The following is a 71916-nucleotide window of genomic DNA, read 5'->3' on the forward strand; positions in this document are numbered from 1 at the left end:
CATATAACTAATACAGGAACAATAATTGCTTTTACATAATTGGAATTTAATTGATATTCATAAATGGTGCATTTAATCTCAATTTTAGGCTTATTTGAGGCATTTAATTGAAAACATCCCCATCAGTTCTTGTCGCCTGCATTACACTTTCCCGCATTCATAATTGTGAGAGGAGAATTAGATAAATGCTCATTTCTCTTCAATCTAATCACTGCGGATGACATTTCTTGAGGAGGGTACAAAGCAGTTTAATTAAGGAAGAAGCTATTTGAATTAAGATACAGACCCACCATGTCTTCAAAAAGCCACATGAGCTGAAAGGCTGTCCTGAAAATTAACTTTACACTGAGCTATTCAAGGTCCATGGTGCCTTGATTGAAATATAAAAAGCTCATTGGAAACCAAGAAAGAAACCCTTTCTCGTGCTATTTTTATGTTTGTTCAGTAGTGATCCCACAGCCCGGGGAAAATGCAACAGTGTTTAGACTAGTGTTAGCCAATGCCCCGGAAAGTTTTGACGGCCACAGATAAACCCCCACCTTCTTAGGACACATCAGAGCTCCCACATTCCCTTCCAATTCATTTTACACAAGAGCCAGAGGAGCATTGATTTATCGAGACTCCTAATCCAAACAGGAAAAAATACCAGGTAGGGCAAAATGAGCAAATATAGGCCCAGATCTTGGGCCAGTTTAGAGCTGCATTTGGCACAGTACAAAACTCTGTCTATCCTGGGTGCGATACTATGCAATATTTTCATTAACGACTTGGATGAGGGAGGGGCGCTAAGCAGGGGGGGGTTGCAAGCACGTTCTAGGGCAGTCTTACCATTCAAAATCATCTTGCTAAGTTGGAGAACTGGTCTGAAATCAGCAAGATGAAATTCAGTAATGGTGGGTGGAAAGGACTTTAGTCAGGAAGGAAAAAAAATCGAATGCAAGACTACAAAATGGGGAATAATTAGCAGCAGTAGTGCTGAAAAGGATCTGAGGGTTATAGCGGATCACAAATTGAATGTGTCAGTGTGATGCTGTTGCAAAGAAAAAAAATGTCATTCTGGGAGGAGTCTTATATGTAAGACATGGGAGGTAACTGTTCTGCTCCACTCAGCACTGACCAGAAGAGGCAGATTAAGGTTTCCTGGGGCCAAGGGCGGCTCCAGACCCCAGCACACCAAGCGTGTGCTTGGGGCAGCATGCTGCGGGGGGCGCTCTGCCGGTCACTGGGAGGGCAGCAGGCGGCTCCGGTGGACCTCCCGCAGGCGTGCCTGCGGAGGGTCTGCTGGTCCCGCGTGGCTGCGGTGGAGCCGCGGAACCAGCGGACCCTCCGCAGGCACACCTGCGGGAGGTCCACCGGAGCCGCGGGACCGGCGACTGGCAGAGCACCTCCCGCGGCGTGCCGCCCTGCTTGGGGCAGCGCAATGTCTAGAGCCGCCCCTGCCTGGGGCCCTGGGCCAGAGCAAGTGTGGGGCCCACACGGGAGGTGGGGTGGGGTGGGAGAGGGTTCACACCCCTGAGCGAGAACATTGCAACACTGTAAATTGCCAATGTAGACAAGCCCTTAGTTTAAAAATGAAACTAAAATAGGAATAAGACAGAGCAAAGGAAGATACAGACTAGACATCTCATGCTTTGGAATCCTTGATGATGTTAATGGACATTCCTGCCAGCAGCCTTGCTAAGTGCCATAGACAGCTGCTGCGGCACAGGAGCCAGCAAACAAAGCTGTAAACAGGGGAGCTTGAGGGGGAGTTTGCAGGAGGAGTTTGGGGGAAGACTAAGAAGCAGGCAGAGGATCAGACAGGCTAGTGAAGGGAGTGTGCAGTGTTCTAGCAGTGTTTTGGTGTTTGTTGTGCTGTGGGTGGTGGTGTTTTGGTTTGGTTTGTGTTTCCCAGATTTACAGGATTTAGGTGAGAAGGCTATGACAGATACAGAGGCAGCAGTTATAGTGACTCAAGCAGTGGAAGCAGTAGTGTAGCTAGCGGGGTTAAGGGGAAGCTGCTGCTTCCCCTCAGGCCGGCAGGCACAGAAGAGGCACCTGCCAGGCCGGTGCTGCCAGCAGCACGTCCGGAGGAGCCGTGGGGGGGGCGGCAGACACGGCTGGAGGAGTGAGGGGGCCGGCTCCTCGGCTCAGGGCTCGGCAGCCAAGCGCTCCCTGCCCCCCCTCCGCCGCCCCTTGCTAATGCGGCGGGCAGGGGGAGGCGAAAGGGCTCCTGCGCCTTTAAGGCCGCCTAGCTGGCAAGTCCCACATGGAGCGCGCCGAGCGCCGGGAGCAGGCCGGGGACAGGCGGCAGCGCAGGACGGAAGCTGAGCGGGGCGGGGTCTGGTACCTTGCCTGGGGGGTCCGAGTGAGGGGCTCCCTGGGGCTGGGCCCGCAGGGCAGGGGCACAGGCTGTGCCGTCTGGACGGGGGGGGGGGCCTCTGGCACGGCACAGGAGCCTGGAGTCTGGGGTGGGGGGGACAGGACCCCGCGGGTGGGGCTGGGCAGCACAGCCCGGCGGGGGATACCTGCCGAGCGCGCTGGGCAGGAGAGACTCTCCAGGGACCGCGGGGGGACGAGGGGGTATCCGCACCCCCAGAAAGCCCGCAGGAGTCCTGAGCCGGTCCCAGGGTTAATCTGGGGGGGAAATGGGAGGAGTCGGGGGGTGTGGCCAGAAGAGGAGTCAAGGGGGCGTGGCCAGAGGAGGAGCCAAGGGAGGGCACTTTTTTTATGTTTGCTCCCCCTACATTGAAAACCTGGCTACGCCACTGGAAGACACAATGAAGATGACTGGATGTGGAAGCTGCAGCATGTACATGATCCTGGAGGGGGTACCTGAAAAGAGTTTCGTCTGAATGAAGTGCCACCTAATAGAGCTGATGGAAGAAAAGGTCTGAGGATTGGAGATGCAGGTGGAAACTCTGGTTGAGTTTAGAAGGGGGTTCGAGCGGATGATGGAGCAAAGACCTGAGGAGTCTGAATGGAAAAGCTCAGACTTGCAGATGGAAGCAGGACCAAAGAACTCTGAGGGGAGACTGCTGGGTAAGGAAAGTGGATGGTGGAAGCATGTGAATAAGAGAACCAGGCAGAGGAAAAGATGGGCTAGTGAAGGAGAAATAGAGCTCAGGAACAGGTTTGCAGATGGGTTGCAGGGGATTGCAAGGGTGAATAGGAATCGAGAGGACTTGCAGCCAGAGGGAACAGGGGATAGACCGGAGAATCGCACCGTCACCAGGAAAAGGAAGCTCTACGTGATTGGGGACTCCTTACTGAGAAGAATAGACAGGCCTGTAACCAGAGCAGATCCGGAGAAGAGAAGGGTGTGCTGTCTGCCGGGTGCTAAGGTACGGGATGTAGACCTGAGGCTGAAGAGGATCCTAACGGGAGCAGAAAAGAATCCACTGATTGTCCTTCATGTGGGAACTAATGATACGGTTAGATTCTCACTGGAACGTATCAAGGGAGACTATGCCAGGCTGGGGAAGACGCTTAAGGAAATCGAGGCTCAGGTGATCTTCAGTGAGATTCTGCCTGTTCCTAGAGAAGGGCAACAAAGGTGTGACAAGATTATGGCGATCAACAGATGGCTCAGGCAGTGGTGCTATAAGGAGGGCTTTGGGATGTATGGCCACTGGGAGGCATTCATGGACAGAGGACTGTTCTCTCAGGATGGACTTCACCTGAGTAGGGAGGGAAATAGACTTCTAGGATGGAGGCTGGCACAACTGATTAAGAGAGCTTTAAACTAGGAATTGGGGGGAGATGGTTGGGAAATGTCCAGGTAATTTCCACACTGGCTTTTAACATTGAGATGGAAGAAAACGAAGCAGGAAAGGATACTGTCATGGGTAGGAGAATGGAAATACGGAGGAAGGGTAGTGTAGATACAATTCTAATAGGTGATACTGGCGCTAGAACGTATGGGCCTAATCGGGTAAAGAATGTGACTGAAGCCAAACAGCAAGAATTAAGATGTTTATACACCAATGCGAGGAGCCTCGGTAACAAAACGGAGGAACTACAGTTACTGGTGCAGGAAGTGAAACCGGATATTATAGGGATAACAGAAACATGGTGGCATAGTAGTCATGACTGGAGTACAGGTATTGAAGGCTATGTGCTGTTTAGGAAAGACAGAAATAAAGGCAAAGGTGGTGGAGTAGCACTGTATATCACTGATGAGGTAGACTGTAAAGAAATAAGAAGGGATGAAATGGATAAGACAGAGTCTGTCTGGGCAAAAATCACATTGGGGAAGAAAGCTACTAGAGCCTCCCCTGAGATAGTGCTTGGGGTGTGCTACAGACCGCCGGGATCTGATTTGGATATGGATAGAGACCTTTTTAATGTTTTTAATTAAGTAAATACTAATGGGAACTGTGTCATGATGGGAGACTTTAACTTCCCAGATATAGACTGGAGGACAAGTGCTAGTAATAAAAATAGGGCTCAGATTTTCCTAGATGTGATAGCTGATGGATTACTTCACCAAGTAGTTGCTGAACCAACAAGAGGGGATGCCATTTTAGATTTGGTTTTGGTGAGTAGTGAGGACCTCATAGAAGAAATGGTTGTAGGAGACAACCTTGGTTCAAGTGATCATGAGCTAATTCAGTTTAAACTAAATGGAAGGATAAACAAAAATAGATCTGGGACTAGGGGTTTTGATTTCAAAAGGGCTAACTTTAAAGAATTAAGGGAATTAGTTAGGGAAGTGAATTGGACTGAAGAACTTGGGGATCTAAAGGTGGAGGAAGCCTGGAATTACTTCAAGTCAAAGTTGCAGAAACTATCAGAAGCCTGCATCCCAAGAAAGGGGAAAAAATTCATAGGCAGGAGTTGTGGACCAAGCTGGATGAGCAAGCATCTCAGAAAGGTGATTCAGAAAAAGCAGAAAGCCTACAAGGAGTGGAAGATGGGAATGATCAGCAATGAAAGCTGCCTAATTGAGGTCAGAACATGTAGGGATAAAGTGAGAAAGGCCAAAAACCATATAGAGTTGGACCTTGCAAAGGGAATTAAAACCAATAGTAAAAGGTTCTATAGCCATATAAATAAGAAAACAAAGAAAGAAGAAGTGGGCTCACTAAACATTGAGGATGGAGTGGAGGTTAAAGATAATCTAGGCATGGCCCAATATCTAAACAAATACTTTGCCTCAGTCTTTAATGAGGCTAATGAGGAGCTTAGGGATAATGGTAGGATGACAAATGAGAATGAGGATATGGAGGTAGATATTACCACATCCGAGGTAGAAGCCAAACTGAAACAGCTTAATGGGATGAAATCAGGGGGCCCAGTTAATCTTCATCCAAGAATATTAAAGGAACTGGCACATGAAATTGCAAGCCCATTAGCAAGAATTTTTAATGAATCTGTAAACTCAGGGGTTGTACCGTATGACTGGAAAATTGCTAACATAGTTCCTATCTTTAAGAAAGGAAAAAAAAGTGATCCGGGCAACTACAGGCTTGTCAGTTTGACATCTGTAGCATGCAAGGTCTTGGAAAAAATTTTGAAGGAGAAAGTAGTTAAGGACATTGTGGTCAATGGTAATTGGGACAAAATACAACATGGTTTTACAAAAGGTAGATCGTGCCAAACCAACCTGATCTCCTTCTTTGAGAAGGTAACAGATTTTTTTAGACAAAGGAAATGCAGTGGATCTAATTTACCCCGATTTCAATAAGGCATTTGATATGGTTCCACATGGGGAATTATTAGGGACATTGGAAAAGATGGGGATCAATATGAAAATTGAAAGGTGGATAAGGAACTGGTTAAAGGGGAGACTATCATGGGTCTGGCTGGAGGGAAGGCTGGATTGTCAGGCTGGAGGGAAGTTACTAGTGGAGTTCCTCAGGGATCGGTTTTGGGACCAATCTTATTTAATCTTTTTATTACTGACCTTGACACCAAAAAGTGGGAATGTGCTAATAAAGTTTGTGGATGATACAAAGCTGGGAGGTATTGCCAGTACAGAGAAGGACGGGGATATCATACAGGAAGTAATAGTAATAGGATGAAATGTAATAGTGAAAAGTGCAAGGTCATGAATTTAGGGATTAATAACAAGAACTATTGTTATAAGCTGGGGAGGCATCAGTTGGAAGTAACAGAGGAGGAGAAGGACCTCAGAGTATTGGTTGATCACAGGATGACTACGAGCCGCAAATGTGATATGGCCATGAAAAAAGCTAATGCGGTCTTGGGATGCATCAAGGGAGGTATTTCCAGTAGAGAGAAGGAGGTGTTAGCACCGTTATACAAGGCACTGGTGAGACCTCATCTGGAATACTGTGTGCAGTTCTGGTGTCCCATGTTTAAGAAGAATGAATTCAAACTGGAACAGGTTCAGAGAAGGGCTACTAGGATGATCCAAGGAATGGAAAACCTGTCTTATGAAAGGAGACTCAAAGAGCTTGGCTTGTTTAGCCTAAATAAAAGAAAGCTGAGGGGAGATATGATGGCTCTCTATAAATATATCAGAGGAATAAATACCAGGGAAGGAGAGGAATTCCTTAAACTCAGTACCAATGTGGACCCAAGAACAAATGGATATAAACCGGCTCTCAGGAAGTTTAGACTGGAAATTAGATGATGGTTTCTAACCATCAGAGGAGTGACGTTCTGGAACAGTCTTCCAAGGGGAGCAGTGGGGGCAAAGACATATCTGGCTTCAAGACTAAGCTTGATAAGTTTAGGGAGGGGATGGTATAATGGGATAGACTAATTTTGGCAATTAATTCATCTTTGACCCCACATGCTCAGGGTTTAGCTGAGCGCCATATTTGGGGTCGGGAAGGAATTTTCCTCCAGGGCAGATTGACAGAGGCCCTGGGTTTTTTTTACCTTCCTCTGCAGCTTGGGGCACGGGTCACTTGCTGGAGGATTCTCTGCACCTTGAAGTTTTTAAACCACGATTTGAGGACTTCAATGGCTCAGACACAGATTTGATACAGGAGTGAGTGGGTGAGATTCTGTGGCCTGCATTGTGCAGGAGGTCAGACTAGATGATCATAATGGTCCCTTCTGACCTTAAAGTCTATGATTCTATGAAGTGGCAAGCAGCTTCTCCTTTGCTGCCTCAATGGCGAGCGTCACGGGTGCGTGTGCTCCAGGGGCGGCTCTAGCCATTTCGCCGCCCCAAGCACGGCGGCACGCCACGGGGGGCGCTCTGCTGGTCGCCGGTCCCATGGCTCCAGTGGACCTCCTGCAGACGTGCCTGCGGAGGGTCTGCTGGTCCCGCGGCTCCGGTGGACCTCCCGCAGGCATGCCTGCGGATGCTCCACCGAAGCCGCGGGACCAGTGGACCATCTGCAGGCATGCCTGCGGGAGGTCCACCGGAGCCGCCTGCCGCCCTCCCGGCGACCAGCAGAGCACCCCCCACGGCATGCCACCCCAAGCACGCACTTGGCGTGCTGGGGCCTGGAGCCATCCCTGGTGTGCTCCCCGCTCGGCGGCACCTCCGCGTGGTTCAGCTGGGGAATTAGCACATCACTGGCCATGCTCTGTCCGGTGGCTGCTTAGCCTGTTGCCTCAGTCACACTGTGGCCCCTTCCTTGCTCGTCAGGAGCTGCAGTGCCTTTCTTTTGATGTTTAACCGTCTGGCAGAGTCACTGTCATCCTCTCTTCTGGAGTATTATCAGAGATTCCTTCCTCAAAGTGTCAGGCAGTCTCCATCGCCACGGTGCCAAGCCCACAGTGTTGGGAAGGGAAACCTGGGCCCCCCTCTACTCCAGGTTCCTGTCAGTCCAGGGACCCTCAAGCCCACAGTTCAGGTCTATCCCTCTCAACCCTTACTGCTCCTTCCCTGGCCTGCTTTCTACCCTGCCTTTCTCAGGCGCCTACTTTCCCCCTTGCGCGACTGAGGGCTTCCTCACTGCGGCCTGTTTCCAATCTCAGCTCCTGGGCTTTATAGAAGCCCCGCCTGTTTCTGCTCAGGTGAGCTTCGTTCTCAATCGGTCTCATTGCTGCGGAGCTACGGCTAATTGGTCTCTCCTGCCACTTTAACCCCCTCTGGGCTGGTGTGGGGTGAACGCCCCATCACAGCGAGGAAGTTCAGGCTGGGGTCTCTGCTTCGGTTTTGCTACTGAGTCCCTCTGTTTTCTAGGGGACTTCGGAAAAGACCTATTGGGCTGTCTTGTCAATCTCACCGCTAACCCAGGATTGTTCTCCACAGTGTATGCTACAGTGCTTTGCATCTCAAAACATGTCAGAGGCTTTCCTGGATGGCTTAGGGTATGGGTAAGGGGTTCCTTCATCTTTTGACTAGATCTGTTGTACCCTGTGTGAAATGAGTCTCTTGTCTCAGCCCAGGTTCAACCTGGATAAGAGGGAGGAGTCACTGGTTTGGCAGAGAGAAGCAGCTAATGGAGTTGGCTGGGGTTATGACTGCTTCATATGCTGGTGGAGTGCGTCCTCTCTTTGTCAAATTGGCTTGAAGATTTTAGGGTATTTTTGGCTCCCCACCTGCTCTTTGGTACCCAGGCTGCAGAAGTGGCTCAAATGACTTCTTTCCCCCTGAGTTTGGCTGGGACGTTGTGGCTTTTCCTTGATACTGCTCCTCATTTGATACACCCCCCATTTGTCCCCTCCCAGCCAGACAAATTAAATGCACTGTGCTTTGGGCTACCAGCAAAGGCCAGTCTGAAGCTTCAGTCAGTGAAGATTACAGCATCCTATTACACTCACGGTCCATGCATCATATTCTTTGCTGTTTCCAACTGTTATTGAAGGTACTGAGTAAAGGCTTATCTGATTCGGGACCTGGCTGCCACTGACTCCAGTTTGGCCAAGAGAAACGGCGCTAATGGGCATCAATGGACAGACCAAGAATAGACCAGACATAGAAAACGCTATAGTGAAGTGCCAGACAATCTAATTTAGCTCTTTAAAGGACTCTTCGTCACAGATCTCAAAGGAGGGCATCCTTATCCCTATTCTAGAGATGATGAAACAGAATTACAAAGAAGTGAAGTGGCTTCAAAGCAGATCAGGGGGCAGAATGGGGGACTCCTCAGCGGATCAGGGGGCAGGAATGGAAGCCAGGTCTCCAGCACCCCCTATGCCAGTACCCTATTCCCTGGACTATGGTGCTTTTTATTCCACCAGCTGTAGAAGTAGGGTTCTTTTCAGGCCCATGTTGAGGCAGATTGGCTGGATGGGATAGCATGAGGCATAAGTTCCTACTGCTGCTGCCTGTGCTGTCCCTGTCCTGTGGATAAAATCAAAGCCTGTCATTCTGAAATCAGACATTCACCTGCTACAGTTTTAGAACAGGAAATAAAGACCCTGTACCATGTGCAGCCTTGAAAACCTTTTGTCATCCTAACAAGCCTGAAATTATGCAATAACAATCTGGACATTTTGCACATAACCTCTATGTAACGTATAGGCCCTCAGAGCAGCCTTTGCCTTAGAACCTTGCTAACCCGGTGTGCGGACAGATGTTTCACACCAGCTCTGCTGTCTCCTTTCACAATATATCTGAATCCCTGACGCGGCAGCACAGTGACATCGTGACGAGGATGGGAGAAAGTCATTTTGTTCCAAAAACCAATTGCTTTTTTGGGGGGAAAAGCAATTCCAGTGAGTCATTTCCTATCATGCAGGGCTTTCTGGCAGGCATCTCTGGCTCATGGGGTGTGACTGCAGCTTGCACAAACACACCCAAGCCAGCTAGCTTTAACCTAAGAGTGAAGCTGAGGCAGCCTGGGCTGTTCAAGCCCACCAGGAACCCTGGGTAATTACTTGCGCAGCTAACCCTCACTGAAGCCTGTGCTGCCACAGCTGCAGTGCTCCAGGACCTGAGCTAGCTAGACTAAAACTCTAGTGGTGATCGGGGGAGGTCCCGGATGATTGGAAAAGGGCAAATCTAGTGCCCATCTTTAAAAAAGGGAAGAAGGAGAATCCGGGGAACTACAGACCGGTCAGCCTCACCTCAGTCCCTGGAAAAATCATGGAGCAGATCCTCAAGGAATCCATTTTGAAGCACTTGGAGGAGATGACAGTGATCAGGAACAGTCAACATGGATTCACCAAGGGCAAGTCATGCCTGACCAACCTGATTGCCTTCTATGGTGAGATAACTGGCTCTGTGGAAATGGGGAAAGCGGTGGATGTGATATACCTAGACTTTAGCAAAGCTTTTGATACGGTCTCCCAGAGTATTCTTGCAACCAAGTTAAAGTATGGATTGGATGACTGGACTATATGGTGGATAGTAAGCTGGCTGGATCATTTGGCTCCATGGGTAGTGATCAACGGCTTGATGTCTAGTTGGCATATAAGCGGAGTGCCCCAGTGGTCTGTCTTGGGGCCTGTTTTGTTCAACATCTTCATTAATGATCTGGATGATGGTATGGATTGAACCCTCAGCAAGTTCACAGATGACACTAAGCTGAGGGGAGAGGTAGATATGCTGGAGGGTAGGAATGGGGTCCAGAGTGACCTAGACAAATTGGAGGATTGGGCCAAAAGAAATCTGATGAGGTTCAACAAGGACAAGTGCAGAGTCCTGCGCTTAGGATGGAAGAATCCCATGCACTGCTACAGGCTGGGGACTGACTGGCTAAGCAGCAGTTCTGCAGAAAAGGATTTTGGGATTACAGTGGACGAGAAGCTGGATATGAGTCAACAGTGTGACCTTGTTGCCAAGGAGGCTAACGGCATATTGCACTGCATTAGTAGGAGCAGTGGTGAGCTGGAGCAGGTTCCCACAGGTTCTCAAGAACCGGTTGCTAAAATTAGACCTCTGTGGAGAACCGGTTGTTAAAGGGCCAGGAGGTGGACAAAGAACTCCAGTCCACAGGCCGGATCATCCTGTTGCTCCCAGGATTCCCAGCTGAGGAGGCTGAGGCTCCCCGGGCCCCTCCCCTGCTTCCCCCCAGCTGCAGCGTGGCCAGCCGCCGGCATTAGCTGGGCAGCTCAGCTGAGCTCGGGAATTGTCCTGTTGCTGCTTTTTGAGTGGCCCAGCAAGGTGGTGGTGGTGGTGGTGGGGCTGATACAAGCTCCAAGGCTGGCCAGAGGGGAGGGGAAGGGTCAAGTGGGGCAATTGAACCAGGCCCTGCAGGGGCCCCCGGCCCCACAAGTATGTCTCCCCCCTGGCCCCTCCCCTGCTCCCCCCCCCTTAAATCAGAACTTTTTATAGGGAACCGGTTGTTAAGATTTTGGCAGCTCATCACTGAGTAGGAGCATTGCCAGCAGATCAAGGGAAGTGATTATTTCCCTCTATTCGGCACCGACGCAGCAACATCTGGAGTATTGCGTCAGTTTTGGGCTCCCCACTACAGAAAGGATGTGGGCAAATTGGAGAGAGTCCAACGGAGGGCAACAAAAATGATCAGGCGGCTGGGGCACATGACTTATGAGGAGAGGCTGAGGGAACTGGTCTTATTTAGTCTGCAGAAGAGAAGAGTGAGTGGTGATTTAATAGCAACCTTCAACAACCAGGCATTTTGGAATAAAATGAGCTGAGGCTCTGGCTACTTACAGTCCCACAACAATATATTTGGCCTGTGAAGCTCTCCTGTGTACCAGGCTGCTCGGGGATGGATTGTGCCACATATGTAGCGAGTTATATGGGCCCGTGGTGCCTGTGATCCACCAATATTTCAGCCGCCGTGGACCCGGCGTTCCCCCTGAAGCGTGGGGCCCCCCAAAGCACGGACGCCGGGGTACTTGCCCTGGTCCATCCTATGGATGGGACAGCTCTGCTTGGACCCGTTCTGGGCACCACCAAAAATTAGATAAACCTGGCACCCATGATGCCACAAGCCTAACTCGGCTGCAAACCTTTAGGGTCCTACCTGCCGACGATGTCTACAATGCGTCTGGACAACTGTAACAGATTAAAGTTTGAGGCAGCTTAAAAGAAACCATCAAAATAAAACAGCAAAGACTTTTCTGTTTGACTGCACTGGACTGCAAGGTGTGTGGTGGCCAGTCGCTGGAAATCGGCTTGCTGGGGCAGTGCTGTATATTTAGCTCTAATACGCCCACTCCGGCCAGGACACCATGCCTTGAGTATAGTGCACAAGTGCTGCAGAGTAGGGGATTAGATCATGGAAGATGAGAGACGATGTAATGAGGACAGAAAAGGCACAGCATGAACCTAAAGGATCGGGAGCAGAATGGGAGGCGGTTCAGGCTGAAATCATTCTCACTGCAAGGTGTGGACAGGCAAACCCAGACAGATGCTTTATCTGTGGGCTTGCTCCCGCCCTCCAAGGACTGTAATGTTGCTGTGGAAATTAATGGTCAGCTCTAACTGCCCACTGAGCAGGCTCAGTTTGTTTTTCTAGCACTCTGGCGGCCAGGGTGTAATTTCATCCCCACGTGCTGCTTCCCCACGTGTGCAGTAAAAGGGAGGCGGAGACATCCTTGAATGCGCCTGTGTGTTTCCTGTAGGAGGAGTCGGGTGGAAGAGGTCTTGTGGGGAGTGGGAGATTGGAGCCTAGAGTGCTCCAATCTAGGCGGGGGGAGGGGGGACGGGGCAAAAGAGAGGAAAATATGTGGAAAACCAGGCGCAGGCTCAAGCAGGATGATGTGTGAGAGAGCCGGTCTGGAGTTCCCAGGGCTGGCAAACTCCCTCTCTGAGTGGGAAAGCAGCACCCTCAAACCTCTGAGGCACTGATGTTCAAGCAGGGCTTTCCCGGTGCCTTTATGACCAGATTTGGGGCAGGGAGGGGTGCTTAGGATATTCACTAAAAACAGGCCTCTATCCTGATGTCAGAGCAGCATTTGAGGTCACTGGATCTGGTGCTGCGCCTGCCTTCTGAGTACACTGGTGCGTGGTGCCTTCTCTGGTAGCTCGGTCGGTTTGCAGCCAGTAGAGCTAATGGCGCGAGGGCTGCTCACTTTGCTCCCTACTCGCCAAAAGACATGGGAGAGGAGCTGGCCACTGAAACACCTCTTCTTCCAGATTACCTCAAGGAGGGGACGGGTGCCCTAAGCCTCCCTCCCCTGGGTGCCTTCGGATCTCCCTAAGCCTGAGGGAGGAGTGAGAAGAACAGAAATACAAACTCACTCCATCCCCAAGGAACAAGGGCCAGAGAGCAAGCAGCCACGCCTGGCTGTGGATGAGGTCCCCGGGAAGGGACCCACATACAGCTGTGACTATGTAAACTCCTCCGTGCATGGCCGCCATGTGCACTGGGAGTTGGCGTTAAGATTCTGTCTCCTCTCGACCCCTTCCCAACCGCTACGCTAGGCAGGACCATTGTGCCTCTGGGAAGCCTGCTTCCCCTTGCTCACGAAGCCATGGTACAGCGCATGCACACAGGGCTGGGAGCGGTGTGTGGGAGGGGGGGCTTGTACCCCCTCTGCCCCGTCGTGCCTGTGCACAGGACAGGCTGTGATCTGGCCCTACAAACAGTTTAAAAGGGTGACCCGTGTGGCTTGGAAAGTCGTTTAATGAGTCACGTCTTTGGGGGCAATGCAGAAGAACTGAGTCCTTAGGAAGGATTTGAACAAGGGTGGGTGGCTCGGCTGGGGAAAGAGAATTCCATTTGTGGGGCCAAATTTGCCAAAGAGCCAAGGGCCAAATTTCCAAGTATTCGGCACCCAACATAAAGGCCAGATTTTCAAAAGAGCTCAGCAGCCCCCAGCAGGCTTTGGAGAACCGGCTGCTTATGGCAGCACCTAAATAGGAGCTGGGAGCTCTTCTGAAAATACTGTCCCAGTTGTGAGTGCCAAGCCCTTCAGAAAATGCTGGCAGTAGGGGGTGGTGTCACCGATACAGGAGTGGGCCGATGTATGGGGCCTGCTGCAGAGGACAGATATCTCCAGCACTTTGTCTTTGCTCTTTACTGGGATCATAGGCACTGAGTTTTTCTTTTCCCTAGGGGTGCTCCACCCCCGTTGTGCCCCGATGCCCTGCCCCCACTCAGTCCCTTCCCCCAAGGCCCCCACCCTCTCACTGCTCTCCACCCTCCCCCGAGCCCCTCCCACAGCCGCCAATCAGCTAATACGGGGCCCCACCAAAGAGCTGTGGCTGGTGGGTGCAGATCACACACTATTTTTTCCCCATGGGTGCACCAGCCCCGGAGCACCCACGGTATTGATGCCTGTGACTGCGATGATTTAGAAAAAATAAACAACAGACCAGATTCTGATCTCATTACCTTGGTATAAAGCGGGATTAACTCCACTGCAATAAGTGCTGTTAAAGTAAAATGGGGGTAAGTGAGCTCCAGATCAGGTCCAACTTTCTTTTGCGCTTAAAGAATTTGGAGTGAAGCTCTTAGGGAAACTTCCATTTCACCCAGTAACCAGTAACTATAGCAGATGATACTGACCTGGTTCTGTTGCTAATGGTCTGTGTGTTCAGTGCAGGTGCAAAAGTCCTGGGATACCACCTGAAGGAAAGCTGATCGACTCTTGGGTAAAAGGGCATAGACAGGAGGTAGTGATATGACAAGAGCTAGGTTGTTTTGCTGTGGTTTAGTGTGTTCTGGGTTCACTCTTCACTGAATCCCCACCCGGGATGACAGCTGGGAAGATCTGAGAAACAAAGACACAGGGGGGGAAGAGTTGAGTCCAGACTGGAAAAGGGATCTGGTCTGTGAATATGGTGTCTGAAGATTTAAGCTGCAAGCAGGTAGCTAACCATCAAGAATTTCTGCATCCTGCCCCAAAGCAACAATTAGGGTGAGAAATTACTTCTTGAAACCAGTCTCTTTAAGATCTTAAGCTTAGCCTGGGTGTTTTGTTTCATTTTCTTAGTAATCTGCTTTCTTCTGCTTGCTCTCCCTTATAATCACTTAAAATCTGCCTTTTGTAGGTAATAAACTTGTTTTAATTTATTGTAAAACCCAGTTTGTGCAATTCATAATGTGGGGAGGGAGGGCAAGAAGTTCTGCATATCTTCCTCCACAGTAAGGGAGGGGGTGAATTCATGAGCGTCCGTTGTGTCGATTTCTCTACAGCGCAAGACAGTCCTATTTTGGGTACTTTCCAGAGGGGAGCTGCACTTGAGTGCCGGGCAGTTTCCTAGCTGAGTCTTGCCATAGAGAGCTGCTTGCAGGGGTGTGTGTGTGTGTGTGTGTGTGTGTGTGTGTGTGTGTTTTGCTGCCAGGGGCCAGAGAGCCCGATTCAACAAAACAGGGAGAGGGAGCCCAGGCCAGTGGAGCAAGAAGGCTCAGTGAAATCCCAGTACATCAGGTGCCAGCCTGGAAGAGGGGTCCAACCTGTCACAAACCCCATCTTTAAAATGGAAATATTATAAATCTGTGGCTATCAATGAACTTCAAGGCTGACATTACACTATGAATTCGTGGTGGCAGTAATAAATGAACTCAGATCCTCCTGCCCCAAAAGCAGGGGCCCTTAGTAGCTGAGTGAAAGGAGAATCTCTATTAGGCCTGGTCTACACTAGGACTTTAAGTCGAATTTAGCAGCGTTAATTCGAACTAACCGGTCAACCGTCCACACCAGGAAGCCATTTAATTCGAACTAGAGGGCTCTTTAGTTCGAATTTGGTACTCCACCCCGACAGGTGGAGTAGCGCTAAATTCGACATGGCTAGCTTGAATTAGGCTAGGTGTGGATGCAAATCGAACTTAGTAGCTCCGGGAGCTATCCCACACTGCACCACTCTGTTGACGCTCTGGACAGCAGTCCGAGCTTGGATGCTCTGACCAGCCACACAGGAAACGACCCGGGAAAATTTGAATTCCTTTTCCTGTCTGGGCACTTTGAATCTGACGTCCTGGTTGGACATCGGGGCGAGCTCCGCAGCACCTGCAATGATGCAGAGCTCTCCAGCAGAGGAGTCCGGGCAATCCAAGAATAGAAAGAGGTCCCCAGCATGGACTGACCGGGAAGTCATGGATCTGATCGGTGTGTGGGGCGAGGAGTCTGTGCTGTCGGAGCTGCGCTCCAACAAGCGGAATGCAAAGACTTTCGAGAAGGTCTCCAAAGCCATGGCACTCAGAGGATACAGCTGGGATGCGATGCAGTGCCACGTGAAAGTCAAGGACCTGAGACAAGGTTACCAAAAAGTCAGAGCGGCAAACGGACGCTCCGGAGCACAGCCCCAGACATGCCGCTTCTACGAGGCACTGCATGCCATTCTCGGTGGGTCTGCCACCACTGCCCCACCAGTGACCGTGGACTCTGAGGATGGCATAGTGTACCTGGACAGTTCCTCGGCGATGTTCGCCGATGGGGAAGATGAGGAAGGGTTTGTGGAGGACGGCGCAGGCGACAGCGAACACAATACCGCTTTCCCTGACAGCCAGGATCTCTTCATCACCCTCACAGAGATCCCCTACCAACCCTCCCCGGCCGTTAACCCGGACTCTGAATCAGGGGAAGGATCAGGCGGTAAGTGCTATAAACATGGAAACATTTATTTTTTAAAAAACAGGTATAGAAAAAATAGAAATACTATATACAAAATTTTAAATGTAAAACTATATAAAAAGTAGGTCCACACATATAGGGATAGAACAATAATCCTCTTGGGACAGTTCAACAAAGCTCTCAGAGAGCTGCTCGAAAAGCCTCCGCAGGAGGTTCCTGGGGAGAGGTGCCTTATTGGGTGCTCCGTGGAAGCACACTCTTCCACGCTAGGACATCCTAATGTAGAGAGGAACCATCGCCTCCACCAGCATTGCTGCATATGGTCCTGGTCTGTGCAGGGCTTCCCTTAGCATCCGCTCTCTCTGACTCCGAGTGACCCGCCTCAGGGTGATGTCGTTCTGGACAGGCTGCATCTAAGTAGGGCAATTAGTGTATTGTTACTACTGTTAATGGTTTAAAATTAGGTTGCATAACAACGACCCTCGCTTAACAGCCACGTGCTGGAGGCCACAGAGAACAAGCATACATTGATCTTTCCCGTGCACTGGCAGGATGGGCTGGAAAAGGCTCAGCCTTTCTGCTTTCCAGATTGCCTTTAGCAGGAGAGCACAGCTATCCACTAACTGATAAGCATTATCTACTTTAAGGCTTATGAGGACTGTCTGCAAGACGGATTCAGCTGTCTCTCCCCGCTTGTCCGCTCTCCTGTGCAATGGCGCCGCCAATGAGAGCGTATTCCGAAATCTCGAACTTGTCCTGAGATCTCGTGGAACTTGGTGCCCTGTATGGTCTTGTGTACACTGTGTTCACTGTTCGCAAACATGTATCTGTTCAAGGAAATCACTTACCGTTTCCCATCACACAGCTTCTGCTCTTTCCCGGACTGCCCCGGCATCCCCCTCGCAGAGGCTGGCTCAGATTAGGCGGCGAAAGAAAAAGACTCGGGACGAGATGTTCGCGGAACTGATGGCCTGCTCCAGAGCCGAGGCGGCCCAGCAGAGCCAGTGGAGGGAGACCCTCTCTCAGCAGCAGCGCTCACACAGCGAACGGGAGGACAGGTGGCGGCAGGAAGACCAGCAGGCGACTCAAACGCTGCTTGGGCTAATGAGGGAGCAAACGGACACGCTCCGGCGCCTTGTTGATGTTCTGCAGGACCGCAGGCAGGAGGTGAGAGCCCCCCTGCAGTGTATCTGCAACCGCCCTCCAACGCCAAGAAGTCCTGTCCCCCCCTCACCGAAAATTACAAGACGGAGGGGCGGTAGGGGCCGTGAGAACTGTCACTGCACCACAGCTGAGCGCTAATGTACCACACACCTCTGACGCTATAACTGTGTAGAAGCGCTTCCCTTACAGGATCACCCAGTCCCAAATCCAAGTTTCATCACCCCACTATGTAGTAGATTAATAAAAGCTGTTTGCTGTTGTTCACTCTTTCCGTCACGTCTTTCGTGTCAGAAGACTGTGTGTATGTGGGGGGGGGCAGGGGATTTATAATTGCACGGGCTAGCCTACATTAGCAGGGTACAGACTATCGGGGGCAGGATCAACTGCAGGGCACACACAGACTGCAGTCAGTAGTCACCAGGGTCACTCTGTGTGGTGTATGCTGCCCCGGGTCATTCTGTGATGTGTACGCTTGTCCACGGTCCTAGCGCATGCCACCCCCTAATGTTAAGGCATGCTGCCCTTACCATGCACTTCCACCGTAGGCGCGATCCTCTCCGCTGCCCTGAGCCCCAAGAAGAGCCCTCATCCACGGACAGATACTCACCCTTCCCCCACACCCTCACCCCTTCCTACGCCCAAACCCACAGCCCAGAGCATGCATCCAAATCCCTATGCAAAGACAGCACCACTCGCCCCTTCCTGCAAACCCACCCCTACATGCACAACCACTTGAAACCGTCCCCCACCCCAGAGACCTATGTAGGAGCAGGAGGATGTCCGTCCTGTATTGTACAAGCGGTCTGTACATCAGTGCACACCGTACCCAGCACAGTATGCGTCCATGTTTCAAACCCTGAACAGAAATGCAAAGTAAAAGAAAGATTTATTAACAATAACTGTTCCGTTTAATTTGTTTTAAAAGGTGTTTGGGAAGTGGGGGAAACTTGGAGAACGGGGTATGTAACCTCAGATCTCACTCAACACATAGAGACACAGGCCCAGGATCAGCTTCTCTTAAAATCAAGTGGAGAGTCATAGGTTACCCTGCTCTCCGAGGAAACTTGCTTTCAAAGCCTCCTGGATACACAGCGCTTCCCGCTGGGATATTCTTTCGGCACGGGTGTCTGGCTGAGCGTAGACAGCAGCCAGGCGATTTGCCTCAACCTCCCATCCGGCCAAAAAGGTCTCGCCCTTGCTCTCACAGACATTGTGGAGCACACAGCAAGCAGCAATAACTACGGGGATATTCTTTTCGCTGATGTCCGAGCGAGTCAGTAAGCTCCGCCACCTCCCCTTAAGATGTCCGAAAGCACACTCCACCACCATTCTGCACTTGCTCAGCCGGTAGTTGAAGAGTTCCTTCTCACTGTCCAAGGCGCCTGTATAGGGCTTCATGAGCCAGGGCATTAGCGGGTAGGCTGGGTCCCCGAGGATCACTGTAGGCAACTGCACATCCCCAACCGTTATTTTGTGGTCCGGGAAGAAAGTTCCTGCCTGGAGGCGTCTAAACAGACCAGAGTTCCTGAACACACGCGCGTCATGAACCTTGCCCGCCCACCCGACGAAGATGTTGGTAAAACGTCCCCTATGGTCCACCAGTGCTTGCAGCACCATTGAAAAGTAGCCCTTTCGGTTAATATACTCGCTGGCCTGGTGGGCTGGTGCCAGGATAGGGATGTGAGTCCCATCTATAGCCCCACCGCAGTTTGGGAATCCCATCGCGGCGAAGCCATCTATCACGACCTGGACGTTTCCGAGAGTCACTACCTTTGAGAGCAGTTGCTCAACGATTGCGTGGGCTACTTGAATCACAGCAACCCCCACGGTAGATTTGCCCACGCCAAAGTGGTTCGCTACTGACCGGTAGCTGTCTGGCGTGGCAAGTTTCCAGAGGGCTATGGCCACTCGCTTCTGCACACTCAGGGCTGCTCGCATCCGTGTGTCCTGGCGCTTCAGGGCAGGGGCCAGCAAGTCACAGAGTTCAAGGAAAGTGCCCTTACGCATCCTGAAGTTTCGCAGCCACTCTGTTTCATCCCAGACCTGCAGCACTATGCGGTCCCACCAGTCCGTGCTTGTTTCCTGGGCCCAGAATCGCCGTTCCACACCATGAACTTGGCCCATTGCCACCATGATCTCCACTGCGCGGCGTACCCTGCTTTCTGAGAGGTCTGCGCCATTCTCCTCACCGCGCTGCCGGAGCCTCCTCGCCCGATTTCTCAGCAGCTGACTGTGGAAGAGGTGGACGATAAGGTGCGAGGAGTTGACAACGGCCATAAGTGCAGCGATGATCGCAGCGGGCTCCATGCTCGCAGTGCTGTGGTGTCCGCGCTGTAACCGACCAGAAAAGTGCGCGAACAGATTTCCCGCCGGCGCTTTCAGGGAGGGAGGGCGTGATTGACGGTTCGATGACGACAGTTACCCAAAACCACCCTCGACACATTTTTTCTCCCAGCAGGCATTGGGAGCTCTACCCAGCATTCCAATGGGCAGCGGGGACTGCGGGAACTGTGGGATAGCTTCCCACAGTGCACCGCTTCGAAAGTCGATGCCGGCCCTGTTAATGTGGACTCAGAAATTCGAATTAGTGTCTTTACTGTGGATACACAAATTCGACTTCATAAGGTCGAATCCACAAATTCGACTTAAGTAGATTCGAAATAGTCTTGTAGTGTAGACAAGGCCTTAGTTATTAGTACTTTGAGGCTTATGACCTACAGATGAGCGATTTTTATATGAATGGTGGTATATGCACTTTAGGCCGTTCAGTTGTGAGGATTAATTCATATTTGCAAAGTACTTTGAAATCCTTGTATATAAAATGCTATATATGTTGTGATTCTGAATGACAACTTCAGTAACCTACATGTTGCTGTGATGTACAAATATCCCTGCTTGCAGATGATTTTGAGATCTTCCCGTGGTTTCTGATGTCGTCCAAGAGGAAATGTCACAAAAGAGGGCACTATTTCTTTATGACTGGCCCCTTACATATCCTGTCTCTTATGTCTCACAGACAGAACTGGCAAGACACAGTGACCAGAGAACTCAAATCTGTCTTGAGGGATGCAAGGAGAAACCTTGAAAAACGCAACCTTCAAAGAGAAAGCAGGGCAAAAGGAAAAGGGAAGAAGTGCTACAGAAGATGAAATATAACTAGGGTGCAGAAAAGAACCATCAAGTCAGGGGATCATAACATTACTCAGTAAAACACAACAGAGAATTTTCCTTTCGGCCATTTAATACATTTTCCTGCTTATTACACTGTGGCAGAGATAGTCAATTTCATTCCTCTGCATTAATTAACAGACTAAGTAAATTAATTCTGCTAGTTATTTACAGATAAAAATCAGACACGTATTCAATGCTATATTAATTATGGGTCCAATTGTGCTATTTGGTTTGTGACAGTCTGTACCCCCATATTCACCCCTTGCACACATTATGCTAATACTCTTACTACAAGTGTGCCTTGTGAGGGATCATTGGAAAGCTCATAACCTGCTGGTTAATATTGTCCTGATAAAATGTGTGTGGCAACATTGTCTGTAAAGTTGTAAGATTCCACTGTATGGTGTTACTAAGGCTTGGTCTACACTACAGAGTTTGGTCAATGGAAGGAAGCTTATATCGACCTATGTCAGCATCTACACTACAGCCTTGTTCTCACCAAAGTAAACGTCCTGCTACACTGACATAACTCCACCTGCATGAGAGACGTAGGGATTATGTTGGTGTAGCCAGGGCAACACCGTGTCTCTTATATAAGCTGTTGGCTAACATTCTTGTCAATTCACGCTCCCTGCTAGAAAGACTGGTAGGCTCTCTGGTCCCCTTTCTTTCCACTGCACCCCACTCACAATTGGCTGTCTTTGGTCAGTGAAGACCCAGAGTTCAGAGGTGCGTTCCACTACTGGTATCTCTGCTGCTGCTGTTTGCCACTCACCACTATCTCTGCGATGCCACATTTTGAGTTTCCATCACTCAGCTCAGCTCTGAGTGATCTCACCGGCTAATCAGGAACCTCACTGTTAGTTGAGTCCCTATGTTATTTTTCCATTACAACCCTGCCATTACAACCCCAGGTCTAAGGCTTAGCTCCTAGACCTGCTCATCTGTGATTTCAACTCTAGTAATCACTGATCAGAAACAACCACTGAGTCCAATCAGCTGCACCTTCAAACACTGGAGAGAGAAGGCTCAAATAGCACCTAAGAATCTTTCAGCAGCATGCACCCCCCAAGTAAGAACACCTGTCCCCACCTCCTCTGACTTTCACTGGAATTTGGCATCCCTACCTGCAGCTTAGCAAGTGAGGTTCAGTTTAGGGTGACCTCCCTCTCTCAGGGCATGCTAAGCACAGTTCTGCTGCCCTTTACTCATACAATAAGGAGAACAACATTTCATTACCTCTATACTCAATACCTAAAACAAATTGTAACCCAAAACCAGCCACAACTGATTGCTTTGGCAACACAGCTCTGTCTGCCGAATACCTAGGCAGAGCAGGTGTGTCTATGAAGTTATAGTCTGCCCCTAAAGTCTTTTCCTCCAGTTTATCGCTGGATGTCAAGGGAGAGCTCATTCAGACCCTGCTTACATGGGGAAGAAAATGCCTCTTGGCCGTTTTATATTCCAGGATTGTGTAAGCATCTGCTTTCTAGCAAAGGTCTGTGATATACTGTCCTTGCTTTCTCCTGTGGGTTGGTGGGAATAAGAGGTACACCATCTTGACTATGGCCACAGCAAGAAGATGATTCATTCAGGCACTCAATATCGTCCTCGATCCTAGTTTTGAACAATAACCAAGAAACTGCCCAGACCAGCTTTTGCCATTCAAATCCATAAGAACAGGAGCCAATGGCTCACTACTCCCTCACGGTACTGCAGGTGTCCCCACAAAATGAAAAAAGCCAGGTTCAAATAAACTAGTGAGAAATTTTGAGCCAAACTAATGCATTAAAGAAACTGAGACGTGAATTATAAATGTAAGGCTTGCCTGGAACAACATGGTTGAAAACCGCGGGCGTGTGAAGGGCGGGAGAGGGCAGCATTTCTTCTCTTTGGGGCAGGGACTCTCTACTGATAGGTGTTTGTACAGTACTTAGATCGCATTGTACCCCCTAAAACAACGAGGAGTCTGGTGGCACCTTAAAGACTAACAGATTTATTTGGGCGTAAGCTTTTGTGGGTAAAAAATCCTTCTTCAGATGCATGGAGTGAAAATTACACACACGGGCATAAATATACTGGCACATGAAGAGAAGGGAGTTACCTTACAAGTGGAGAACCAGTGGTGACAAGGCCAATTCAGTCAGGGTGGATGTGGTCCACTCCCAATAACTGATGAGGAGGTGTCAATACCAAGAGAGGGGAAATTGCTTTTTAATGAGCCAGCCACTCCCAGTCCCTATTCAAGCCCAAATTGATGGTGTTAAGTTTGCAGATGAATTGTAGCTCTGCGGTTTCTCTTTGAAGTTTTTTTGTTCCAGTATGGCTACTTTTAAAGCTATTATTGAATGTCCAGGGAGACTGAAGTGTTCTCCTGCTGGCTTTTGTATGTTACCATTCCTGATGTCCGATTTGTGTGCATTATCCTTTTGCGTAGAGACTGTTCGGTTTGGCCAATGTACATGGCAGAGGGGCATTTCTGGCACATGATGGCATATATCACATTGGTAGATGTGCAGGTGAATGAGCCCCTGATGGTGTGGCTGATGTGGTTGGATCCTTTGATGATGTCGCTAGACAGACATTGTACCTCTGACTACTACTGCAATAAACATAATAATTATCTGTCTGGAGGAAAGTTACCCTTTGAAAGAAGTCTACCAAAAGGCCTGTGCACCACTTAAACTTTCCAAATGGGGTTTAAGGGAGATGGAAATGGGCTCTATCCCATGTTCTGGCTTGCTGCACGGGACTGAATTTCACTGTCTCTGTCCACAAAGGCAAACAGCAGGCAAAGCTCTGTAGAAAATAATACTTGAATCCTGCTAACCCATCTCTCTTTTTCCTCCTTGCAACGATGGTCTCTCTCTGTTTTGGAGTAATTCCAGAAAGAGATGTAATCTGGATCATTCTGTGCAGTGACATGAGTTTAAAGTCAAACATCTTCCTCACTCATTCACTACTTTATTTTTTTTCCTTTTGTAAATTGCACAGAAGCTAGATTGTATGAGTAAAGTGCAACAGAACTGTACTTAGCATGCGCTGATTGGTGGGATACTGAATCTCACTTGTTAGGCAGATTTTTAAAATGATGTTTCCCTATTATTTTGCTTTCTAAAAAGGAAGTCCAGGTGATCTTGGGCTTAAGAAACTAGATCAGGACCTAGAACATGTAGGTTCAGTTCCCAGATCTGCCACAGACTTCCTGCATGATTCTGGGCAAGTCACTCAGTTTCTTATACAGTGAGGCTAGAAAAGTTTATTGGTAAGTAACACGTTGAACTGCAGGATGGTGTAATACAAATATTATAGTGTAATTTTTCAATGCTAATTGGATGTACAATCAAATCAAGATCAGTAGAAAGTGTAATTATGTACAAGGAACACATAGTATTAATATAGTTTACATTTTATATAGGATCTGCAATAAAAATACACTTGGCTAACTGTTACTTCCTGCCTGAGTGCTTGTTATTTAAACCTTTTGTGTATCTCCAGTGGTGGATTAGCCACTGGGCCAATGGAGCTGGTGCCCTGGAAAAATGGGTGCCCCTGCACCTCAACCCGCTCCGCCCACACAGCGCTCCTGCTGGGGAGCAGGTTCGTGGGAAGCCCCAGTGCCCCAACCCCACTTGCTGGCATGAGCACTGGGGGGCGGGGGTTGAAAGTGGGGGGACTGCAGGCGGAAGGGGTAGGGAGGGAGCCCCACTTACTCTGGCCCAGGGCCTCAGAAACCCCTAATCTGCCTCTGTTTATCTCAGTTTCTGATTCTGAAGAATGAGATTTCATGTGATGTGTGCCGAAAGAAACCACCAAAGAGAGAGTCTAACTTCTGCATCAGTGAGAATATCCATATATTTCCTGGCAGAAATCCCACTTTGAATACATCAAGGTGATGTTTCTATCTCAGAATGCAGAGGGGGGCAGAGTACCATTCAAATGGTGCCCTGTTTCATGGTACTTTGCAGCCCTAGCTTCTAAAAGGCATATTCAGGCCCTGGCACAACTGACACAGCTGCATCCCTACAGAATTCATAGCCCCAAACGATGGGCTAAATCACCGCACGTCAGCACTCACTCTGGAATTTTTAGTGCAAGGGAGCAGGCCGCATGGACGATTGTTAGGTGACAAGCTATCGCGCTGTAGATTTACACACCAGCCTATCGAACGCTAGGCCTCTGAGCAGACAAGCCCTAAGGCACCTGGCCAGTTATGGCTTTGGAAATGAAGAGAAGGAGCTGAGAGTAAGCAGCATCATTCCCCAAGCCTGGTAATCCAGAGAATCTCCACTGCGGGCCTGGCTGCCGCTGTGTGAATAAGGGGAATACAGCTGGGTGTAGATCTCATTCTAGGGCTTTATCCCCCTCTGAGTTCATGAAAATTTACTAGGTACAATAATTCTTTTCCTGTCCTAACTTACGCAGAGGCACTAGCACACCCAAATTCCTCTGCTCCCTGATGCTCTAGCTCTTTAACTTGGCACCCGTCATATGGCAGGGCGTCCTCCAACGGCAAGGCCAGCAGATCATCTCCATCTCCACCTCTGGGATGGGCTCCAGCCCCCCTGCCCAACCTCACATCAACACACAGATGGGGGCGTTTGCTCAGCCACTCCAGATACTACTGCCCTGGGTCACAATTCAAAAGCACGTTCAGCAAACTGAGAACATATATTTTCTGCTTTTCTAAAATTAGCCTGTGTTCCTCTGCAGCACTTTTCACTAACAAGCCCACCTAAAACCACAGCTCCATGGGAAAGGTTTTTCCTATGTGCTCCTCCTTCATAAACACACACAGCAAGGGATCAGGTACCCAAGCACCTGTACGGTGCTTTGGGCAGCTGTTTCTCTGCTGCGCTATCCTCAACTTAGCACTGCTCTGAGACACTAAGATAGGGCCAGCACAGACACAGAAGGGACAGGGCTGAGGGCTGCCGTGCCCCTGTAGAGTCAGTGTCCACATGAAAAGCATAGTATGAATACACAGAATCATAGTCTCTGAACATGAGATATTCATTAGAGCAGGTTGGGAAAATTCTGGTGACACACGGTTTGGTCAGATTTCACTGATTTGTCAAAAATCAAAACTTTTGCAGAGCTGGTTCAATTTTGACAAAGAGCCCAGTCAAGATACGATCGGGTGTCAGGGCACCTCCTCCTCCTGGCTGCAATGCCCTAGGGTCAGTCTGCAAACCTTCTCCCCGGCACTGCGTCCCATTCCTTGGCTCTAGTTGCTGAGGCCGTGTCTGCGCTGCGGTAGGAGGTAAGCGACGCATCCGGAACTGGTGCGCGTGCCTGTGGAGAGTTAGGAGAGTAAAGGATGGCGATTTCCTGGCCAAGTGGGGCATGGATGGGATGGAAATTGTGGTACATCCAAACCAGACCCACAATAAAAGGGGACACACCCTAGTTCCCCGGGAGGCCGAAGTTATCACCACTGCAGAGCTCCCAATCAGCCCAAGGCAGCTCCAGCGTGGTACGCGGACATTAGCAGTAAACACCCCACCAGCATTTTATCTTCTTCCACAAAGGCTGGGACCCCACAGCTGCAGATTTGGCAGTGTTGTCTGAACCTGTCTCGTTAGCGGAACAGCAGGAGATGGAGGCAATAAGGAGCCTCCCCTGTGCACACGGAATCACGGCCCCATGTGCAGGAAAACACAGAGCTGCTACCAAGTTGCTTGTTCCCTTCCCCGGGAGACCATCTCCAAAAAGGGGCTGGGGACTGTGTGCCAGGGCTCTGCTCCCCCCACCTTCTGGGCAGCGGCCCTTGCTGTCTGCACAGGCAGTGGCGGGGTGCAGGCCTTTAAGGAGCTGCAGCAAATTACTCCCGCTTTGAGTGCAACTGGGGAAGTCCGGGAGGCCCTCTGCTGATCAGAGGCAGAATGCGTCCCAGGGCTCCCCGTGATGTAAGGCAGCTCTGCAGGAACCCTGACAGGCACAGGACACCCCTGCGTCATCTGCGAGAGCCCCAGAGAATCCAGAAACAATGACAAGTGAGTCCTGTGACGATTGCTGTTGGCCAGACTAGACATGGCTGTTTCCGTTTTCCCATGTCCTCTCCTCACCCCCCATTCACAGTCCCTGTGAGCTCTTTGGGGCCAGCCGGGGCCAGCTTTTTCATTACGTGTGTGTGCAGTGCCTAGCACAGCGGGGGCCTCGGTGGGGCCTTGAGGCAGATAGTCAATCATCTTCATCCACGGAAATGGCTCTTGGATCTAGGGTGACCAAATCGCAAGAGTAAAATATCAGGACACATGCGGGGGCGGGGGGGGGGGTGGAGGCAGCCACTGGCGCACAGCCCCGACCAGAGCCATGGGGAGGGGGTGCACAGCCCTAGGAAGCTGCGTGGGGGGTGTATGGCCCCTGCTGCAAGTCACGGGGCAGGGGTTCATGGCCCCAGCTCCAGCCCGGGCCACGCTGCTGGTTCAGCCCAGCTGCTGGCTCAGCCCAGCTGAAGTCATCTCACCTCCCAGCAGGGCTGGTGAGTTCGGCCGGGGGGGGGGGGGGAGAGGTCTGTCGTGGGGTGCTGGGCTGTGAGGGGGTGCAGGGCACTGGGCAGTGGGGGGCCTGTTGTGGGCACTGGGCAGTGGGAGAGATCTGTGTGTGTCGGGATGCTGGGCAGTAGGGGTCTGGCTCCTAGGGTCGGGGGTGGCCAGGGGGTTCTGCATGCTGCCCGTGCTCGCAGGCCCTGCCCCACAGCTCCCATTGGCCGTGATGGAGCCAGCGCTGGTGGTGGCCGCCCCAGTGCCTAGGGGCCACAGGGTCCTGCCGGCCGCTTCCCGGGAGCTCGCGGAGGCAAGTAGGGAGCCTGCCACCTAGGGTGACCAATCCACTCCAGCCCCGCACCAAAATATCAGGACAAACGGCATCCCGATCGTACCTTGGTCAGGACGTGGGACAAACTAAATATCGGGACAGTCCCGATTTTATCGGGACGTCTGGTCACCCGACTTGGATCTCAGTAACATAAGGATCAGTCAGTGAGCAGGACTTTCTTCTGAGGCCGGGCCAGAGGAAAAGAACAATCCTGATGGCCAAAGAAAAGCAATGTTTAACTTCCACATGCAAATACCAATATCGGTGGTACCTAGACTGCCCCCATTGCTGTGGTATCTGACTGCCGCCCGAGCTGTAATGCACTTGCCTGTGGGGTGGGGAAGTATCATCATTCTTCTGTTACAGATAGGAGCTAAGAGACTCACCCAAGGTCACAAAGGAAGTCTGTGGTAGAGCAGAGAATTACATTCAGGACTTCAGAGTCCCAGGTAACTGTCCTAACCACAACACCATCATTCTTCCCCATGATTGTCATATAGAAGAGCTGCTGCCGAAGGAGCATGTCTGTGGAAACAAACTGTTTGGACAATGTATCTGAGGAGACAAGTAGCACTTCTGAACTTGGCACAAACCCATCTAGTGTGCTGAAGTGCGGGCAGGGGTGATGCCTCCCGTACATCCCTGCACCTGCAGGAACTGATGCCCTGGCAATGTTGTGCCGTTATTTTGACAAGTAATTTAGCTTTCGAGTGTTCCTTCAGACACAGGTCAACCTGAGTTGAGAAAGCGAATCTTTTTTTTTCCATTACGCGGGGTTTGGAAAATGGGGGACTGCAATGGGCTCCATTCAGAAGCGCAGGATGCGTATTATTACTGGGGAATCCCTCTGCTGCTTGCAAATGAAAGGAGGAAAGGCAAGAGGAGTGGAGAGAGCCACTCGATTATTTCCTTAGCTTGAAATAAACTTCACAGCTGGGCTGAAGGAACACGCCTTCAGAGCACATGTGTGCATTTTGCTTCTGGCCATGGGACAGATTTACCTCTGCACTATACCTGTAACCCAGGCTACAGCCATGCGGTGTGGCTTAGCACATGACTTTATCTTGTGATGTGAACCAGCGCCCCAGGAATAGCACCAGCCCATCCTGGACTAACGGTGAGAGCCTCACAAAAGCAACAGAAGGCCTGTCCCCTCCCCGCCGCAGCTGAGGGAGGAGTCAAAGAACTCAGAATTGAAGTGATCACTGGGGACAAAAAAGGAACAAGCAAGGACGGTGGTTCTGGGTATAGGGTCAAAACAAGGGAACCAGGAGGCATGGCACAGAGAACCTCAGACCGTGCCCATTGCGCTGAGGAATCAGTGGAACTCCGCTCAGACAAGGGACTGGAACAAGGCCCCAGCGTTACAGAGAACGCTCCTGCCCAGCTTGACGGCCCTGGAGAACAAGGCCTCGGTCCACTGCACGCTGACCAGCCCCAGCTGCACAGCAAACGTTCCCTGCCAACACACCACAAACCAACGAAAGCCAAAAGCGTTTTTGTTTCAAAACAAAGCAGAATTTGTCTCGCTTTGAAGAGAAAATTAAAAATACAAAAATGTTCATAGAAGAACCCACTTTTCATCTAAAATAACTTTTCAAAACCAAAAACTTAGCCAGTCTAAGAATAATCATAGAATCATAGACTTTAAGGTCAGAAGGGACCATTATGATCATCTGGTCTGACCTCCTGCACAATGCAGGCCACAGAATCTCACCCACCCACTCCTGTATCAAACCTGGGTCTGAGCCATTGAAGTCCTCAAATTGTGGTTTAAAGACTTCAATGTTTCTTTTCTCCCAATGGTGCTGGAACAGTTTTTAGAATGAGGGTGCTGCTCCACACCCCTCACCACCCCCTAGTCCTGGGGCTGGGAGCAGGGCTGTGGCTCCAGGACAGGGAGAAGTGGACAGGGATAAGGGGGCCAAGGCTGGGGGCGGGTGTGGAGCCCCGGGCCGGGGCAAGGAATTGAGCCCCAGGTGTGGGGCCGGCAGCCGGGACTCCATACAAAACCTGGGGGTGCTGCAGCACCTCTTGCACCCCTAGTTCCCACACCTATGTCTTCTCCTGCTCTCTGTATCTCTTGTCTATGTAGATTGCAAATCTGTCGCTTAGTATGTGTTTGTACAGCGCCTAGCACAATGGGGCCCGGAGTTCAGTTTTGGCCTCTAGAAGCTACTACAGTCCCAATAATAATACCCAGTCCATGCAGGGATTCTCTGCTGAGACTGACAAAAAGGTAATCTAGAGACACAGGTGGGGGAGGTAATAGCTTTTATTGGACCAACTTCTGCTGGTGAAAGAGAAAAACTTTACACACCTTGTCTCTCTAATAGCCTGGGACCGACACAGCTACAACTACACTGCATACAAAAAAGTAACCTGGCACCAACTTTAATGGTTGCTTTGTGATTGAGACATGGAGCACAGTCTGAAGAGACAGCAGGAACCACAGTGAAATGACGTCACTATTCCTGTGAGTTGGCCAATGCTCCACGTGTGGCAGGGTGGGGAAAGGCTGCTGTTGTGCAAGATGGGATTTTTTTTCTTCTAAATAGTTCTTTGAGATCCCCAGATAAAGGGTGCTGTAGAAGTTCAAAGCACTTTACACACTCTTACAGCGCCTCTGGGAAGATAAGTGACCCGCCCAAGGTTATTCAGGAGGCAGTTGCAGAACCAAGGAGCAAAAGTTGACTCCCAGACCTGTTCTTTAACCGCAAGCCCATCCTTCCTCTCCTCAAAGCCCTGAGGATTTAGAGCGAAATTCACCCCAGTGCAGAGCCAGCCAGGCCCTAAGCCACTCACACAGGAGGTCTGTGGAGGGTTGGGGCTAGGGGCAGGAAGTTGCTGTAGAGCGACACCAGCAGCAAACATCGCTAGCTGGCCACGCTGTCTCAGCAAGTCAGGCCGATGCATTTGGAGGGGGCCTCCCATCTGCTCCTGAGGGAGTAAACCAGGGCACAGCCTATGCCTCGTCCTGCACCGGTGTATGCTCCAAGTCACAATCTAGCCCTCTGGGACTCGTCTAAGGCAGTGTTTCCCAAACCTGGGACGCTGCTTGTTCAGGGAAAGCCCCTGGCGGGCCAGGCCGGTTTGTTTACCTGCCACGTCCGCCGGTCTGGCCAATCGTGGCTCCCACTGGCCGTGGTTCACTGCTCCACAGGGCCGCCCAGAGGGGGGGGCAAAGGGGGCAATTTTCCCCGGGCCCCGGGCTCCGCAGGGGCCCCCAAGAGAAGAGCGGAGGCTCCCGCCTCCGCCCCTCTCTTGGAGCCTCGGCGCATCAAACGCCGAGTCTCCGGCCGAGCCCGGGAGCCCCGCCCCGCTCAGAGCCGCATGGTGAGGGGGCGGGGCTGGGAGCTCCAACGGGGCCTGAGCCCCGCCCCGCTCAGAGCCGCGTGGGGAGGGGGCGGGGCAGCTGCCTCCGCTGGGCGTGGAGCTCACAGCCCCGCCCCCTCACCACGCGGCTCTGAGCGGGGCGGGGCTCAGGGGCTTGGCCGGAGACGCGCTCAGGTAAGGGGCCGGGGGGGAGCGGGGGTTAGAGGCCGCCGCGCCGAAGCCGAAGCCGAAGCGCAGCCCGGTCTTCGGCGGCGGGGGGGGCCCTTCTGTTCCGCGACCCGCCGCCGAAGTGCCCCCAAGGCCCGCGGCGGGGACCCCCCCCGCCACCGAATTACCGCCGAAGACCGGGCTGCGCTTCGGCGGCGGGTCCCGCTTCGGCGGTAATTTGGCGGCGGGGGGCTTCCGCCGCGGGTCTTCGGGGCACTTTGGCAGCGGGTCCCGGAACGGAAGGGCCCCCCGCCGCCGAAGACCCCGGGCCCCCGGAATCCTCTGGGCGGCCCTGCTGCTCCAGGACAATGTGGGCTGCAGGAAGCGGCAGCCAGTACGTCCCTCCGCCCGCGCCGCTTCCAGCAGCTCCCATTGGCCTGGAGCAGCGAACCACAGCCAGTGGGGGCCGCGATCAGCCGGACCTGCGGACACGGCAGGTAAACAAACCAGCCCGTCCCGCCAGGGGCTTTCCCTGAACAAGCGGCGGCCCCAGTTTGAGAAACACTGATCTAAGGGAAGTGCTGGCTCCTATTGCTTATGTTCAGACCAGTAGCCACAATCGCTCTCGGCCTCAGGGAAGTGTCTTAAAGGTGCTGAAATGAGATTTTAGGGAGATTGTCCAAAGGTGAAATTGTCACAAGAGACTCCTGCATTGGCAAGGGTCCCAACACTGTCACAACACACTCGTCAGCAACCGTGTGTGGGACCTCAGTTATAAGGGAGGGAGGGAAGATGGTTAAGTGGTTAGGGCTTTGTCTTGTGCTTGGGAGACAGGTTCAGTTCTTTGCAGTCCTCCTCCATGACTCTGGACCAGTCACTTAGCTGCTCCGTACCTCAGTTCCACATCTGTACAATGGACATAACAGCACATCCCTACCTGTCAGGGGGAGGGATAGCTCAGTGGTTTGAGCATTGGCCTGCTAAGCCCAGGGTTGTGAGTTCAATCCTTGAGGGGGCCATTTGGGGAACTGGGGTAAAAATCTGGGGATTGGTCCTGCTTTGAGCAGGGGGTTGGACTAGATGACCTCCTGAGGTCCCTTCCAACCCTAATATACTATGACACCTGAGAGGGAGGCTGTGAGGTGCTCAAATCCCATGGTAATGGGGCCCATATAAGAACCATGAAGAGTGAGCAGGCACTATACTAATATACTCACATATGAAAATTGAAAAACAGTCTGTTGCATTCACATTGCTATATTTTTACACTGTCACTTTGACTTTCCTTATGTTGCCATAGGATACGGGCTTAGAAAAAACTGATTGATCACTCAATTGATTTTGCATAGCTTGTTGACAAAGTCAGTCTTACAAAGTTTTTACAGTATATTTATAAAGAAAAATGGACCTGACAGGTTCCGGATTGCCCTACTTGTTCTTGGGATGTATTTAAAAATGTGCCGCTTTTATTTTAATAATTACATTTTAACTGAAATATTAATAGTAATAACAATGATAATCATGTGAAACAGGGTTAGCATAAAAGATGATAAAATGTGATCAATAAAACAATCAACTATTCATTGTTCACATTTGGATTTAATTTACATTACTAGCTGCATCCATCCACCACTAGAGGGCAGGCAAGATGTATACAAACCAATCTTATTCTTTGCATTCATGGCAAAGAGAACTCATTCGCCTTCCCAAAAGGTGTGAATCCTGCAGTTGCCAAAATACTACCGTTTATGTTTCATTTGAGTATTTGCAATGACTTTCTCAGCCTGATTCCTGAGCCTTTCGCTAACCTCCCATGTTGCATAACACACTGGCCATTTTATTTTATTTACGAAATCTTCAAATTTTTTGTGGATGAAATAAACTCAGTTTTTAACTCTATACATCAGGCAGTGTCCAAAGACTCCATGTGAAGTGTGAAAGACTTTCCTACACAGCTTGGATTCAGAACCCGTTTTAGTGGTGGGCGATCAGTGCATAGGATTGAGAAGGTAAATCAGTGTGGCTCCATTTAAGTCAATGAATCTGCACCAATTTACACTAGCTAAAGAAGGTCTAGCTCCATCTGGAATGTAACGGAAATTAACTCATCATACACTGAATGCTTTCTCGGTTACAAAAAATGTCAGCTCTAGGCCCCCACTGAAAGCTAGTGATGTAAAGTACTACACACAAGCCTGGTTTTGCAGCCCTGATGCATGGGAATAGCATCACTGCATTCAGCAGGCCTTGTGTGAGAAAGGATTATTTCCCAGAGTATGCACTACATATCTAGGTAGTAGGATTTGTAAGGTAGGCTCAGGGCCGGCTCCAGGGTTTTTGCCTCCCCAATCGGCAAAACAAAACAAAAAGCCGCAATCGCAATCTGTGCCTGCTGCACCGCACCACTTTCTTCTTCGGCGGCAATTTGGTGGCCGGTCCTTCCCTATGAGAGGGACCGAGGGTCCCGCCACCAAATTCCTTGACTGCCCCAAGCACCTGGTGCCTGGAGCCGGACCTGGGTAGGCTGTAAATCATCTTGCACTGATGCCTTCTGGGCAAAGCACCAGCAAAACCTATACCACTGCTGAAGGAAACAACAGTATGGGACCATTCAAAATGCTGTTCATCTTTGATCTTTGTCATATCAATCTGTCTCTCTCTCAGCCTGACCTGTCATCTTTAACTCTTTCAGCCAGGCCCCCTTCTGCCTCAATACATCCCCTAAGCCAGTGGCTAGGGAAAATATTAAATATGCTGTAAGTAGTCAGGTGTACCTTAGCGTCAGAGCAACCATCAACACTGACTGGTTGGAATTCTAGATCAGAGAGCCACTATCACTATAGAAAAGCCAGCACTTGAATTTGCTGAGTGTGCAGACTCTTTAATTCATAAACAAAGGCAACTGGATTCATTGTTTCCCCTAACCATGCATTTTCCCAAATGCCTTTGCACCAGAATACTGCAAAAAAAAAAGTCTCCATGAACCTCCATTAGAATTCCTAATGGCATCCCCACTGGCTGTGCTCATGCCTTCTTGTGTTTACCTTCTAAAAATATTCCAGCCAATGAGTTTACTGGCAGGAATGTTCATGGGAACAGAAAAAGAAAAGGGAATATTTGGGAATATTTTTAACTGGTAAACAAGATTATTCACCCCAGAAAATGGAGTCTAAGAGTTACACTCATCCAATCAGGGAACAGAAGATTACCATGTGACCCACATACCCAATCAAAACTGATCTACAGGCTCTACTGGCTGTGAGCTCTACAGGCATTGGTGATGAGCTCAATGACTCACCTACACTGGCTCCCCATCCATGGGATTTGTGGGTGTGGCATGTTTGTAGGCGTGAGCCCCAGAAGAGGGAGTGACTTTGATCTGCTAACAAAGACCCCTGTGCTCAGGCAGAGCTCTGATGATCTGCAGAGCATGCAGATGTGGGTTGGCTCTTCAAGACCGTCCTTTTAGTGTGTGGCCATACATGGCCTAGCGCAATGGGCCCCGGTCCTTGATTGATGTCACAAGTAAAGCTGGTCAAGAACTTTGTGACTAAATGTTTTTTTGTTGAAACCACAACTTCGAAATACAGAGCCAGACCCTGTCCCTCCCAGAAGAGCCTGGTTGTTGGAGCTCTCCCCAAGGATATGGGAGATCCAGAGCAGGGACTTGACATCAGTCTCCCACATTCCAGGTGAGTTTCCTGATCACTGGGCTATTGGCCAGGCTGGGGGCTGTCTTTCTGTCTTGTTTTTCATGAAAAAATGTGTAAGGTTTTGGTTTTGTTCAGCATCAGAAGGGAAACAAATGCTGGAACCACACAATTTTTCACAAAACAGAGTTCTTGTTCTGTCACAATCTCAAGGGCAATAGCTCTGTAACAGCGTTGCTGGGCTGGGCTGGCTGAGTCTGCGTGTGTGGCACCTGTCGCTGGCCAAGGGGCTGTTTCCCTTCCTTTTAGATACAGATTTAGCCACAGCGATCTGTCCCTTCATAATCTCCGGCTTGATGACTTCAAGGAACTAAATCTGGGGATGAAAATGAAGGATTTGAAGAAGCTCCATATGGTTCAATAAGTGGCAGCCCAAGTCCTAAATACTGGATGAAATTCAAAGTCCTGAGCTAGATCTTCAAAGCTTTCAGAGGACAGGTGTCACCGATCCTAGCAAGTGCCCGTTCATAGCCACCCCTGCTGTGAGGGGGATCCTGAGCAGAGTCCAGCCACTGTCCCTGTCTCGGGGTCCCTCGGTACTCTCTCAGGGCACAGACCTATCTGGACACTTATTAATTCAACTTACTTCTACCGCAGTACTAGCCCTATTACCAACAATAATAACCTTATCTATTCTAACTGTAACCATCCTCCTCTTACTAACAATCCCAGAACGAGCAGTAGCTATGATTCAAGCGTACATATTTGTCTTACGTCTATGTCTCTATCTACAAGAAAACATCTAATGGCCCACCAAACACATGCCTACCACATAGTAGACCCAAGCCCATGACCACTGACAGGTGCAGCAGCAGCATTACTAATAACTTCCGGTCTCGCCATATGATTCCACTACTTACCATATTCCAGTGATGAGGAGATATTGTACGAGAAGGAATCTTCCAAGGACATCACACCCCTCCAGTACAAAAGGGCTTATGATATGGCATAATCCTGTTCATTACATCAGAAGTATTTTTCTTCATTGGATTCTTCTGAGCTTTTTACCACTCAAGCCTGGCCCCTACGCCAGACCTAGCACTGTTCAGCCTCCTAGCCCCTCTAGGCGCACCACTGACCCTTCAGAGAGCCCAGTGCTAAACACACCCCTCTCCCAGAACTCTACAGGTGCAGCCCTTCTGATTTAACTCCCTCAGAGGCTCACAGTAGTTGTGAAGCACTCCACACACACATGGTTTGCACAGTCAAACCCACCTTTATGTTGTTGTATACTTAATCATGTGAAGCACAGGAGAGTTCAGATCATACTAAACAATACATATCTGAAAGCTCAATATCCCTCACTTTCTATCTCACCCTTCCCTTGTGAGCCCCTGGAGAACCATCTGTGTCCAGGAAGGCAGGAAGTCAAGGTGTCCCCTCTTCATGAGAGTAGGGGTCCCTGATGGAGCCTCTTCCCAGATTCTGTGTCTCTGACCTGGTCTCTCCTGCCTCACATTTCCTCTTCCTATCTGGCCCCAGTTCCTGTGTGTTCCTTTATTTTATGCCTCTCCCGGTGACCTACTCTCTTTTGTTTTCCTCCTGGTAACTTCCAGGGCTCCTGCCTTTCCCCCTCATTTCAGAGGGCCAGCTAACTGGATTTCCAGTAAATGCATGTCACCTGTTATCACAGACATTTGCACCTGAATGAGGTCATTGAAATTTAAGCACTTTTTATTGTATCTGTCTAATGCATATGTGCTACAGGGCTTGTCAGCAAACTTGGATTCCCTTACATATAAGCATTCATGACCCAGTGGATTTTCATAATGCAATTTAACAATAGCAATCAGAATTTGCAGATTGTACTGATATAGTCCCAATTCATCACGGCAGGGCCCCAGAACAATAGCAGCTATTAGGAGCAACAAAACTAGGCCAACTCAAAAATGGTCCATAGTTTTTCAACCAAAAATTGGGTTTTCAATTAATTTTTTTTTGCCAAAAATGTCTGCTTTCTGTGGAAAATTGTGACTTTTTGCTGAATAACCTAATGCTCCCAAAAATGAGAAGTTTTTCATTTCTGTTCTAAAACCAAAAAGTTTCATCCGGACTACATCTCCCATGATACACCAGGGTGTCCCCTCTTGCTGAGCCAGCACACTGCATCATGGGAGTCTATGGCCAAGATACAGCATGTGAAACAGTCCAGCTAAGAAACCTGCCCCTAGAGGAGAATGGGGGCCTGACACACCTTAATTACAACTCCCAAATGGCACCGCCGTGGCATTTCTGAATCAAAACATTTCAGGAAAAAGAATCCAACCAGCTATAAACGAAACTCAAATCAACATGATGAGACCTACAGGAATGAGAGCCAGAGCGTTCTCAGCAGCTGGCCCACAACTATGAATCCCCTTTCCACAAGAGATTGGATTGACAGTAATCATGCTGCCTTTAGGATGAAATAGACTGTTGTTGTCGTTGTGTTGGTCCCAGGATATTACAGAGGTAATATCTTTCATTGGACCAAACAGGAATGAAATGTAAGACTCATCCTGTCACCATAGTTTCCCCACAATAACATCCTCTGCCCACTACAGTAACTAAATCAACTGATGATGGTAGGAGAAAGGAGGGCAGAGACACCCAGGCATCTAGCCAAGCAGCGGCGATGTCAGTATCAAGGCTGTTTACACTTTTTGATGCCTTGATACAATTTTTGTAAGGTGCGTGGATAGAATAGTGATGAGCAAGGGGTAAATGCTGAGACAGATAAAGACCGACACCCCCTCTCCAATGATATTTTGAATCCAGTGGCTGTCCTAAATGGAGAAATATGAACCTCACTCCTAGAAAGCAGACTCTGGAGCAAAGTGCTCTCCAACTTGTTTTCAATCACCTGACTCAGAATCGTTTGTGATTTCAGTTGAAGGTAATGATGTGAGAAATATTTGCAACAAAAACCACATCAGTCTTGCCTGGTTTGGAGTTTTATGACAAATCCGAAAGTCAGAACAGATTTGTCAGAAGGATTCACTGTTTCATAAACCTTTCGAATGAGCTTGGGTGCCGTGTCAAGGAAACATCTAGCCTAATACATGCCCCTACCTCAAGACAGGATTGATTTAGTTGTTCCTAAATTATCTCTGGGAAGATCAAATGCAGAGATGTGCAAAAAGGATAGGCAAAATTCTAGCCACAGGCTGCACATACAGATGCACCTAAGAATCTCAGCAGAGAGGGGGAGTGTAGTATGGCAGGGCTGAGCCCTGATTCTCAACATCCCAAAGAATACAGAAATGCTTCCCTGACTTCTTGTGATTTTAACTTGGCATCTTTTTGTCCTGATCCTTTGTTCCTTACACAGGTCAGTGGGAGTTTGAGGTGCACAAGGAATTCATGTTTTATACATTTTGGGCCAAATTCTGCTGTCAAAACCATGGGTGCACCTTTCACTTGTTCCTATATACCATGGCGGTTGGTGCATTGGCTTCCCCTTCTCCACAGCATCAAAGTCCAGCTTCTTGATGTCCTTACCTTTAAGGCCCTCCCCAAATTTACCCTGATCTTGTCTTTCATTATGTTGCTCCATTTTCCTCTGCACCAATAATGTCACAAGCTCAGCACCCTGTTTGTCTGCTTCTCCCATGATCCTCTTTGTTTTTCCTTCCATGCCACACCACTCCCAGAACTCTTCCTGCTCTGTTCTACAAAGGTCCCACCCTCCCCACATACAAATTCCTCACTAAGACCCACTTTTACAATGAGATCTGAACAATATTTGTTACCTAAAGTGGATGTAAAATGCTATCAAATCAGAATCATAGTGTTTCAGGTGCCGATGTACAATGTGATGGACACAGTTACAGAAAGATGAGAGTGAAATTTATGCACCTCTGCACTTTGCACTGGTGTAAGTGACTACACTAAGCTGAAGGCAAATCAGGACCCTAAGGCTCAATTCTGCCCTAAGTTTCAAAGCTGCATCCCACATTGAATTTCAGTAGGAAGTGAATCTATGTGACTGAGGGCAGAACGGAGCCCTTCAGTGTTCCAGTTCTTAACAGCAAAAGGGACAAACTATAAAAAGAGCATAGGAAAGAAACCAAAACATAAATCGGAGCTTTGTTTAGTCTGGGGAAATATCATTTATAATCACAGATGGGCATCCTGTTGACGTGACATAATCTATTTTAAAATCAGTGTGATCACATGACTGGTTACTAATCTTTTATGTCTGATTAAAAGCTGCCAGTTCATCTGTGTGTGGCTGGTTCCTTTTTTAACTGTAACTTTAGAAAAAATGAACTTACTCCATCCCTGAGATAACGATGTTTACGCTGATAATTCTGAGTGTCTTTAAATGGTTGCTTGTTTTGGTCTTCACTTAAAAGTTAGACTGCCTTAGCTACGGAAGTCAGGGGTGTGAAAAATCCACACCCCTGTCTGACGAAGCTATGGTGACCTAACTCCCAGTGTACATGCAGCTGTGTTGACCGATGAGTTCTTCCATTGACATATTTACTGTCATTCAGGAAGGTGGTGCCAAAGGCTGAAACTACAGCCTGGGGTTATGGCAGCATAGCTACGGTGATGTAGCTATCCTGGTATAGTCTGTATTGTGTGGACACACGCATAGCCCCACCATTATGGAATAGCCTCCCTTCCACATGTTATCAGAGATAGTGTTTACCATTGGGAACGGTTCCATTATTAGTAAGTCTGTTCCTGCTCCTACTGAAGTCAATGGCAAATCTCTCATTTAATATCTGGTGTGGGATCAGGCCTTAAATTAGCATTTCAAATAAGTTATTCTTTATTACATAAGAACATAAAAACGACCATACTGGGTCAGACCAAAGGTCTATCTAGACCAGTATCCTGTCTTCCGACAGTGGCTAATACCAGATGCCCTAGAGGAAATGAACAGAAGAGGTAATATCAGGTGTTCCATCCCCTGTCACCCATTCCCAGCTTCTGGCAACCAGAGGTTGGGAGACCATCCCTGCCCATCCTGGCTAATAGCCATTGATGAACCTATCCTCCATGAACTTTTCTAGTTCTTTGAAATATTAGTTAGCATCTACATCTTGCACTTCCACAGAGTCTTCCAGCCCAGGATCCCAAAACACGTTACTGGTGTGACATAATTATGACTCTCAACAGCCGACGTGGTTGTTAAAGAGGACATAAGGGTCATAGAATCATAGACTTTAAAGTCAGAAGGGACCATTATGATCGTCTAGTCTGACCTGCAGAACTCAGGCCACAGAATCTCACCCACTCATTCCTGTATCAAACCCCTAACCTATGTCTGAGCTACTGAAGTCCTCAAATCATGGTTTAAAGACTTCAAGGTGCAGAGAATCCTCCAGGAAGTGACCCATGCCCCATGCTGTAGAAGAAGGTGAAAACCCCCCAGGGCCTCTGCCAATCTGCCCTGGAGGAAAATTCCTTCCCAACCCCAAATATGGCAATCAGTTAAACCCTGAGCATGTGGGCAAGACTCACCAGCCAGACACCCAGGAAAGAATTCTCTGTAGTAACTCAGATCCCACCCCATCTAACATCCCATCACAGGCCATTGGGCATATTTACTGCTAATGGTCAAAGATCACATCACCCACCACAGGAATGCAGTAGGGTGACCAGACAGCAAGTGTGACAAATCAGGACGGGCATGGGGGGTAATAGGAGCCTATATAAGAAAAAGACCCAAAAATCGGGACTGTCCCTATAAAATTGGGACATCTGGTCACCCTAGGAATGCAGCCACCTCTGAGTTGGAACCCAGAAACTGTCTGACAACATGCAGCAAGGCTGCACAAAAATCTGGTACCTGAAATGAAAGCGGTTACTGTATCCAACATATACTCCCAGGAGCATTTAGAGAAGCAAAACGTAATGGAGTTTAGCTAGGGCACTGGGGTGAACACCCCTTTTCTTATTACAATGACAGTGGTGACGTTTATGATGGTCAGCTATTCAGTTTACATCTCAGCTGAAAGACAGCCCCTCTGCAGCACGGAGCCACGTATCACCCTTGTTCATCTCTCACTCAAAGGGAAGAGCGCCTGCTACCGAATCAAAAACATCACCTCCGTTCTATTCGGTTCTCTGTGGGTTCTAATACTGCTCCCCCACTGGAGTATCCGAGCACCGGAGTGGGTTAACCATTAAGCCATGTGTTTGTTCCCTCATTCTCACTCCCTGGGGAGAAGTGAGCGCTGTGGAGTTCTTGGTTTGGAATTTTATATATTTCTACACGCACACACATGTTGCTATTTGTTTATGATAGAGAAGGCAGGTCTATGTAGCGTGTCTTGCACTGAGAGACAAAGGTGGTCAAGTTTGTGATGGGTCTCAGTTCCTGTGGGAATTCATTCCAGTCTAGGAACGGCCCCCAAGAAGACTGTCTCCTCTACAGGTGATCTTTACCCTCAGTGTTCTTTTCAGATTGCATATTCCTCTCTCTAACCATGTTTAGTTTCTGAGAGCCGATAAGACCACAGTACAGAGTGGTATGGCTGCAAACCAATACATGGATTCAGAAACCAGCAACATGCAAATCAGAGCATATCTTTTACATTAGACAGAAATCTGCTCTGTATATGAGCATATGGCCTGTATTCTGATATCACACCCCTTCAAAACTAAGTCCACTAAAGTAAACGGAGTTGCTCTGGATTTATAGCTATGTAAGTGAGATCAGAATCTGACCTAATATTCCTCTTAGAAACCATCTATTTTCTCCCCCTGTTCAAGCCTTAAAATACATTATCTTATATATCAATAGTGGGAGTCTTGGGGTCACAACTTCAAAGAAGCGGTGATGATTTATAACAGCTGAGGACCTAGACCAAAGAACCAAATTTTGCTCTCACTTGTAAATCCACTGCAGGCAATTGAACTACTTCTGATTTACCCCAACTTTAACGGACAGTATGATCTAGGTCAAGGTACCTGAAAATGAATGTAACATGAACCAGACACACATCTGTGAGACAGATACTATGAATTTACCTTCGAAATCTGCAAAGGGGATTTCTGGTGGTATTCGCAGAATGTTTCAATGTGTCAATATGAGAGGGGCGTTATTATCAGCTAAGAACCTCCAGGAAATAAGCCAAGGTTAAGCAAGTGAAATGGAAAACAAAAAAAAAAAGAGCAGAGGACTCACATTTAATAACTTACTGAGGTCTATATTCACATGCTTATGGGAGCTTGGGAATATGTTAGAGCTGATGACTGCTGAGCAATGAATTCAAGGGCTAGTCTATTGGGAGTATTTTTTTTTCTCAGTGACTTAAACTTCTGTCTGAGTTCTCAGAGTTTTTAGTCAGCTGGCATGTAGCAGAGCTGCGACTTCCCCAAGGAAGCCCTTCCTCAACTTTCACTGGAGGGCTGTCGGGAGAACCTGGGAGACGAACGCTGCAAGCAGAAGGGAAGCCTCCTCCCTCATCCAAACAGCAGGTATGTACAGCAACGAGTTAAACTTTGATGCTGCTGGAAAGCTGAGCCAAACGTTTCTCCGACTGCAGGAGAAAGTGGGGATTCAGTAACGTGGCGCTGCAGCCTTTAAAAAAAATATACCACCGAGGATGAAGGTAAATGAACCAGATTTGTGTTTATGAATGGGCTGAATAACCGATGGGCACGTCCCATACAGCTGTATGGCTAATTCACTGGCGAGCCTATTACAGTGGCTTGGATCATTTAAGTTAAGGAGGCACTGGTAAGTTTTACAACAAAACTATTGGGTTGTTTCCTCCGTGTTTTCATTACTAATGAAAATAGTAGTGAGACTTACTAAAATCTCTGGGACAAGGACAGCATGTTTGCATGGTGCTTGGTACAATTACGGGGCTTCTGCAATATAGGTCCATAAACTAATCCTATAGAAAGTCTCCTGGCTCACAAGACTGGTTTTGAGTGCAGGGAAACGAGCCAGGCATCATGAGTATCCCAGCTCTTGTGCTGACTCACTACCCAGCCTTGGGCAAATCATTTAACCCCTCTGTAAGACGGGGCTAGCAGTATTTCATTTACGTTTAATCACTGCTATTAAAAAGCAACCTTTAAAGTGGTAACCGTCTGCGTAGACGGAAACTGGTAGCTCAGAAGCCACTGTAGACAAACGAAAGGTTTATGCTGACAGTCTCCCCAGGAGGTTATGATTCTTGATTAACATTTGAACAATGCCTTGAAAATATGAATACATCAGTGCCAAATATTCCTTTTTCAAAATCTTCCTTCCTCTTAATCCCGTGCCAGGGTTCACGCGATGCTGCAGAGGCAATGAAAATGCCTATGTATAAAAACCTAAGAAAATACTCTTCGAAGTGTTACTCTAGCCATGTTGGTCCAAGGATATGTGAAAAAGAAGGTGTGTGAGGTGAAGCTGGTCCAATAAAAAGAAATTACCTCACACAACTTCTCTCTCAAAGAAAATACCGTGAGAGCCAAACACTGCAGCCTCATTCATAAAAATACATCTCCTAAACAAAGGTCCAGGTTAATCAAAACAGGAAACACGCTTTTTTTTTTAATTGAAAAAAGGGTTTCAGTTATCTTAATATTATGAAATCTCTCTGTTATTTCCTTACCAGTTCAATTTGTTTTTTAAGCAAAGGGTTATGGCTTAGTGAGTAGATCTAATATTTTGGCTTTTTACCTGAAGAATGACACATTATTCACAAGAGGGTTACTGGACACTGTCCCAGTCAGAGGTAGCTGAAATTAATTTCCTGGTCTCATTTGATCTCCTCTAGGATTACAGAACACATACATCTGCCTGAATTTTTCTTTAAAGATTGAATTCACTTGGAATAATAAATAAATAATAATAATAATACCACCACCTTTGGGCAAAGGTCCATACTCTCTGTATCATCCATCTCTATTGATTATATTCATAGTTATATTTATTACGATAGAGCCACAGGGCCAACCACTGCGCTAGGCACTGTACATACTCAGAGCAGTAGAAGGCCCTGCCCTGAAGACCTCACAATCTAAATAGATAAGACAGACATAGGGAGGGAGAAGGGGTGTAACAAGCTTTTTTTGGTGGTGGGGGAGGTTACTTAGGACGGAACAGCTGAAAGTGAAGAGGATTGGGGAGAGAGGGCAGGAGAGAAGAGGATAAATGGGTGTAGAGCTTCCCATGGGAGATTAGTCCAGTGCTGGGGCAGAGAACAGGGCTAACAGGTCTGTGGTTCTCTCCCCACTTCCCCCCTTGATTCTCCCCTTGGAGAATCATTTCTTAGCAGACAGACGGACAGTTTTTTCACTTCTCTAAGGTAATGTTCCTGATACTTGAACGGAAAGTGACCCAAAGGAATAGAATCTTCAGGTCTATTTGTTGTTCATGAAAGAGAGGGTCTGATACTGCTCTGTCCAACTCTGAGCAGAACCCAACCATCTACAGACAGACCCTGCACCAAAAGGACTGCCGAGGGTGCTGCATTAGAGAGCAATTAAACTCATGATGGACAAACTCCAAAGGGCTGGAGGTTTGATTCACATAACCACCCAGAAGTATTAATGTTTCTACCAAACCCTTGGAGATGTGCAACAGATCACTGGAAGTCTCATGAGAACCAGCTTCTGGGATTTTTGCGACTTCCTACTCCGGGTCAATCTGGGAGAAGACCATGAAAATGGCCTTTGAAAGAAAGGAGTATCTGAATACACAACTGTGAGCGATGAACTGCTGAGTTCTAACCCCAGCACTGACACCACATGCCTGATTCTGCTTCCACTGACGTCACCGACAAAACCCAGTTGAGTTCACTGATAGCTGCAGTGATTTGTGCTGTGGCCTTGGGATAATCACGTAGAACCCAATTTCACAAGGTCACAGGTGCTCTCAACTTCCATTGATTCCATTGGGATTTGAGGGCTCTCAGCCCCTTATGGGAGTGAGCACTTGATCTTGCTGCCTCAGTTTCCCAATCTGTAAAATGAGGATAATATTTACCTTACATTACTGGGATCCTCAAGATATAACTTACTAATGTCTCTACAGCACTTTAAAGATGTAAATTGCTAAGTGTCATTGCAACCAAATTCCAGAAGAGCAAATATTCCCAAAAATAATGGCAGAGGGAGGGTACCCAAATGTTTCAGAAACTTTAAAACAGGTTGGTTTGAGATCTTTTCTAGGAATAGGCAAATAGCTGAGCAGATTTTATAATCTTTCCCACAATGGTCAGTTCACCTCTGATTATGAATCCAAATGTCCTACAAGCGTGACAGTCGAACCCCGCTACATCCAGTGTGCGGGCAATGTGAATTTTCACTTGCTCAGACATTGTCTTATCTTATGCGCCAATGGTGAAATCCACAGACCAGACAGTTCACTGCAGTTTGGGTTGGGAAAGCTCCATTAATCCACCTTCCAGGATCATTCCAAGAGCTGGTTAAAAACTTTGCTTTAAAACTTTTTTTTTTTTTGTGGCAGGGTCAAAAATGGCTTTTCGACAAAAGGGAAACTTTCACGAAAAAAAAATTCTGTTTCTGTAAAATAATTTCAGGTTTTTCTCAAGCCCTCCCACCCCCCCATTTTTTTGTTTTTTTTTAATTTGCAAAAAACTAAATAAAATCTGTGTTTGGGGTTTTTCAATAAATACCTGTACAACTTTAATTTGATGGTGATGGGATAAATCATAAAGGGATGATTTAGATGGGATTGGTCCTGCTTGATCTCCTGAGGTCTCTTCCAACCCTAATCTTCTCTGATTCTATGAAAATGAGAAATATTCATTTTTTGTAAACTTTTTCACAGGAAAAAAATATTTTCCCAAGCAGCCTTAATCATTCCTGATCTAGTCTCTTTTCCAGTCTAGTGCTAAAAGTCACATGGAGTGAGGCTCACACCGCTTCTCTGGGAAGTTGTTTCCACAGCGGAATACGTCTCATTGATAGGAAGTTTTCCAGTTAGCCGTGATTTTCTCTTTTTCTGTTCATTATTCCTAATCATACCCCTGCGTGCCACACTAAATAATCCCTCTCCTCTCTTGGGTGCTTATGCCTTTCCTTCTCAGAGCGCCTTACAAAACACAAATAAAACACTAAAAGCCCTACTCCAAAGAGCTTATTTTTCACCACAGGGAAAATATAGAGCAACATTCAGACATGGGAGGGTTTGGAGACCACAACCGTGAAATCGGCATAGGAAGGAATTTGCAGAAGTGGAGTTTTAAGTAGGAAAAGGCACCTGGAGGACAAGTATTGATCCAACCATAGGGGGCAGCATGAAATAATCCATATATGTTAACTCGCGGTAAATCTGAAATCACCATCATATCTTAATGTTAGATGTAAAATCTTCTTTTGAAATGAAAATATTTACTTGAAGGTCAGGCAGGTGGAACAATAAGTGACCACAGAAATCAAACCACTTGTCTAGATGCAGCAGGGCCCACCCCAGCAATCTTTAGTCACCCTTACTCACACGAGTAGTCCCATTTAAATCTACACCGATACGTCATCTAGAGTGTGTTCTAGCCAATAATGAACTCCCATTTACTTCAGAGTGATATCAGGGCCCTCTGGACAAATCAATCAATAAGCCGATTCGTGTGAGGAAGGATTACTCCAGTGAGTAAGGGTTCCAGGATCAAGGGCTTCACTTGCATCAGTACTGTATCTTCTCATTTATAACCCTGACATCTCCGTTTATTTTGTAAGATAGTGATTCGGGGCCTATCATACGCTCTGTGGCTCCTTTACAGCTCTTTAGGAATGTAACTCACTGACACAAAACCCTAAAGTAAACACGCTGACTGAGCCATACACAGAGTCAAGCAATGACATCTACAAAGAGAAGTCAAATATTGACCTGGGCAAACACGGGGCCCAAACCCAAGAGCCTTGCTCAGTCAAAACCCCTGTATTTCTCAATATGTGCTTTCCCCCAGAAGCAAACCAGGATGAGTCCCAGAGTAGCTAATTTACTTGTTAACACAGTGGTTGCTAGGACCCAGCAAACAACCAAGAGAGAAGTCAGAAGGGAGACAAGGGACATAATTTAAAGCAGACACTGTCCCAAATAAGGATATTTCCCTTAAAATGTCTCAGTTTCATCTCAGGCTGCAAAGTTACCAGTGAAACCACTTCATGCTCTGAATGGGTGAGAGTGAAAACAAGGGTGATCTAATCTGTGCTATGGCTGACTAATAATCTGTGCTATGGAGAGATGGATAAGATTTATTTTATATCAGAAGGTGGGAATGCAAATAACTGACACATGAAACAAGGTAACTGCAATATATTCACTCTGTTCTTAAAAACAGCAAATGCGATAATCCATGGGGGTACATGGCCTTCTGTGTAGTTAGTGTGCGTCTTACATATGTTAAAGGAACACACATGGCAGCTTTGCTTCTCTTTTATTTAGTTTGGATGAGAAAAAATAGTAATAATAATAGTCTATATTACAGAAATATAATCTTGGGGGAATTGGGAGTTTGTTGGTGTCATTGCTAAATGCAAATGACAACATTTAACCTGTATTAATGTTTACTGTTTAATGCCAAAAAAGAGGATCACTGAGCTTGTGGTTAAGGCAACAGATTGGGACTCAGGAGAGCTGAGTTTAATTCCCAGTTCCTGTATGTCCTTGGGTGAACCATTGACTCTATATGCCTCAGTTTTCCTATCTGTGAAATGGAGATAATGATACTTCTTTTCTCCTGCACTTTGTCTGTCTCATCTGATTAGACATGCTGGCCCAGTTCCTAAGGTTTGGCATGAGGTGGGAGGGGATGAATCTTAGTCTCCAAAATTCATTCATTGTCCAACTGTGGAGCGGGGAGCTGGGATGATACGAAGTCTAGGCGGACAGTTGTAACATTAAAGATGCTTTGAGGCCCCACCCTGTTCCCTCTGAAAACAGTGGGGATTTCACTATAATGGGAGCACGCTGGGACCGCAAATGAAACTGCCTGCATTGCATTGTGGTAACAACAGCTCCCTTTATAGCAAGTTACTGTTTCAGCTGCTCCCAAGTTACTTTGTCAGAGCCACCAGCTCAGATGTAGGGGGTAAGGTTTTGTTGGTGGCTGCAGCACCATGTGGGTTTTCAGCCCACTCTAGCAGACTCCCCACAGAGCCTGTGTTGCCTATGCCTCCCGTACTTATTTACCAGGCAGTGGAGTGAGAAAACAAAGGAGCTGGACTGATGCAAATTATGCAAAGCAGGAGAAAGCTCCTGGCACTTGAACTGAAAGTGACCCAAAGGAATAGAATCTTCAGGTCTATTTGTTGTTCATGAAAGAGAGGATCTGCTACCACCCTGTCCACAATTAGCTACCCTGACGTTGATAGCATCTGTGTGGTCTAGTGGTTAGAGCAGGAGACTAGCAATGGATTCTACTGCACTTGGATACCAATGTGGTAGAAACCTTAGAAATACATAGGATGGATAGTATCAGGGGGTAGCCGTGTTAGTCTGTATCCACAAAAACAACGAGGAGTCTGGTGGCACTTTAAAGACTAACAGATTTATTTGGGTATGAGCTTTCATGGGTAAAAAACCCACTTCTTCAGATGCATCTTTTTTTTTTTGCATCATTTTTTACCCACGAAAGTTTATGGCCAAATAAATCTGTTAGTCTCTAAGGTGCCACCAGACTCCTCATTGTTTTTGTAGGATGGATAGATTCCTTCCTCTTCCACTGATTTACCCAAGGTCCCTCAGCAAGTCACTTAGCGACTCTGTGCCTCTTTCTCCCAAGGGAAGAAGAGCCCATTCTCCCAGCTGGGTTCAGGGCAGTGCTTCATTACAGTTTGTGAAGCACTTCGAGATCTTGAATTTGCAAAGTCCTTTTTAAGTGCAAAATATAATTACTGAAAGCATCCGAGTAAAATTCTTCCGCTAGTTTAATGGATGGAGTCCATCGCAGACAGGAAATACTCAGGGTTGCACTGTTTGGAGCCGGACCCCAGGATACATAGAGAAGTGCCCTATGTTGAGCAGTATCCAGCAGAAATTATTTATTTTATTTTTTTAGCTATGAAAGCTGCCCAAGCAAAGCTCTGAGTGCCTTGCCATTATTTAAAGATCAAAATCATAAATATGCATGTCAGACTTTCTTCCCCTTTCAGGTCCAACTAGCTAATACCCTGTGAGCCCCCAAACAGTCCCCTCTTCCTCTCGACTCTTACTCCAAAACAACCCCACAGAAGAGTCCTGCAGCATGTTCTGAAGGTCAACAAATTTGGGCTCCTTTGAACTGAGCGGGGAGAATTCATGGAGAGCACTCTGCCAGCAGCTAGTGTACAGCACCCGCCATTGGCGGGTTTGGGAGCACTTTGCTAACAGTAGTTAAAAGGCTTCACGACACCCGCTGGAATACTGTCCCTATTTTATAGATCGGGAGACTGAGGCACCGAGGACATTAAGAGCCTTTGATCAGAGTGCAGTGTTCAAGCCTAAAATAAAACCCACCGGTATCACAGCTCCCAGATTTCCATCCCAGACTCAGCTGGAATGAGGAAAACGTGCTCTAAAAACAAAGCAAGCCAGAAGTGGCCTGACCTTCCCAGGATCTGTTTCCTGGAGCCATCCTTGCTGTTTGCTCATGTTGTGAGGGACGTGCAAAATTACACTCACAGGAAGCCTAGGGACTGGTATAAAAAAATCAAGCCAAACTATGGGGCAATGCTGTGGCAAAGAGAACAAGCAAACAGAACTGTGACTGGCACGTTCAAAAGGGAAGTGATTGGTACTGGCTGGGGGCTGGAGCCCAAAAGAGGATTTCTGACAGAGTTAGCTAGAATTTCCACAGGGAGCTCACAGGTCCCACATCTTAGTGCAGCGGTTCTCAAGCAAGGGTCCGCGGCCCCTCGCGGGACCATGGGACCACACGGCTGAAACCTGGTGCCCCAAGCCCTGGTGCCCCTGGGGGGCTGAAACCAGGAGCAGAGCCACAGGGCTGAAGCCTGGTGCCCTGAGCCCCAGCACTCTCTGTGGGACTAAAGCCCTGAGGCACTAGCACCCCCACGGGTCTAAAGCCTTGAATCCTAACGCACCCCCCACCCCCGCAGGGCTGAAGCTAAAATCCCTGAACCCACCCCCGCTGGCCCTGGAGTTTTTATAGCACGGGGGTGGCACCTCAAAAAGAAAAGTTTGAGAACCCCTGTCCTAGTGCACCTGTTTGCACCACTCTGCGTCTGGCAACCAGAGCCACTTTGCACTGATGCACCAAAGACAGTTTGCCTGTTAGCTAATATATCCTTTAAACCAGGGGTCGGCAACCTCTGGCACGCGGCTCGCAAGGGTAAGCACCCTGGCGGGCCGGACCAGTTTGTTTACCTGCCGCATCTGCAGGTTCGGCCGATCGCGGCTCCCACTGGCTCCAGGCACATTGGAAAGTTGGCGCCTGTAGCTCCAGCCCCGGAGTCGGTGCCTGTACATGGAGCTGCATATTAACTTCTGAAGAGCCGCATGTGGCTCCAGAGCCGCAGGCTGGCCACCCCTGCTCTAAGATATGCAGCACAATGGACAAGCCATAGAAATGTTCAGTCTTAGAACTTTCCTGCCATCTCTCCTACTGCATAATGCTCCCTTCGCTGCCGGACTGGGCCAGAGGGCTTTGCTACTCTATTCTGCATGCAAGTCCCTGTGCCAGTCGCTGGTGTGGACCCTGCTGTCCGGTGGCTGCATGGACTTAACACCAGGTTTAGCTTGAATCCATCTTTGCTTTTCCCTACAGAGCCATGAAACTGTATCTTTTACTCTTCCTGGCAGCGAACGGAGGGATCTCAAGCCATCGCCCCTTGGAAGAGTCGTCCTGTGAAATGGTAAGAGATTCCCCAAGGAGGAGCCATCTCCTCTTTCACGTCTCTCCTTAATTATTATTAGTAGCATTCTAGTAGCACTCGGAGGCCCTAAATGAGACTGGGACCCCGATGATACAGGTGCTGCACAAACATCTAGTAACTGACAGTCTCTGCTGCAAAGAGCATACAGTCTAAGGGTCTGTCTGCACAGCAGCTGGGAGATGTGATTCCCAGCTTGGGTAGAAGTACATGTGCTACTTCTGCTCAAGCTAGTGGGCTAAAAATTGCAATGGGGCTGAGGGGCCCGGGCTAGCCCCCCATGTGCAATCCTGTGCTGTTGCCCATGCCTCCACGGCCCCACTGCTCTTTTTTAGCGCACTAGCTCATGTAAAGCCAACAGACCCCGGCTGTCAGAGGGCAGGATTGAACCTGGGACCTCGGGAGCTAAATGTATGAGCCGCTACAGCATGAGCTAAAAGCCACCTGTAGCTGTTGCAGTCTCATTATTCTCTAAGTGGTCTCAGTGCCACCAGCCGGGGACAGACCACCACCCCCAGGAGGTTTGCGGGTGACACTCGCACAGAGCCAGCACACGTATCTCTAGCGGAACTGGAATGACACCTCTCAGCTGCTGTGCAGACAGACCTTACGTGGGCAAGACAAGCATAAGGTGGGAGAAAGGAAAGATTATTATCCACATGTTATTGCTAGGGAACAGAGGAACAGAAATATGAATGGACTTGCCCAGAGTCACACAGGATGACTGTGGCAGAGCCAGGAAGAGATCCCATATCTCCTGAGTCCCAGTCCAGTGCCTTACGCACAAGGCGATCCTATCTTAAAAAAGGAACTTCTTCTGTGACATGAACAAACCCCACCGCTCCCTCTATAGTGACCGTGATCCCCATTCTCCCCTCACTTACACTGGTTTAACACAGACTTCAGTGGAGTCGTTCCTGATTTATGCTGGGTGTGAGGTCAGAATCAGGCCCACTTAGAGACAAAACCTCTGTCTCCAAAGTACGATTTGTCCCACAGATTTTTTTTTTAAACACCTTATACCAGAATGTAAATGTTATTCACAGATGAACTGGTTCTCCTCTCCCTCCTTCCCTTTATCCAGATACAGCTGACAGTAAAGGGGAGTTTAAAAATACTCATCTACTTCTTTAAACGTTGAAGCTGTTCGGCATAAATCCCTGAGCATTTCCAAAATAGGGAAAAGAATAATTTGCTGGCTGTGCAGATCTCCCTTATGGGACTCATTCCTTTCCTGCTGTACTAATGCACTTCCTGAATTCAGGGAAATTAGGGTCTAGCGTACAAAAAGAACTTGGGAAGGTAGCTGGATCTCTCACTTATTGGCTGGAGAGGAAGAAATGATGAAACCACTGTAAACATGACACTTTCGGTCCCAGGCATCCCAGACATGCGAACTCAGGATGACACACACCGTAAATCTAATAAGGGCTTACTCCCTGCCCTTGTTTTGATGGGTCGAAGCTCAAGCTGATTCCTTGAGAAGTAAATATTGGCTGATTTCCGCAACCCCACTGTAAACTGCATTCAGCTGCACAGGCAAAGGAAGAGTCCAAAACAGTTTTGAGCTGTTTAGTGCAACTGGGATACGTTCGATGCTGACAAAATACGCTGTAGTCACAGAGCCAGGTTCTCATCTAGTGTCAATCGACACCGCACCATTAATCTCAATGGAGTTATACTGGTCTGCATTGGCTGAGAATCTGGCCCAGTGAGATAAGACAGGGTGCAAATCCTAACACAGTTCAGCCCAGCTTAATTTTGATAGCGAGATCAATTGGCATTCCCTGTTATTTCACAATGGGATGTTTCACTGCAATGGCATTGTTTCACGCATCACTCTTCCTGTGATGACAGCTTTAGACTAGAGGAAGGCCAGAGCTGGAATCTTTTATCCAGCCCATCCTGAAGACTGATGGTTCATAAAACTGGACCCAGCTCTGAATCACGACTGGTTTTAGTTTGGCAACATCACAACCCGGTGAACGAGGTTTTTCAAAATCAACCCCCCCAAATCCCCTCTTTGGCCATTGCAGAGAAGAACCAAAGGGCCAGATTCTCAGCTGCTGCAACTCAGCACCAATATACACAAGCTGAGGATCTAGCCCAAAGCCTTGTGTTCAAACACCCAAACATTGGTGTTTAGGATGCGATGGGACCTAGAGCCAAACCACCTTGGTTTTAGTTTTGGTAAAGAGCGGGTGGCTGCTGGCTCCATCCCCAAAAATTATCAGCTAGAGTTGAGTGGCAGAGTTTGATTCTGAATCCAAACTTCCCCACACTTCAGAGCTGTTGGGCCAATTTTTATCTAATAACCTCCTTTTCTATGGGGAGCAGATGCTGAAAGCAGCAAGAGGCTTTCCCACTCTTAGCACGGCAGGCCACTGTACTGTAATACGAACAGCTGCCAGAGCTGAGGAGGAGGGAATGCGAGCCCAGAAGAGGACAGCTTTGCTAAGGCTCATGCAGGTGGCTCGCGAGTTTAACAAAAGCCTGCGGGGGTAGGAAAAGTGAGGGTATGAGGAGAACTGATGCTCTGTACTCACTCCTACACACAGATTTCCCCCCTTCCATTGCACCTTTTCTGTGTCGCAGTGAAGAGAAATGTGGGCACAGCAGGGGCAGGATCCCTCAAGGGCTGAGGGAAGGGGCCGGGAGAGCAGAGATAGAGGCGGGGGGGGGGGAAAGGACAGCAGGTACAGAGAAGGGGCGCAGATGAAGGAGTGATCGAGAGGGAAAAGTGAAATCTACAGAGCAGCAGAACCATGGCAGGTGTGGACATGATCATCAGCCCGGTTTAGGGGCTGCAGGGTTTACACACTGGACTAACGGCACAATCCTGAAAGGTACTGAGCAGTCTGGGCCTGACCCAGTTCCCACTGCAGTTAATGGAAAGGCTCCCCTTGAGGTCAAAGTGAATTGGATCAGGCCTTCGTTGTGGTGGTGAGTGCTGCACTGGGAGCGGAGGGCGCTCAGCTCTTGACAGGATCAGGCCCTAAGTGAGGGAAGGAGTTTGTCATTTCTTGGGCTGATGCAAATGCTGCTTCTTTCTGGCTCCTGAGTGTTCTTCTTCCCACTCCCAACCTCTTCCTTAGCTGACTGAATAGGCCTCCTCCCTGCCCCCCCTGCTAGATTCGTTGGGCCTCTGGTCACCTTTCAGCTCAAGTGAGCCACTCGGAAGTCTTGGTGGGAAGGCGCTAATGGCTCAGAGGAGCCAGGATGGAACTCCTTTTCCCCTTAGTGGGGACTTAGCTGCTCTGGGTGGATTTGGGGTTCAAATTTCAAGATGCAGGTCACTTGGGAGCTCTCAGAGAGCTTTGCCACGAGGGGAGCACCGCGCAGCAGACTGGGCGTAGCTGGAGTCCAGCTCTGGCTGAGAGGTTTCATTTGTCTGGCATATTTATGACAAGCCGCACATCCGGCAATGTGCACTCTCCATTACTCACATGCGCAAGTGATTCACAAAACACTGGATGTTACCCAGATTCTCGTAAACATCCCTGAGGCTTATTACTCCCCCCCCCCCCCCGGCTTGTGTGAAACAGATGTTTGGAGGAGAGTCTTTTGTTGTAACTTCTGAAGAGCTAACGCACAGCCTTGCTTCATGACGGTTAGCTCCTAGTTCTCCGTATAAGAATAATTAGAGGGATTCAGCAAGTAGTTTGACCCAGAGGATCCCATGGCCTACGTGAATAGATAGATACCTATTCGCATAGCGTAGATGCCTACTAAGCATTTTGGACTCTGCTCCAATCTTGCTGCTGGATGTTAATTTTAACAGCGCAATGTGTGTGCTTTACACCAGGCCTTTTAGCCCAATGCTCCCACAATTCCTTGCAAACTATGGCTCATAATTTGGATGCATGCTTGAAGCTCCCTATCAGCTGCATTCAGACCCACACATCCACGAGAAGAAATTTACTTTGATGTATGGGTATTAATTTACCAGCTGCGTTAAAGCATCCCTTAAAAGGCCACACCCTTTGCACATCAGTTTCACCCTGAGCTGTACCAGTGAGAGCTGCAGCATGTGTGAATCCCCCACCCCGTGCCATTTCCCTGCTGCATTCCTTCTGTTCCACATGGAACAGTGCGCACAGCACTGCTCGCCGGGCCAAAAGAAAGAAGCTGTTGCCTTGGAGAAAGTATAAACATAGATGGACAGAGGTCTGGATAAGCTGGAGGGAGTTTGAGGTGAGCTGTAGAAATGGTTTGGGAGCGGAGGCACTGATTGAAAGATGTATTGCTTAGCTAAACAATGGTTACGGGGAGATGTGATCACAGTCTGCAAATATTTGAAGGGTGTAAAAAACAAGAAGAGGGATTGTTTATTTAGGGCTGGATTCCAATATACTTCCTCTCAATGAGTAGTATCTTACTGTGAGTAATCCCACTGAAGTCAATGGAGCTAATTTGGGAGTATTATTAATTTAATTATTTGTAATAGCTATTAATACTTATTTTAAACTTTAATTATTAATAATACTTATTAATTTAAGGCAAAGTGGCAGAATCTAGTTTATTATGAGGTACAATGGAGTCGGGATGAAGTTATGCCAGGGAAGTTTAGGCTGAATAAATATCAGGAAAAAGTGTTTGAGTGCAAGGTCTAATAGACAATGGAATAGTCTCAAGGGAAGTGATTGGACCCATCACTCAGGACTTTTAAAACTAGACTGGATGAAAGGTACAAAGTGGACTAATCCTGTGCTGGCAAGAGGATCATAGAATCATAGATTCTTTATGATGGGCTAGATGATCTAATGGAGCCTCTCCAGCTTGAATTTTTATGATGCCAGATCTCAAAAATCAAAGGACCCAATTCTCTTCTCTCTTAGGGCTAATCTATGTGGGGGAATTTACTGACATAATTATACCGATACAATGATACTGCTGTAGTTATACTAGTATAACGCCCTACATGGGAACTCTTATTGCAGTATAAGGCAGGAGTATCTCCACTGAAATGAAATGAAAACCCACCCTACGTTGTGAAGAAATTCAGGTTTCTGGTCACCTGAATAGAGAACAGCATAGTACGACCAATCTCCAAGAAAAGGAATATAATCAGATTCCGAATATTATGTTGTCTTTATACTCGATGAAAAGCCATTGAGCATCCCATAGGTGGTAACCAGGACTCCCTGTTCTCTTTCTTTTCTGCAGGTAAAGATGAAGGCATTTTGTCATGGCAAAGAGCTTCACCAAATCCCTCCAGAGCTCCATCCAAACATAAATAAAATAGATTTGTCTGGAAATCAGATTAAAAATATCTCTGAGAAACCACTGACATTTTACACCTCGCTCCAGCATTTGGATTTAAGATCCAACCAAATAAGCTTCATTGAGCCCGGAGTCTTCACATACATGACAAGCCTGGTGGAGGTCATTTTAGCCAATAACCAGCTAGATGAGTTGGCTCAGCATAGGACACCAGGAGTTGGACTTTTACCAGAGATCAGAACACTGGACTTGTCCCACAACAGACTTTACAATGGAATGGCTGAGTATTTTATACACAAAGCACCATCACTTCAGTATCTTTCCTTGGCAGAAAACAGCATTACCGTGATATTGCACAGGATGTTTCAGGGGTCTCCAGCTCTTGTTGAGGTTGACCTCCACAGTAATATCATCATGGACATAGAAGAAGGTGCCTTTGAAACTCTGGTGCATCTCACCAAGCTCAATCTCTCCATGAACTCGATCACTTGCATCTCAGATTTCAGCCTCAGACAACTCCAGATACTCGACCTCAGTAGGAACAGCATTGAGACTTTTCATGCCACAGAGTCAAAGGAAGAGTATAACCTGAGGTGGCTGGATCTTAGTGAGAACAAGCTACTGCGCTTCCCGGTTTTCCCCCAGGTGAACAAGCTGGCGTATCTGAATTTATCTAAGAATTTAATGCAGTTTACTGCTGACTCTGCTCACGATGAGGTGAACTACATGGAAAGGGACTGGCTGGAAGCTCCTTTTCATCTTCTGGATCAGAAGCAAAATACAAACACAAGTTCTCTGTATCTATCCCAGCTTTTATATTTAGACTTAAGTTATAATGAGATCAAATCCATCCCAAATGAGTTCTTTGAGTCAATGTCCTCGCTTCGGTTTCTTAATCTCAGTAAAAATTGCCTCCAGACGTTTGCCGTGAATTATGACAGTGCATTGATCTCACTATCCATCCTTGATTTAAGCTTCAATGCTTTGCAGAATCTCTTACTAGATGCCAGCACACTGACTAATTTACAGGAGCTCTACATTCAAAACAATCATCTCCAGGCCCTGCAATTTGATATCTTTGCGAGCCTTCCCAGCATCAAATTGCTCAATCTCCAGAGTAATAATATTAGCTTTTGCAGCATGTATTCCGGATTAGCTAAACAAAGGCTTACTGGCGAGGAGAATGGTTGTGTATCATTTGTTGACTTCCCTGCTCTTAGGTACTTATACCTGGCTGACAACATGTTGAAGAACTTACCAATGTATGCTTTTTACAAGACTTCACTAATTCTCCTGGAGCTCTCCATGAACCAAGGACTGAAAATAGAGGCTAAAGCATTATCAGGACTTGAGACATCTCTTGAGTATTTGAATTTACATGGCAATGGCATGACAGTTTTAAATATTGACTTGCCTCGTTTTCATCACCTTAAACATTTAAACCTGTCTGAAAATCAACTGAGCTGGTTACCCAAGTGGGGTAGTGATGCTTCGTTGGAAGTTCTGGATCTACGGAAAAACAGTTTTAGTAATCTACAGAGCAGTAACATTTTAGCATTAGAAAACTCTCTTAAAAACTTATATCTTGCTGGGAACCCACTCAGCTGCTGTGGAAATGTCTGGCTCTCATCTATGATCCAGAATAAAAATGTAGCGATCCCTGGTGTAGAGCAGATAACATGCCAGTACTCTAAGAGCTTTGGGTACCAAGAAGAAATGTATATTAGCAACATAAGACCAGAAGTCTGTGAAAAAGAGGATCTAAAGAAAATTAACTTGCTTATTATACTAACGGTTGCATTAATTTTATCAGTGATCATCATTGGACTGGGTTCATTTTGTTGCTTCCGCAGACAAAAGTTTAGCCAGCAATTTAAAGCATAGCACACGCACTAACTTAATGAGAAATAAAATCAGGTGCTACACTGAAAACATGTAGAAATGAAGGGTCAAATTCTTGGCTTTGATTTAACTGTGGATTTTAGGCCAGCATTTAATCTGCTCTCAGTTGCACCAGCATCATTGGTTGGGGTTGCAGCCACAAACTAACCAAGAAGAGAATTTGTCATATTTTGCACTTGTTCCATACTCATGCAGAACTGTGAAACCTTGCTCATCGGAAGCTGAGAATCACATAAAACTGCTAGTTTAGGGTTTGTGGAACTTAAACCAGCCAAAACTCTTTTGGGCACTACAGACTTTTCACTGAAATGCTAAGCCAGCTTTTTGGTGCCTCTGGATAGGGAGAATCCCCTCACTCCCCATGCCAAGGCTGCGTATCATGGTTTAATGGTCATTTGTGTACCAACACTTGGGGATCTCATCACAGCTGACAGGCAGGATGACTCCTCGTGCACCTTTGCAAAACTTCCCAAACCCACATGCTTCAGTGAAACCCATCTCTTTGATTTTGGGTTTTGCTTGGTCATAACCGGTTTGAGGCAGTTCAACTCTTAAAGCTAAACTCAAGGGAAGTGAATGCACATGACCCAGGACCAGTGAAAAACAAAGTCTGACCCTTCTCCCTTTGAAGTCAATTGCAAATCTCCCACTCATTCCAATGTGAACAGGATTAGACTAGTGATCTCAAAAACTATAACTTCACACAGATTTATGGAGCTCATGACAGCTGCCTAAGCAATACGGTTGTTTGTGAGGATCAAACCAAGGATCTTCAGTACCAAAACCACAGGTGTCTAACACTTGTGTTAAAGGAGATCTCAGTTAGTTAGTAGCAGGCTGTTACATTCAACGGGACTAGCTACTACTGGGAGACATGATTACGCACATGAAGCTCAGTGTATTATGCCTATATGACAATATGTGATAGACATTTGCACTGAGTAACACAGTTCAGCTCAGAGAGGAGGAATGTCTCCACAGTGTGCAATATATATTTATCTGGTTTTAATGTGAAGAAATTCATTTCTTTGGCAAACACGTTATTTAAAAAAAAATCTCCCTTAGAGAATGAATTTCAACCAGTAAATATTAGACCTAAATGTTTATTTGTTTAAAAACAGCAATTTAACACACACTGCATACAGTTAGATTTCAATGCATGAAGTATATTAAAAAAGTATAAAATAAAATAATTATCCTCCACTAATTGTCCTAGAAGAAATTTTTTTTTAAATCTCAGGTGTATAAAGGTCCATGGATGGCTTTGCCAATTAACTTCATAGGCCCTTTGCCAAGGACTCAAAAAGGCAACCAATACCTCTTGGTGGTTGTCAATCCTTTTTCAAAGTGAGTAAAGGCATTTCCTCTACAGGCCAATACTGCAAAAGCCACAGCAAGGATCCAATTAAAGCAAGTCTTCTTTCAATGGGAATCACATTTTACTGGACAGTTCTTTGTGAACTGCTTTAAATTAATGGAAGTCCTGCAAAAACTACACATGCCATACAAACCACAGTCATCTAGGATGGTGAAACAAACCAGTCAAACTCTAAAAGTAATGTTTAAAAAACTGGTTAATGCCAATAGGCATAACTGGAACACTCTCATACCTCCAATTCGAATGGCACTGAAAGCAACACCGGCTGCGTCTACTAATAAAACATCCTTTAAGGTAATGACAGGCCAAAACATGCAACTACCAGAACATTTAATTTGGCACACTAGTGGCACTCAATTAAAAAAAAATCAAGATAAATGCCTACCTGCAAAATCGTTTAAATCAGGTCCACTTGCAGAAAGCTGCTAAATTGGAAAAATCCAAACAAAAGGCAATGGCCTACTTTAACAAAACAAACAAACAAAAATACTTAAAAGGTTGAAAAAACAAGTAATGCTGTTATCTTACAAAGCACCAAAGCAAAGTGTGGAGGAAGTAAATAAGGAAGTGTTATTTACACCTTCTCATAATACAAGATATAAGAACTAGGGGTCACCAAATGAAATTAATAGGCAGCGGGTTTAAAACAAACAAAAGGAAGTATTTCTTCACACAACACACAGTCAACCTGCGGAACTTCTTGCCAGACTATGTTGTAAAGGCCAAGACTATAACAGGGTTAAAAAAAGAACTAGATACATTCATGGAGGACAGGTCCATCCATGGCTATTAGCCAGAATGGGCAGGGATGGTGTCCCTAGCCTCTGGTTGCCAGAAGCTGGGAATGGGTGACAGGGGGTGGATCACTTGATGGTTACCTGTTCTGTTCATTCCCTCTGCCGCACCTGGCATTGGCCACTGTCAGAAGACAGGATACTGGGCTAGATGGACCTTTGGTCTGACCCAATATGACCGTTTTTATGTTCTTCTGAATCCAGGGCAAAAACTCCCTAATCAACAAGGCAGAATTTCCTAGTCATGTAACATGTTTAATACTAGTGCCTGAATCCTAGAAGTCCATCTTCATTTGTACCCTACATTGTAGCTTGAGTCGGGCACCTTCCTCTGAAGAAGAGAAGAAAATCCAAATATCCCTAATGTAAATCAAAGGTGGGATTTTCAAAGGCCTGCAGCATTGGCCTAACCCAGCTCCCACGAAAATCAACAGAAGTTTTACTATTGATTTAAATCTGCTCTGCTCCTTTTTAGGCCAACACTGACGCTTTTGAAACTGTTCGATTTTTAAGGCCTGGTTCTGATCTCACACCAGATTTACACTATGGCTGAGGTCACTAACACCTGATTTACACCTGTGTCTGTGAGAGGGGAGGGTAGAGAGCAGAAGAGTTTTTCTAAAGCCATGTCTACACTACCACTTGTCAGCAAAAGGTCTATCGCTCAGGGGTGTGGGGAAAAAAACCACTCCCGTGAGAGACATAAGTTACTCCAGCATACATGGTAGTGTGCACAGCGCCATGTTGGTGGGAGAGCTTCTCCCGCCAACACAGCTACTGCCGCTCATTGGGGATGGTTTAATTATATTGACAGGAGAGCTCTCTCCCATCTGCATAGAGCAGCTACATGGGAGAACTTGCAGTGGCACAGCTGCATCAGTACAGCTGTGCCACTGTAAACTCTCTAGTGTAGACATACATAGCCTGGGGCTATGTCTACACTGGCAATTGCACAGCAAATCTTTTGTTGTTCAGAGGTGTTAACCCTTCCCCCCAAAAGACAAAAGTTTTGCCGCGGAAAGTGCCAGTGTGAACAGCGCTTTGTCGGCAGAAGCGCTCTCCTGCCGACAATGCGAACGCCGCTCGTTGGGGGTGGAAGTATTTTGTCGGCAAATGAGCCAACAAACAGCGGCTACGCTGCCCAACTTCTAGTGACACGGCTGTGTCACTAAAAGCTGGGTAGTATAGACAAAGCCTAAGTGTAGAAGAATACACCACGTCTCAGATCCTTGTTCACAAGCCCTGTTGACTCCCCCCAAAAAGTATGGGATCATGAAGAAAGAATTAGGTCCTGAGTTTGCAATGGGCGTAATCTGGCCAGCCCGTTATGTTTATACATGAAGTATATAAAAGGAAAAACAGAAATATTTCATATACTGTACTAGAATATCAAATTCATCCCCATTTGAAGAAATACCTGTGGACCAAAAGTCTGACCAACTCCTATTGAAGTCAATGAGAATCTTCCAATTGACATCTATAGGAGTTGGATCAAGCCCCAAGACTCCACACATACGTCAGTGCAAACTGTTGTGCATTATAGCATATAAGGATCAAATGGTCAAATAGCACTGGAGAGCTAACTGAAATCTACCCAGGTAAGGAAATTCAGATTTAAAGTGTTGTTCTGCTCCCAACATGCCTCATTTTTTCCCAGCCACTGAATGTCAAAAGTAACACACTACAAATAGTTGTATCGTTCTGTTTTTAAAAGTAATTCTGTAAGAAACTGTGTTGTGGGATTTGTACAACAGAATCATCTTCGGGCTCTGTAAAATATTTAGAAATGTGAATATATTAAAGCAACATTTTGTAATACTCCAGAGACAAAAGTTCATATTCATTTTTGATAGTTAGATTGAAACTTAAGCTTTTACGTTTATTCTAGAGCAGAAGTAGCTGTGCCATAATTAAGGTTTTCAACTTCAGCTTCCATTATAAAGTAAAAATTAAGCACCACTGTAAACTGGGCTCGTAAAATTCATTTGGCCTGAAAGTTACCAGACTTGGGGCCTGATTTCTAAGCCCACTGAAGTCACCAGAACATCTCCTATATGGCTTTGGATCAGGCTCTTACTCTTCAGTGAGAATATCTGTACAACCAGTCTTGGGCCTGACATTGTTTGGTAAGACTTGCATTCAGAGTGAAAGCAGGTTGTACTGTCCATTCAGACCGGTGGCTAATTTAGCTACACTGTGAATGTGTGCATTTGGCTTTGAATGAGATAGGTTTCTTAAGGAGCTTGGCCATCATCACTCGTTCCTTCCGTTAATAACCTTCTGACACAACCAATCCCATTTAATCAACATTTTAACCCTGTGTTTTTCTTCAGCTGCACAAAAGAATAAAAGAAAGTTCTAAGTATTATTAAATATCGGTGGCCTAATTACACTCCCATTGGCTTCAAAGGGAGCCGGACCGTATTCCTTTCGGAATAAGCCCCAGGATTAATAAGTAGCAAGGATTCTCCTAGGTTCCCTACCAGCACTATGAGCAATTGGGAAACAGCACAGGATCCTTCTGGCAGATCCTACTATGCTATGAGGGATGGGGAATGCGAGGGAGAGATGGGGAAAAAGAGAAATGAATAGAGGGACTTTGAGACAGAAAGCTGGGGAAAACGACAGAGTTAGGATGCTCTTATTCTACATGATCCACTAATAGTGATGGAAGGACACAGTGCCACAGAAGGCAACCATTCTTCATCCCTTACCAGGGCCGGCTCCAGAGCCCAGCGGGGCAAGCACCCGCCTGGGGCGGCCCTTTCCCGGGGGGGCGGCAGGCTGAGCCGGCGGACCTGCCGCAGTCATGCCTGCGGGAGGTCCACCGGAGCCCCGGGAGGAGCGGACCTGCCGCAGGCATGACTGCGGAGGGGACGCTGGTCCCGCGGCTCGGCTGGACCTTCCGCAGGCATGACTGCGGCAGCTCAACCGGAGCCGCCGGACCAGCGAACCGCCCACAGCTGCGGGAGGTCCAGCCGAGCCGCGCGACCAGCGGATCCTCTGCAGTCATGCTCGCGGGAGGTCCGCTGCTCCCGCGGCTCGGGGGCGCCTCCCGGGCATGACTGCTTGGGGCGGCCAAATTTGTAGAGCCGCCCCTGTCCCTTACCCCGCTCTGGCCAGCCATGCTGCCTCTTTCCCTAGCTGCAAGAGCTCCAGCCTAGGATGTACCTGGAGAGAGGTTTCCACATGCTGCAGAGCCATTGCTGTCCTGCTATTCAACCTCCCCCATTCAGCGCCCTGCTGCCAGAAGAATGATTAGGCAGTATGAGGGCTGCCACTACTGTGACCTTGAATTTATGTAACCCACACACCTCCTGGGTGTGGTGCTCTGTCCCATCTAGTGGCACTGAGACCACTCAGAGAGAGATTAATGAGTTTGCTCTACAGCCTTAGTTAAGAGCCATGTGGCTTTTAGTTCATGCAGTAGAGGCTCATGCATTTAGCTCCAGAGATCCCAAGTTTGATCCTGCCCGATGAACGGGGTCTGTCGGTGTTACACTTACACCTCCTATGGTTACTGTTTAATATTCTGAGAGTGCTTTATAGCTGCATATATGTCAATGGTTTATGATGAAGTGCCGGTAGATGGCAATGAAGAACATGTAGCTGAGGCCCCTGGGTTTTGTATGACCAATAAAAATTTCTGTTGTGCCCTGCAAACAACTTCCTCTGTACAGCTCTCTCTATGGAACTCTGAACACTAGACGCTGTTCCAAAATGTTCTAGTACAACTGCACTCACACACCATACGTGCAGTGGTTCCTCTGGTTAGTCTCAGGAACACCTTCCCCACAATGGAGCCAAACTGAAATGGAGCAGCACTGCTGCACGGCAAGGGAAGCAGCATACGAGCCCTGTACAGGGGTTCCTCACCCCAGCAGGTCAACCAGTAAGAACTCATCTTGGTCATCAATGGGATTGAACCCAGGATTTCCAAATTTAAGAACCAGAGGGGTAGCCATGTTAGTCTGGATCTATAAAAAGTGACAGACTCCTGTGGCACCTTATAGATTAACGGAAGTATTGGAGCATAAGCTTTCGTGGGTGAATACCCACTTCATCAGACGCATGTGGTGGAAATTTCCAGAGGCAAGTATAAATATGCAGGCAAGAATCAGGCTAGAGATAATGAGGTTAGTTCAATCAGGGAGGATGAGGCCCTCTTCTAGCAGTTGAGGTGTGAACACCAAGGGAGGAGAAACTGGCATATTTATACTTGCCTCTGGAAATTTCCACCACATGCGTCTGATGAAGTGGGTATTCACCCACGAAAGCTTATGCTCCAATACATCTGTTAGTCTAGAAGGTGCCACAGGACTCTTTGTCGCTTTTTACAAATTTAAGAACATGAGTCTCGGCAGCTGGAGCTAAAGGAGTAACTCCAATAGCTGGCAGTTGTAGCAGCCATATCCTCTGTGGATCAGATAATGAGGGGACATGTAGCATACAGTTACAGAGGGCTTAAATGGGCCTTAGCTAGTACATTGGCCTTATCCTGGTCTCTGCACAGGGGTGAATTTCACCCTCTTTCCACAATAAGTTATTTCTCATGCAAAAAAGACCAGCAGTTCTGATCTGAGGCAACTGTAAGGGGAAGCACAACAAGGGACATCAAAAATTCTTTGTTCTAAAAGAAGGCTCATCTGCGACACAGCCCTCTGCAGGGATCATGGCCAGCCCAACACTGGCAATTCTGTATTATTTTAAAAAACAAAATACATCACCCAAAACTCCAGCATCCCAGAGGATTCTTTTCTTGTATCCATCTATCGTCTGAACATTCAGTATTTTACTAGGCTGAAAAAAATTCCCATTTTATTCCCATGTATCAGAGAAACATTTACAGTTTGAATTTCAAAGAAATCCTTGGCTAGATTTTTTATTTTCCATAAGCCATCACCAGTTCTGTTTGCACACAAAGACACAGTATAATAAATACACTAGTTTAGGATTAGCTTTGTTTAGCCTTTGTCCGATCATTCCAACATCTTGTGCTAAGTTATTTCCTTATGACAATTATAACTTTTTGGTACCATGACAAAGCCTGTATCCTCCCCAGTTTTTTTACTATTCCTACTTGCATAAAACAAATTTGGTTAAGGTTTTCAAAAGTAACTAGTGATCTGGAGTGCCTCAGTTTGGGCTACCCAACTTGAGACACGTTAGAGAGGCCTGATTTTAAGAAAGTGCTGAATGCCCATTCTCCTAAAAGCAGGCCTCTTTAAGGTGTCTCAGATTAAGCCCCCCAAAATTGAAAGAGACCAGATTTCTAGATCCTTCGCAGTTATACCTGTCTTTACAAAAGCTGATATTCCTCTAATTTAGCAACTGCACATGGGATGCTGATGAACGGCAAAGATACCAGTGTACTTCTATAGTGATGCCCATATGGCCATATATTGCACTCTCTGTTGGAGCGTGGTTTTTATATATCATTTTTATTCTTTTTTTCAAAAGCCAACAAATATATCAACACACAAGATTCATCGTAATACACAAAGTAAAGAGTGTTACGATAAAGGGAAGGGAGGGGAAGTAACATATCTATCTTCAAGATGGAGCTTGTTAAATATTTCCCCATACTCAAAGAACAACCATCTACTTACAGTCAGAATCACTCAGTTTAGACAAAGAGGGAAAAAATGCCACAAGAACAAACAAGAGTAAGTTTAAGGCCTGGTCTACACTAAGGGGGGGGGTTGAACTAGGGTACGCAAGTTCAGCTACGCGAATAGCGTAGCTGAACTCGAAGTACCCTAGTTCGACTGACTTACCCGTCCAGACACGGCGGGGTCGAACTCCGCGGCTCCAAGGTTGACTCCGCCACCACCGTTCGCGGTGGTGGAGTTCCGGAGTCGACCGGAGCGCGCGGGGAGTTCGAACTATCACGTCTTCATTAGACACAATAGTTCGAACTCCGAGAAGTCGAACTCACCGCGTCGACCCGGACGGTGAGTATAGACCTACCCTAAGAGAGAGCAGTGTGTGCACCTCCTCTGTTCATTCGGCAGTAATGCCGAAAATAAAATGGCTTCCATCTCCCCACACAGGCCTAATTTTGAGACATTGAAAAGCCCAGTAAACAAAGAAAAGTGTCACAGTTTCTAGAGTTGGATGAAATTTGATAAATATATGGGAAGGATTTAGTTGAAATGTTAACAATTTCCCCTCCCCCTACTGTTGACCATTGGGGTCGGGGGAGAGGGGTGTCTCCCTATATTTTTGACCAACTATAAAGCAGGTTGAAACTTTTCAAATTTCGGGATGGAAAAAGAAAAAAACCATTGCACAGTGTTTGCAATTCCTCCCCCCATCTTTAAAACAGCTCTAACAGTTTCATAGCACCTCAGATTCCCAGGGCCGCCCAGAGGATTCCGGGGGCCCGGGGTCTTCGGCGGCGGGGGGGCCCTTCCGTTCCGGGACCCGCAGCCGAAGTGCCCCGAAGACCCGCGGCGGGAGCCCCCCGCCGCCGAATTACCGCCGAAGCGGGACCCGCCACCGACGCGCAGCCCGGTCTTCGGCGGTAATTCGGTGGCGGGGGGGGTGGTCCCCGCCGCGAGCCTTCCGGGCACTTAGGCGGCGGGTCCCGGAACAGAAGGGGCCCCCCGCCGCCGAAGACCGGGCTGCGCTTCGGCGGCGGCGGGTCCCGGTCCCGCCCCCGGCCCCGACGGTCCCGCTCCTCCCCCCCGCCCCGGTCCCGGCCCCAGCCTCTTACCGAGCACGTCTCCGGCGGGGCCTGAGCGCCGTCCCGCTCAGAGCCGCGTGGTGAGGGGGCGGGGCTGTGAGCTCCACGCCGAGCGGAGGCAGCTGCCCCGCCCCCTCCCCACGGCGCTCTGAGCGGGGCGGGGCTCAGGCCCCGTTGGAGCTCCCAGCCCCGCCCCCTCCCCACGCGTCTCTGAGCGGGACGGAGCTCAGGCCCCGCCAGAGACGTGCTCGGTAAGAGGCTGGGGCTGGGGCCGGGGCCGGGGCCGGGGCGGGACCGTCTCTGAGCGGGGCGGGGCTCAGGGGCCCCGCCGGAGACGCTGAGGCTCCAGGAGAGGGGCGGAGGCGGGAGCCTCCGCTCTTCTCTTGGGGGCCCCTGCGGAGCCCGGGGCCCGGGGCAAATTGCCCCCTTTGCCCCCCCCCCTCTGGGCGGCCCTGCAGATTCCCCTCTTCCGCGGCGTTCTGGCAGCTCCTCCTTCGCTGCTCTTACCAGGCTGTGCTTGGGGATGGGCCAGTCAGAGCTCTCCAAGCACCAGGAGGAAATATTTGCAGCTGGAGGGGTCAGGGGAGCAAACAGGGAACTCAGAGCTGGCAGTGGGCATAGGAAGAGAAATAATGTACTTCCCCTACAACAGTGTAGGGCTGGAGGTGCCTACAGGTCTAGAGAGCCAGAGATACTTGCCAGGCAGCCCCTCATGCCAAGGGCAAGGGAAGGGAAGGTCTATCTCAGTGGTTCTCAAACTGTGGGTCGGAACCCCAAAGTGGATCATGACCCCTTTTTAATGGGGTTGCCAGGGCTGGTGTTAAACTTGCTTGGGCCCAGGGCCCAAGCCCAAGGGCTTCAGCCCGGGTTGGTGGGGCTCAGGCTCCAGCTTTACTCCACCCCCCCGACCCCGGCTTGGGTGGGCTCAGGCTTCAGTCCCCTCTCCTGGGGTCATGTAGTAATTTTTGTTGTCAGAAGGGGGTCGTGGTGCAATGAAGTTTGAGAACCTCTGGTCTATCAAGTTTCAGCCCTTCTGCTGTAGTGGAGTGGGAGGGGGGAGCCAAGAAATTCAGGAGGGCTGGCAGTGCCTCAAGGAGAGAATATTAAAGGCACAACAGCAAAACCAGGCCTGTGAGAAGAAAAGATAAGAAGCGTAGTCAGAGGCCAGTAAGGCTCCACCAGGAGCTCTTTAATGACCTGGAAATGAAAAAGGAATCCCACTGAAAGTGGAAACATGGACACATTGCTAAGGAGGAGTACAAAGGGATAGCACAAGTCTGTAGGGACAAAATCAGAAAGGTGACGGCACAAAATTAGTTATACCTACAAGGGACACAAACGGCAATAAAACGAGGTTCTATAAATACATTAGGAGTGTGGCAAATTGCCAGCACTATTATGATGGGTCCCGCGCTTTCTCCTCTTGTGGGGGTTCAGGGCACCGTTTCTCACCCCTGAACTGGGGTATCAACTGTCCCACTAGTGTCCCAGAAAAGGGGAGTGGAGAGGGAGGGACCCGGGCCCACCCTCTACTCCGGGTCCCAGCCCAGGGACCCTAGGGATAGCAGTAAACCACTTGAACTAGCGATTCCTTCCCCTGGGCTTCTTCCCTCTCCAGCCCTTCAGCTTGTGGGGCTTCCTACCCTCTCTCCACTTGGGCCAAATTTCTCCCAACCCCTTGTGTCTGTAGAGTCCCTCTGCTCTGCACAAGCCGGGTTTTCCTTTACCTAGGGTCTTGGTCTTCTGGCCCACCACCGCACATCTCCAAACTGCTCTCCGCTCCAACACCAAACTACTCTGCTTCAGCTCCTCCAACTGTCTGATTGAAGCAGGGGGGTTTTATCAGGTGACTGGCTTCAGGTGCTCTAATTGGCTTAATTGGTTTCAGGTGCTCTAATTAATCTATAGCAGTCTCTCTTCTCTCTACAGGGAATAAGGCTCTCATCATCCTAGGGCTTACATATTTCCCATCTATCACTCTCCTGCTGACCTCTGGCCGTGCTATATCACAGGAGCAAGAGAAAGATGAAGGAAAGTGTAGATCTTCTGCTTAATGGGGAAGTAGAGCTAATAGCAGATGACATCAAGAAGGCTGAGGTGTTCAACACCTATTTTGCTTCAGTCTTCACTAACAAGCTTAATGGTGACCAGATACTCCACACAACCATAAGGGGGAAGGAACACAAGCCAAAATAGGGAAAGAACAGGGTAAAGAATATTTAGATAAGTGAGATGTTTTCAAGTCAGCAGGGTACTTAAAGAACTAGCTGAAGAACTCTTGGAAGCATTAGCAATTATCTTAGAGAAGTCGTGGAGGACAGGAGAGATCCCAGGGCACTGGGGAAGGGCAAACATAGTCCCTATCTTTACAAACGCGAACAAAGAGGATCCAGGGAATTATAGGCCATCAACCTAACTTTGATATCTAGAAAGACACTGTAACAAATTATAAAACAATCAGTTTGTAGGCTCCTAGAGGATAACACAGTGATATGGAATAGCCAACCTGGATTTGGTGAGAACAAATCATGCCGAACCAAACTAATTTCCCATCTTTGACAAGATTACTAGACTAATGGGTAGTGGGGAAGCTGAAGATGTGATGTATGTTGATTTTAGTAAGTCTTCTGGTAGAATCTTACATGCCCTTCTTATAAGCAAACTAGGGAAATGTGGCCTAGATGGAACTACTATAAGATGGGTCCACAACTGATTGAAAGACTGTACTGGAAGAACAGTTATCAATTGTTTCCTGTCAGACTGGGGGGACATATCTAGTGAGGTCCTGCAGTGGTCTGTCCTGGGCCTAGTACTAATTCAATATTTTCATTCACGACTTGGATAATGGCATGGAGAGTATGCGTATAAAATATGTGGATGACTCCAAACTTGAAAGGGTTGCTAACACTTTGGATTAGAATTCAAAACGACCTTGACAAATTAGAGACTCGGTCTGAAATCAACAAAATTAAATTCAACAAAGACAGCGCAAAGTACTACAGTTAGGAAGGGAAACTCAAATGTACAATTACAAAATGGGGAATAACTGGCTAAGCAGCAGCACTGCTGAAAAGGATCTGAGGGGTATAGTGGATCACAAATTGTGTATGAGTCAACAATGTGATGCAGTTGCAAAAAAACAACTAATATTCTGGGGTTTATTATCAGGCGTGTCATATGTAAGACATGGGAGGTAATTGTCCTGCTGTCCTTGGCTCTGGTGAGGCCTCAGCTGGAGTACTGTGTCCAGTTCTGGGCCCCACACTTTAAGAAAGGTGCAGACAGAGTCCACAGGAGAGCAACAAAAATGACATAAGGTTTAAAAAAAAATCTGACCTGTGAAGAAAGTTTTTAAAAAACTGGGTATGTTAAGTCTTGAGAAAAGACAACTGAGGAGAGCCATGGTAGTAATCCTGAAACATGTTAAAGGGCTGCTATAAAGAGGACACTGAACAATAGTTCTCCATATTCACTGAAAGGCAGGACAAAAAGTAATGGACTTAATCTGCAGGAAGGGAGATTTAGGTTAGATAGTAGGACAATCTTTCTAACTATAAGGATAGTTAAGCATTGGAATGGGCTCCCAAGGGAGACTGGATTCCCCTCATTGGAGGTTTTTAACGGACAGGTTAGACAAACATTTCTGGGATGGTCTCAGTATACTTAGTCCTGCGTCAGCACAAGGGGCTGGCCAAGACAACCTCTCAAGCTCCCTTCCAGCCCTACATTTCTAAGATACCATAATAGAGGAAGGGATGCTAAGAAGAACAGAAGAAAGGAATGAAGGAAAGGAAGAGAATGGAGGAGAGGAAAAGGAATTCTGGGGTGACTACACCCAGGATTCTGCATTCAGTTCTGTGCACGGTATTACCAGAAGGACATTGACTAATTGGAATACATTCAGGGAAGAGAAAAAACACACATACGGGGAGGCTGGCAGGATTGATTTATAAGGAAAGATTAACAGAGCTAAACTTGGACAGCCTGGCTAAGTGACATGATAACCAACCACAAATATGTGAAGGACGTAAACAAGGAAGGAGGGAGATTGTTTATAGTGATACAGGGAAGTATATGGTAACTAGGGGATGAAACTAAAACAGGAGAAAAATAAGCTGAATATCAGTAAAGTGGGCTCTATTAGGCTGTGGAACATTCTCCCAAAGGAAGACATTATTTAGGACATTTAGAACTAGAGAGGAGAAAACGCTTGAAAATGTGCAGGGAACAATCTTGTATTTACAGGGAGATGGACCCACACTGCAGTCAATGGGCTATTGGTAGTCTGTGGAGCACTCACTGGAAAACAGGTTAGTCACATGGTGCTGGCTCATGGTTGCCACACTAGTGCCATGATTGTGAGTAGGAGGGGAGGTGGTCTGCACAATCGCAAATGGGCAGTGATGTGTCCATGAGAGAATCCCTCTACTAAAATGTGGTCCACACTGTGAAAGATTTGCAGAACCCCATATCTAACAGGGCTTTGAGAGAGTGCAGAATACAAGGTCTGAGACCGGAATAGATAAATGTTTATCAGAGAGGAAACCTGTAGTCTTGGGGACACAGAGATGGACAAGGGGCCCAGAGGAAGGGTAGGGGAAAAGTGAAGACAGAGAAAACGGGAAGTAGGGGAAAAAATTAAGGCAATGGTTTAAAGATTAAAGATCAGAATGAAAGTAGGAGGTGGAAGGAGAAAATAAACCAATGGAAAATGAAAGGAAAAAACACAGTTTTAGGGTAAATGAACTTCTTTATTATGTTTCTCTGCAGAATAAAGAAGGCAAAGGCTGATCATGATTCTGGATGGGGAGAAGACTATAGCAGAGAATCTTTTGGGCAACAAAAATCTTTGGTTATATCTATTTCTACACCAATTCACAACCCTACACTCTGGATTTCCCTAAACCTCCAACTGCCAGAAGCTGGGACCGGACGACAAGGGATGGATCACTCAACAATTGCCTTGTTCTGTTCATTCCTTCTAAAACATCTGGCATTGGCCACTTCCAGAAGACAGGATACTGGGCTGGATGGCCGTACTAGGCTGACCCATTATGGCCATTCTTATGTACTATGGAAAAGATTTCACAGTTTGAGCCTTCAGAGAGGTGATAGTGCTGGCAGAGGTTGTTTCTGAATGGGATTGAAGATCTTCTAAAATTTAGCTTCACTATTCTGTGTTTACTCCTGGGAAGGACGCTCTTTACTGAGCCTGGCAGCTGTTTATGCTTTGTCTACCACTCAAGACCATATGTTTGTCCTAATTCATCCCTGGTGTTACTCCACTGGTTTCAGTAGAATTATACCAGGGTTTAATCTGACCCATCCTCACTTAATTATACACTTTCTATAGCTGTGGAAACTGATTCACTGAGAGGTTACCTGATTTGCCCAAGGTCACACAGCAAGTCAGTGGCAGATTCAAGAACAGAACCCAGGACTTCTGACTCTCAGTCCTCCGCTCTATGAATATTAGCATTAATCCACCTTCTGTGTTAAATCTAGATCAATACTGAATTACAACCA

The 71916-nt window shown here is 47.8% G+C and overlaps 1 protein-coding gene across 2 annotated transcripts; it reads left to right on the forward strand.

Annotated features, from left to right (window-relative positions):
- The first annotated feature begins 34495 nt into the window (after positions 1 to 34495).
- LRRC32 (leucine rich repeat containing 32) lies at positions 34496 to 58779 on the forward strand. Of its 2 annotated transcripts, XM_045021366.1 has the most exons (4): positions 34496 to 34616; positions 41908 to 42050; positions 50300 to 50387; positions 55572 to 58779. In XM_045021366.1, exons 3-4 carry the CDS (start codon positions 50304 to 50306, stop codon positions 57510 to 57512), a joined length of 2025 nt encoding a protein of 674 aa, XP_044877301.1. In that variant the 5' UTR covers positions 34496 to 34616; positions 41908 to 42050; positions 50300 to 50303; the 3' UTR covers positions 57513 to 58779. The 2 variants fall into 2 exon arrangements, with proteins under 2 accessions (XP_044877301.1, XP_044877313.1); XM_045021378.1 differs by lacking the exons at positions 34496 to 34616; positions 41908 to 42050 and adding an exon at positions 46754 to 46840.
- The last annotated feature ends 13137 nt before the right edge of the window (positions 58780 to 71916 follow it).

The sequence above is a fragment of the Mauremys mutica genome, chromosome 1 (genome assembly GCF_020497125.1).
Source record: "Mauremys mutica isolate MM-2020 ecotype Southern chromosome 1, ASM2049712v1, whole genome shotgun sequence".
Classification (NCBI taxonomy): Eukaryota; Metazoa; Chordata; order Testudines; family Geoemydidae; genus Mauremys; species Mauremys mutica.

Coding starts and splice junctions, on each gene's coding strand:
- LRRC32 (XM_045021366.1), top strand. CDS start 50,304: ATGAAACTGTATCTTTTACTCTTCCTGGCAGCGAACGGAGGGATCTCA. Junction 50,388..55,571: donor AAGAGTCGTCCTGTGAAATG/GTAAGAGATTCC, acceptor TCTTTTCTGCAG/GTAAAGATGAAGGCATTTTG.